The following is a 70602-nucleotide window of genomic DNA, read 5'->3' on the forward strand; positions in this document are numbered from 1 at the left end:
TGAGCCCCACACTTTAAGCGTTTTTCGTAATAAACTTTTAATTTCAGAATAGTTTTAGATTTACAAAAAAATGTGAAGATAGTACATAGAGGTCTGTATACAATACACATTCATTCCCCCTATTATTAATACCTCACTTTAGTTATATTTATCACAATTAAGGAAACAATATAAATATATTATTATTAACTAATCTATACTTCATTTGGATTTCCTTACCTTTTGCCCAATATTCTTTTTTCTCTTCTAGGGTATCATCCATGGTACCACTTTCCATTTAGTCATTGTGTCTCCTTCTTGGCTAACACGGTTTGTCAGGTTTTCCTTGTCTTAATGACCTTGAAAGTTTTGGGGAATTCTGCCCAGGTGTTTTGCAGATGTCCACAACTGGGCTTTGTCTGATGTTGTCTCATGAATAGACTGGAGTTATGGTGTTTGGGAGGAAGACCACAGAGATAACGTGTGCCCTTCTCATTACATCATATCCAGGGTACTTGCTGTGAACCAGACTTACTACTGTCGGTGTTACCCTTGATCACCTGGCTGAGGAAGTGTTTGATTAATTTCTTGACAGTAAAGTTACTCTTTTCCCCCACTTTTAGACTGTGCTCTTTGCAAGGAAATCATTGTGCACAGCCCACACTCAGGGGGGAGCAGTTCTTCACTCCTTCCTTGATTGGGGAGCACCTATGTAACTAAATGAAATTCTTCTGCCTAAGAGTTGTCAATCATCCCTTATTAATCAATTTAGTCAATCACTTATTCACGTCAGTGGGGACCATGAATAATTATTTCATAATTTGGGTTATAATCCAGTACATTATTTATTTGTCTATCTATTTATTTATGGCTCAAGTTGTTCCAATTTGTCTATTAGGAGCGCTTACAGAGTCTTTTTGATTATTTCTTTACTTCTTGGCACTGAAAGATGCTGCAGGATCATCTTATGTATATATTCCACCCCATTCGTAGAATCAGTCATTTCTCCTTGATTCCTAACAAGGGAACTTTCATTCCTAGTGGAATAAGGCAGAATTCTCCAGAGAAAAAGCCTGGGATTAGGGACATGGACAGAACAGAACTGGAAAAAGTGACTGGCCCTCAGGAAAATGTTGACAGACCAACCTTGCACTGTATCCTGAGATTTCCATTACCCATTCGTAAAAGTCAAAGGAAGCCAGGGCACAGCTGAGAGAGGATGCAGGGCTATCTCTTTGGAGCTGCAAGGACCCTACTTCTTTGAGTCTCTGTGAGAAGATTATGTGGTAAGGAAGAAGGCATTTCTATTCTTATTTTGACTCCACACTTCAAAAAATCAACACCTGTGCCTTGTGTCTGAGTCTTTGGATCCTGAATTTGCCCAGTGTTTCCAATTTTTCCCTGTCGAAAGGATTATTGGGATTGACAACCATGAAGTACAGCTTCCTGCATTTGTACTGTTTCCTCAGGACACATTGCTAGAAGCATAATTTCATTTCAGAAGTATGTACATTTAGATTACTCCTGATACATGTTGTCAGGCAAGTTTCTTGGTCATGAGGCATTTCTAAGTATAAATTAAATATCTTACTCTCTAGTCAATGTCCTGATCTACTTGGACTGTAATATGATTCTCTGGGGAGTATGGGTATCCACTGGGGCAGGAGGAGGTAGACAGTTAGAGACCAAGTCAGAGAAACTAATCTGCTGGCACCTGGTAAGGGCAGTGAAAACAGACTTTACTATGATGATGGACCTGATCCCTTCCTCTTCAATTGCCAAACTCTTCTTGGAGGACTCCTGAGCAACCAGATGCTAAGTTGCTGTTTGTCAAATTCTCTAAAGGAGGGGGGTGAAGCACAAGGGGATTGGGAGTATGCTTCATTCCTGAAAAGGCATTTGCCCGATGAAAACCGCAAGAACCATTGGTGACAAAGCAAGGCAATATGAAACCACGCATTATAGTACAAATCTGCTTTATTTAGCAATACAAGTGAGCAAAGAGCAGAGGAAGCATCACAGGGATACAGACCCCCGTACATCATAGAACTAGTCACTTGTGCTTTCATGATCACTGCAAGGGAGGAACACAACACCTGTGAGATGGGACATACTGGGCCAGTGGAAAGCTAGGGGGATTGTCCTGTTCTGGAGTAGGACCCAGACAGGGACCTTCCGATGGTGAGCAGTGGAAGCTCAGATGCAGCAGGTGTGGCAGAGAGGACATGAGGGCACTCAGCAACTTCAGTTCTAACTCAAGGAGTAAGAGAAGAAAGAAGCAGGAGAGAGGAAGCAACTGGAGGAAAGGGCAGTAAAGCCGGAGAGGGAGCCTGAGACGCTGTGGGACCACGAGTCCGTGGCAGGCGTTCAAGGCCTGTAGCTCCTCCTGCCGGAGGATGAGGTGGTGGTGAACTTGACGGTGGAACTGCCGCCCCCGGAGGAGATGAGGCCACCACTTATGGCTCTGCCACTGCCGGAACTGAAGCCACCTCCAACGCTCTGACCACTGCCGTAGGAGTAGCCACTGCCTCCGCCCATGCCGTAGCCACTGCTGCCAGCACCGCCAGCACCGCCAGCACCGCCGTAGCCACTGGAGGCGGTGGACTGTACCACGGCTGGAGAGGCAAGGGGACAAGGCCATGACAAGACATGGTGAGCTCACTCTGCCACACAGAGTCCAGTCAGAAGACACAAGGGCAAGGGAGGGAGGCAAGTGAAGGTACTTACAGATGTTGACTTGTCCAACGCCTTCCCCATACAGCCTAGGAGAGAGGAGACACGGCCATTATGAGACCTGAGAGCCAGAGCTGGACCGGCGTGGGAAGCTTTGGCGTGAGGAGAGCCCATGGGGAACGTGCCTTCTACGTGGTTTTCTGGGAGTGGCATTATGGCCACGACTAGAGTGCCTTCCGGTGGTGCTCACTGGCTGGACACCTTGGAGATGGACCCAGATGTTTGAGGAGGTTGTGTGAGTTACTCACCTGCACTCCTCACCCTCCAGCAGCTTCCTGTAGGTGGCGATCTCCACGTCCAGGGCCAGCTTGACATTCATGAGCTCCTGGTAGTCCTTCAGTAGCTGCGCCATGTCCTGCTTGGCCTTCTGCAGGGCGTTCTCCAGCTCGACCAGCTTGTTCTTGGCATCCCTGAGGGCCAACTCCCCACGCTGCTCTGCATCGGCGATGGCGGATTGCAGGTTGGTGCACTAGAGGGGAAGATGGGCCAATGAACCTGCAATCTGGACTCCTGAGGAGATGAACCATGGTTCTTCTTTCCCAGTGAGGAAGAGCTCTAGAGCCCAGATTCCATGGAAAAGGAGGTTTGATTCTTTTTGTCCAGTCGTTTTCCATTCTGCAAACCTGAACTAGGCTAGGAGCTCCCTATGCGCCTCTGCGTTAACCACCCTAATGAAGATGGAGGTGGTGACTGCTGGAAGATACTACAGCAGACCCAAGACCAGGGGACATTGGAAGAAATGGACCCACTGGCTTCTTCTGAATATTGAGTTTGGGTAAGTGCATGTGGGTGCACACTAACTCACACAAAACCACAGACACCCACAGTGAGGAGATGATCTCACTTTAAACTGTTGTGACCTTGCCTTCCTTCCACTTCACATTTTTGGAAAACCCTCATTTGTCCTGTGTCTTTTCTCAGCTTCTTTTTCACATCAAATCTGAGCATATTTGCAGCACTCTACCTCACACTTTCTGGCCTGACCTTTTCTTTGCCAACTTGTGTCTTGCATTCCCAAATCAATCATTCCTCTTATTGAATCTCACTTCAGTGCCTCAAGACTGTATCTTTGTACCGTCGACCTGTCGGGATTGGTCCTGTCATGCATTTGTTTCCTGCTCTTGGGTTGGGATCCATCTCTCTAAACTGTGGGAACTCACTAAGGGAGGAAGTACATGTCCTCCCCTCCCTGCTGTTCCCTCAGTGCCCAGGAATTCCCTACATGGTGGTTGATGATCCCTGGTGGTCTAGGAAGGAAAGGATGTTTTTCTCCTCCATGGTCCCCACCATACCTGCTTCTTGACGTGGTCGATCTCAGATCTCAGCCTCTGGATCATGCGTTTGATCTCAGAGATCTCCTGTTTGGTGTTGCACAGGTCGTCCCCATATCTGCACGCTGAATTCTGCAGCTCCTCGTACTGTAAACCAGAGGGAGAGAGGATGGTGTTCATGGGCTTCACAGGACACTAATCAAGGTTTTCACAAATCGAAACTAATGGTTTCTCCACAAGGCGTTTTAAGAAAATTGGTGTTACAAGGTCATGGACACTGTACACCCATCACACACCACCCTTGGTAGGACCACTGACTGCCTGGTTCTCTTCAGGACCAGAACATCCTCTGTACTGTTTCTGAGAACCAGCATAAGGGTGAAGCTAAAGCAAAGATCCCTTGGCCTTTATCTATGGTAGCTTTTGTCCTACATTTAGGTTCTTTGACTTACTAGTCAAAGAGCCTTGGACATAAATAATGTAAAGATCTACTCTGTTGGTTCAGGGTACACGTTCTTTGAGAGGTCCCCTGCTTCCTAGATGTAGATTTCCCGAGTGACGTCTCGGGAAGCCTTGCTTGTCTTCAGGGGGGAGGTACAGGGATTCTTCAACAGCTTCCCCCTCACTGCTCACCTTGCTCTTATACCAGGACTCAGCCTCCTCCCGGCTCCTGTGAGCGATCTCTTCATATTGGGCTTTGACTTCAGCGATGATGCTGTCCAGGTCCAGGGTGCGGTTGTTGTCCATGGAGAGGACAACAGAAGTATCTGAGACGTGGGTTTGCACCTGAGCCAGTTCCTGCAGAACATGAGATCGTCAGATCCTCTTTTCCCATGACATTTACAGAGGTACCCAAGCCTAAGATTTTCCATCCTTTGCAAATCTCTTTAGAGTCAATAAAACAGAGTGTGGAAAGAGCTTACTGCTTCATAGAGGGCTCTGAGGAAGTTGATCTCATCTATGAGAGCGTCTGCCTTGGCTTGTAGATCAACCTTACTCATGTAAGCAACATCCACATCCTAGGGAAGAAGCCAAAAACTTGGGATCAGATGAGCCAAGCCCTCCTTCCCAGTCTGCTCCTCCTTTAGTCTCGCTGATTATTCTTTTCTGAGAGTCCTCTCCTTCGGCAAAGAAACATGAACCCCTGATCTTACTCATCTCACCTTCTTTAGATTCACAAATTCATTCTCTGCTGACATGCGCTTGTTGATTTCATCTTCATATCTGGAATTAGAAAGGGTAAAACCTAATTGAGTCAGTGGTGAAGATGATACAGAAAAGGCAGCCTGGGATCCCAACTTCCCACAATGGATATATCCAAATGGAGCTTTCCTGCCAGTAAGCCTAAAAGATGAATTCTGCGGTGCCTAAATTGTTTACATCTTTACTCTCCCCATCCACCTGTATGGCCCTTTTGTTCTTCGGGGTTTGTGTTTAGGCAAGAATTGTGGTTTCATTTCCATGGACACGTTTTACTAAGAATCATGCCCTCATTTGGACCTGGTCATCTAATAGACTTGAAGCGTGGGCTTCAGGAAACTGAGCCCTTTTCTCTCCTGTAACTCACTTCTTCTTGAAGTCCTCTACCGTGTCCTGCATCCCGCTGAGCTCTGAGTCCAGGCGGCTTCTCTCTGAGACAAGGTAGTCCAGCTGTCCCCTGAGATTGTTGATGTACTGCTCAAACAAAGGCTCCAGGCTCTGCCTCACGGTCTTTGTGCCCTGCTCCTGCAGCAGGGCCCACTTGGTTTCCAGGACCTTGTTCTGCTGCTCCAGGAATCGGACCTGGAGAAAGACAAGATGGTTATTTGTCCAACAAAGGAAAGAAGGAAGGAAGGAAGGAAGAGAGGTGAGTTGACTGTCCCCAAGCGGATCTGATGGTCCCCAGAGATCTGATGGTCCCCAAGCAGATCTGATGGTGCTGGGCTACTCCAGAGCATGTACAGAGGCTCAGGCTGACAGTTCTGCTCCCCTGACCGTTTTCTTTCACACCACACAGATCTCACTGGCCAAGTTTCCCCAGGGAGCTATCAGATAGTCCCTCTTCTCAATTACGGAGCCTGTCAGTCAGTGACTTTCAACATTTCTTTTCTTCCTCTTGATAAGCACAATCACAAATGTACTTTAAAATAGTATTTCTCTCGTATATTGCACAGAGTTATTTTATAGAGTGTATCTCAGTTAAAGGGATGTCAAATGTTTAGAATCTAATGGTTAAATTCCAACCCTACTGATGATTGGATTTAATCTTCTTTCCCATCTAGTGTATGAGTCCCTCTAAAACAAGCTCCCTTAATGCTCATGATCTGGTTCTACAAGTTAAGTATTTCTATGCACATACACATGTTTCTGAGTCTTTTTTTCCTGTAATTTCCTTTGGTTTTTTATCTTCTTTCCTTCCCCGCCGCCACCCCAGCTAAGGCTCAAGTGCTGTTTCCACTTTAATTCCCTTTTTAATTTCTTAGACCCTTCAGAAGATCAAGCTAACTCGTTCCATTCTCTCAGTTCCTTTCCTTTGCTTGAGGGTTATCAAGAGTGGAGAATTCTTCCCAGACAGGAATGAAGACATTTAAGGGATCAGTAGTTGTAAATGATTTTTATCACCTTCTACCCGTGGCCCACATGGAGCCTGTCCTGCATCCCAGTGGAGAGCTAGCCCGAGTCCCCTCCTCCCTCTCTCCCGAGGCTCCCCCTGGTAGGACATTGGTTGCGTCTCTCGACTGGGGACTCTGAAATCCCAGTGGAGGGCAGGTGCTCCCGGCTCACCTTGTCGATGAAGGAGGCGAACCTGTTGTTGAGGGTCTTGATCTGCTCCCGCTCCTCAGTCTTGACTTGCTGGATGGTGGGGTCGATTTGCAGGTTGAGGGGAGTCAGGAGACTCTGGTTGATGGTGACCTCTTGGATGCCTCCAGGGGGGCATAGAGGGAAGCCAGAGCCCCCATAGCCACCACCAAAGCCAGCTCCACCACCGAGCCCAAAGCCACCACCAGCTCCACCACCGAGCCCAAAACCACCACCAGCTCCACCACCGAGCCCAAAGCCACCACCAGCTCCACTGCCGAAACCAAATCCACTCCCGGCTCCACCTCCAAAGCCAAGGCCGCCTCCAGCTCTGCCGTCATATCCGCCACCGAAGGCACAGCTGCCCCCTCCGAGGGAGATCCTCTTGGAGCCCCCGATGCCATAGAGGCTGCGGCTGCCAAAGCTAACTCCTCCACCCACTCCAGGGAAGCCACCACTGCCCCTGGAGCGGCACACGGGCATGCTGCTGAAGCCAGAGCGGTTGACCCCAGGGACTCTGGCTGAGCCGGCACTGAAGACACGGCGGCTGCTGCTTTGGCTTCTCACGGTGGATTTGGAAGTCATGCTTCCTGAAGTCGAAGAGGCTGAGGAGGGCGTGAGAGGTGGAGGGTAGAGCTGAGAGGAGCAGATCGGTGAGACGAGGTTCCCAGCAGTGGCTTATATATGGGGAAAATGGGCTGGGCTCAGTGCTGGAAGGTGAGCCTGCAGGTTGGGGAGGCTGTGCTTTACAAATAGTGAGGTCACCCCCAGGCACTATGAAGGTATGAAGTATGAATGTTGCTTCTTTTGCATCCTTTACTCGTGGAGAAATTCTCCTGGCTTCTAGCCTTGACTTGATCACAACACAACAAGTCTGGATGTAAATTCACTGAAGTCATGAGTTAGTCATGTTCTCAAACAAAGGAGACAAGGAGTTGATCTGTGATAATTGTCCCCTCCTTCTGCTTACTCAGACACTGTTCTGTTTGCCCCTTTCCCACACAGTTTTTCTCTTCCACCAGCACCACCCTTCCCATCAAGTTGGACTGCCTCTGAGAGCTAATAGGCATTTGCCCTGTGGCCTGAGCAAGAAGTGGCTTGTGGTGTTTTTCCGCCATGTTTGCACCTATCCTTCTGGAGCTCCTGGATGCTTTTCTGGTGGCCTGGCCTGGGAATGGGGGCTACTTTCGGGACATGACCCTCCTTTGAAGGGCAAGAGGGACAAAGGAGCTGAGTTTTTACAGCATAAGAGCATCTCTATCCTGTGTGGAATTGGCAGTTTCATAATAGGATAAGAGATCTCCCAAGCCCACCCTGCCCAGAGATCTGACTTCTTGTGATTTCTACCCATGCCTGCACCTCCCTCCCTAGTGTTTGTTTTCCCATTGAGCTGATGACCCTGTACATTTTTTTTAACCAAATGAAATTCATAGACACCTTTTTCTCTGGTTTTTTGGAATGTTAACTTAGAGCTTAATTTAAAGAAACTAAAATGGGTAGGACAAAAATCATTAAGGGAATTCACTGCATTTTGATGCCCATAGATTCTGACTTTTCTTAAGAATCAAGAATTATATAACTTAATGTGGTGTGCACAGAAAGTTGAGGGGCATATAGAAGCAGTGAATCATAGAAATGTGCCTTTATAAGTGTGATGATGTCACAAGTAAATTCCAAATTTATATTTCTAATCTCAGTGCTTGAAATCTCAAATCCCCAGACACATTCTTAGAGGGTGGGAAGGCTGTCAAGTGAGCATGGTGTTTGGTTTATGGGGAAAGAGATTCATTTCTTAGTCCATACATTAAGTACTAAGAGGAATATTGAGAGCAATTGTAGGCATGGTGATTTATGAGAATATCTGGTTAATTGACAACCAAGGGAGGAAAGACAAACTCCCCTATTGAGATTAGCCTGAGAAAAGCTCTTTTTACTATTTTATAAGCAATTCAATCTCTCCAGTGTTATGGAGGCACAGCATCCAGGAGAGCAGGGCATTCCCTACCCAAAGGAGTGCTAACTCAGCATCTGGCAGGAAAGAGGTACCTTCTCAAGGCAATGGAAGCAGCTCCCCTTCCTCCGCCCTGGTTGCATAATGCTTTACCAAGAAATGTGATTCCACCCAATTCTGAGAAAGAAGCTTTCCTTTCCATGGCATGGTGCTCTGAGCTACTCTCTTGGGATAGATTCTTTAGACTTGGCATTGATGAGGCCAGGAGGGGAGGAAGGGTTAGCAAGTCAAGTTGGAGCAACATGCATTTGTCCAATGTCCTGTGTCTATGTCAATGTCCCATGTCTGTGTCTGCCTTCACATTGCAATGGCAAAGTTGAGTAATGGTTGCAACAGAAGAGTGTATGACTGGCAAAGCTTAAAAAATTTATTAGATGGCCCTTTAAAGAAAAATGTGCCAACCCCTGGTTAAGAGCAAGGGCCCTGGAGACAGAGTGCTCAGTCTCACAGGCTCCCATGGTCTTTATGCAAATTACTCATTTTTAGAGCTGTAAACTGGGGGATGAAAATAGTACCTATCTCACAGTGATGTGAGGATTACGTGAAATAATTCACGTAAAAGTCTTAGCACTGTGTCTGCGCATAAGTTCTCAATGAAGATGAGCTAATATCATCATTATAATGGAAGTATGAAGAAGCTTGGTGTGTTCAGGGACCCACAAGAAGCTTCAAGAACAGAACACAGGGACAACCTGTATGTGTCTGGGAGGGGTGGGGAGAAAATGCGACCAGTGTTGCAGGTTTGTGCCACATTAGTAAGACCAGAAGCCACAGGTAGAAGTTTGTCCTTGCTCCTGGAGGCCATGCAGAGGCACGAGATCAGAAGTGTGATTTGAAAGCTTGCTGGCACTCAGAGCAGCAGGCAGGGAAGAGCTTTTCTCCAGCAGCAGCTCCTTGCTCAAGGGGCTGGAAGGAAGCGGTGGTCAGAGGAAGGCAGCATCCAAGTCCTAGGAGAGAGCCTGGCAGGCTGCCCTCTCCCTCTTGTGGAGTCAGGTTCTCTGCTGTAACCCTCTTCCGGGTCCTTATCTGTCCTCTGGGCTGTGCACGCGGGGACAGGCTTCTGTCAAACAGCACAGGTGATCAGATCACTTCCTCTTTTGGTACTAATTGTATATCTTTTCCAGGGTGGGAGCAGACTCATCCTCCAATGATGTATATAATTCAATTGCAGCAGGAACCTCACATTCAACCATTTAGCCTATCAGAGGATGATCTCACTTCAACATATTAGCCAATGTGAAATTTGGCATGTGTACCAGATAGCACCAGCAATGTAAAGTATCATGTTTGTTTCATTTCCCGACGCAAGTATTTCTCCTAGAAGTCATTCATATATATATACATATATATATATATATATATACTTTTTTTCCCCCAATATTCCCCATCACCACCTGCCAGGGAATGATGTTCTAGGAACCAATTCCAGGGACCCTGACACTGAGTCATGTCCACTGAGAGGGCTCATGAGAGATGATGAGGGCTCCTGAGAGAGTGGAGGGGGAGTCAGGGAGGAGGGACCCTGTGGCTGATCCATTTCTGTCCACTCTTTTCAAGTCCCACTACCCTTAAAAGGTCAAGGGCAAGTGGTTCATTTGCCCTTGATTTTCTCTATCTTTCTTTGTCTGGGTGTGGGAAGTGTGCCGTGTTCCCTAACCCATTTTTAGACTGCCTCGCTGGACTAAGCTGTACTTCTACCCTCCTCTGGAATGCAGTACTCTGCCCTCTTCCCCTGTTTCAGGGCCCAGGAGAGGGTTATGTTCATAGGCAGTGGGGACCCACTGGATGGTTAGAGAATTGACTTCTCAGATGAAATCTTCCCAGTGATCCTGAATCATGTCCTATGGTGGAGCACAGGGGAGTTATATTTTCCCAGAGGAGAAAGGTGGGGAAGCCAGACCTTCATAATAAGATTAAAACAAAGAATGATAAGCCAGGCAACTATGTGAGAGAAACTGAAGCAAAGCTGCATGAGTAACTCCAGCAACAGCCAGCCTCCTCCTCAGCAGGCTGCCGAACCCAGCCTCTACTCTCTGCTGGGAGAGGCTCCATCTAGGCTGGTGTTGTCTCTCACGGCCATGGAATGAGGAAGGCCTTTGTTCTAGGGCCCAAGGATTAAACCATACTCCTTGCATTTTTCCCAGCATGGAGGAAGGCAGGAGGGATCCCCTGAAGGCTGAGCCCATGGAAAGTCTGCCTCAAGAGGATTTGCCTTGTCTTTCTGTCTCCCTGGATGGAGCTGGCAGATGAGAATGAGGAATAGGCCATTGTCACATTCCGTCAAAAGCTTAAGACTAAATGCCTAACCCTGCAAGCCCCAGAGCAGGATGATGCTGTTCAGAGGGAATCCCACAGACCCAGTCTTGTCCCTGGGGAGCACCCATTGAAAGAGAAACACCTGCAACCACACATGTAAAGGATGGAGACAGTAGCACTGTCACCGACCAGGGTTCTTAGCCTCCTTACTCAATAGAAATTGATCAGAGGTCAGACAAGAAATTCAGGCAAGGCTTTGTTGGGACCCTTACTGCAGCAGTGGGGAGTGAGAACAAGTAACGTATTTCCTTGCTAGCTCAGGAGCGAGCTTGTTCCTTATATAAGGTGAGGGTAGGGGTGTGCCCAGGGGTCGGGCTGGAGGGGTGGCTTAGGTGATTTGGCCACCCCTTTGGTGGTGCTGTGTGCAGGGGGCATGCGCAGCACCCTGCTTTTGCTCCCAGCTCTTCAGAAGTGGCAGTTGGGTTTGTTTGGTCTTTTTGTATCTTGTTGTCCATAATTTGCCCCAACTGCACATATACAGTTATTTTTAGTCCCTTATAAGTTTCTTTGTATTTTGTTGTTCAAGGAGATGTTTGCCCAGGTGCAAGCACTGCAGCAAAGGGTCTCAGGACCCAGGTCCCAGCCTGTCTCAGCACCAAAAGTTGGAGTGGAAAGTGCAGCCATCTATGATATACAGAGTGGTTCAGAAAGTATTGAAACTTTCAAAATTGTATTACTTAGTAACCATGCTGTATATAAACATGTAGTATGCACTAAACAGTAGAGCTTCCCTTGTATTTCTCAATTTTCGCACACAGAGTCCACCCATTTTTGGCAGAGAGCACAGTGATGGGGTCGCATATCTGGATATGATACCTGCGTGGCTTTATTCACAGCTGCAGGTAGTTTCTGACAGCTCTGTCTTCCAGCAGGATGGGGCTCTACCTTAAGTCGATTGTGGGGTCCAGAGGTCATGGAAAGAACACCTTCCACGGGGCTCAGTGAGATGCTCGGTTCAAAGTACTGACCTCTGGAACTACAGTCTGAAGTCCCCAGATGTCACTCCATGTGACTTCTAGGGGATATAAGTCAAGAACCTTGTGTTTGTCCCACGTCTTCCTCATAGCCTGGAGGAGATGAAGGGAAACATTGTGGCTGCCATTTCAACTATCAAAAGTAATATTCAACAAAGGGTCTGGGATGAATTGGTGCAATTTTTAGCCTACAGAATTGAAGCATGTCATGTACCTTGAGGGACAAAAATTGAGTGTTTGTACAGTTATAGAAAAAAAAACCTCTGATTTTTCCCTTCAACTGATTTTGGTACCTCTTCTTATAAAAACTAGTTACTGAGTAATACATGTTTGGAAATGTTCATTTCTTTTTGACTCACCCTGTACATACTGGTATTGGGTAGGTAGGTGCACTTGAAAGTATAAGTCGCTGGTAAGTGCATCATTGGGCTGGGACTGAAGGCATATTTGGATGAAGGGGACAACCTTTGGCTTTCCTAATTGATGTGGGGAAACTAGTTGGAGGAGGAGGAGCAATTGGTATCTCGTGAGTGAGGCATTTTAATGCTCTGAAGCAAGAGTGATGCAGGAGGTGAGAAGTGTTTTAGAGAAGATGTGAGGATGGGGAAAAACAGGCTGAACCCCAGGGCTAGTGTGGAGCATGCCTGGGATGAGCAGCAAAAAAGAGCATGGGGAAGAGGACAAGGGGCCAGAGCCTCCTTCGTCATATGTCCTCAGTTCTCGGTAGGAACAGAGGTTGAAGAGAGCCAAGCCAGGGCTCCAGGGGAGACCAAGGAAGTGCCCAAGAAGAGTTACCAGTGGACTGGTTTCTTTCTCTCTCCACTGCCTCCCTCACATCCTTGCCTTCCTTCTTATGTCTGCCTCCTCTTTGAGCTTCTGGTTTTCACCTCCTCACCTCTGCAGGGTCCACCTCTCTATACTGTGTCATTAAAAAAAAAGTATAGTTGGGTGAAAATTCTCCAACATTTTAATAAGATACACGAAGTATCTGACTTAAATAACATGAGTGATTAGAAAAGATGCACCTTATGGGATGATGTCTTCCTACATCTGCCTTCTGGTTAAACTCCCTTTATTTCAGTAAAGGGGAAATATTGGTTAATTATGAATGTATTGGGTAATTCTCCCCACCAATTCAGGATGATTTGGAGTAATTCCTACCCCCAAAAAAATTCATCTCAAAACCATCTGAATGTCCTAGAGAGCAAACATGCCTCCAACTGTCTCCTCTGAGATTTCTTGGCATTCAATGGCTACTTCCATTTGTTAATCCTTTATAATCTTACTTTAAACCTAGGGTTGGAATTAGTAACAGATCATTGATACTCTGGCACAAGTCTGTGGAACTAACATTGCAAAGGAGACCTCAGGTTGGATCTGATACATTTAGCTTCCTTCCGATTTTCCTCTGCCCTTCCCTCAGCCACTTCCAGAAAATAGCTTGAATTTTTCCGATAGGCCCAGAAGAACATTCAAGATGGCTAGAAAAGTTTGGACCCTGTGGCAGAAACAGTTGATTTGGCTAATCTAGATTCCATTCCTGATTTACTTTTTTCTTTCCCGTTTCCACTTTAGAAACTTGAAACATGAAATATTCTTTCTCTTAAAAATTTTTGTGTTTATTGAGGTATAGTTTAGATACAGTGAAATGCACAGATCTTAAGTGTGGTGTTCAATTAATTTTGACAAATTTGCTCACTTCTGTATCCACACAATATCAAGACATAGAGCACTTCCATTCCTCCAGAGAATTCCTCTGTGCCCTTTCCCTTTAATCCCACTGGCTAAAGCAATCACTGTTTTGATTTTTCCACCTTGAATTAATTTATTTTAGAATTTTATATAACTGGAATCACACAGCATTTACTTACATATTTATAAATATATATGTATATATTTGTGTGTGTGTAGTTTTTTCAGTCAGCAAAATGTTTTTGAGATTCATCCAGTTGGTTGTGAATATTGATAGTTCATTCTTTTTTATGGCTGAGTGCTGTACCATTGTATGAATAAACCACAGTTTCTTTACCCATTCTGACTCGTGGGTTCCTAATATATTTCCAGTTTGGGGTTACCTTCCATTAAACAATTATGAGCATACTTGTGAGTCTTTGTGTTGACATATGCTTCATTTTCCTTAAATAAGTACCTAGGAATGTAACTGCTGCATCAAGAGTAAATGTACAGCCAGCCCAGCCAGGCACATCTTATGTGTATATAACCATAGCCATAGAAAATTCCATTCTTCTCTCTCTCTCTCTCACGCACACACATACACACACAGATGAGTAATTGTATATCAGTTTTCTAAAATGGTTGAATCATTTTTTAACATTAGACTTTAATTTTTAGAGCAGTTTTAGGTTCGCAACAAAATTGAGCATGATGTAAAGAGTTCCCATATACTCCCTGCCCCCTCACACACATACCCTTCCCCACTATCAACATCCCACATCAGAGTGGTACAGTTTCTACGGTCGATGAATCTATACTGCTATAAACATCATGTACAGGTTTTGGGGTTTGTTTGTTTATTTATTTATTTTTTTATACAGCATGTTCTTATTCGTTATCAATTTTATACAAATCAGTGTATATATGTCAATCCCAATCTTCCAATTCATCACACCGCCATCTCCCCCCAAGCCATTTTCCCCGCTTGGTGTCCATACGTTTGTTCTCTACATCTGTGTCTTAATTTCTGCCCTGCAAACCGGTACATCTGTACCATTTTTCTAGGTTCCACATACATGCGTTAATATACGATATTTGTTCTTCTTTCTGACTTACTTCACTCTGTATGACAGTCTCTAGATTCATCCGCATCTCTACAAATGACCCAATTTTGTTTCTCTCTACGGCTGAGTAATATTCCATTGTATATATGTACCACATCTCCTTTATCCATTCGTCTATCGATGGGCATTTAGGTTGCTTCCATGACCTAATAGTGCTGCAATGAATATTGGGGTGCGTGTGTCTTTTTGAATTATGGTTTTCTCTGGGTATATGCCCAGTAGTGGGCTTGCTGGGTCATATGGTAATTCTATTTTTAGTTTTCTAAGGAACTCCCATACTGTTCTCTATAGTGGCTGTATCAATTTACATTCCCACCAACAGTGCAAGAGGGTTCCCTTTCCTCCACACCCTCTCCAGCATTTGTTGTTTGTAGATTTTCTGATGATGCCCATTCTAACTGGTGTGAGGTGATACCTCATTGTAGTTTTGATTTGCATTTCTCTAATAATTAGTGATATTGAGCAGGTTTCATGTGCTTCTTGGCCATCTGTATGTCTTCTTTGGAGAAATGTCTATTTAGGTCTTCTGCTCATTTTTGGATTGGGTTGCTTGTTTTTTTAATATTCAGCTGGATGAACCACTTATATATTTGGGAGATTAATCCTTTGTCCATTGATTCATTTGCAAATATTTTCTCCCATTCTGAGGGTTGTCTTTTCATCTTGTTTGTAGTTTCCTTTGCTTTGCAAAAGCTTTTAAGTTTCCTTAGGTCCCATTTGTTTATTTTTGTCTCAATGCTATGAGATTATAAATCAATTACAGGGAAAAAAACATGAAAAAGCACAAACACATGGAGGCTCAACAATATGTTACTAAATAACCAAGAGATCACAGAAGAAATCAAAGAGGAAATCAAAAAATACCTAGAGACAAATGAAAATGAAAACACGACGATCCAAAACCTATGGGATGCAGCAAAAGCCATTCTAAGAGGGAATTTTATAGCAAAACAAGCCTACCTCAAGAAACAAGAAAAATCTCAAATAAACAATCTAATCTTACACCTAAAGGAACTAGAGAAAGAAGAAAAAACAAAACCCAAAGTTACCAGAAGGAAAGAAATCATAAAGATAAGAGCAGAAATAAAAGAAATAGAAACAAAGAAAACAGTAGCAAAGATGAATAGAACTGAAAGCTGGTTCTTTAAGAAGATAAACTAAATTGATAAACCATTAGCCAAACTCATCAAGAAAAAGAGGGAGAGGACTCAAATCAATAAAGTTAGAAATGAAAAGGAGAGATTACAACTGACACTGCAGAAATACAAAGCATCCTAAGAGACTACTACAAGCAACTCTATGCCAATAAAATGGACAACCTGGAAGAAATGGACAAATTCTTAGAATGGTATAGCCTTCTAAGACTGAACCAGGAAGAAATAGAAAATATGAACAGACCAATCACAAGTAATTAAATTGAAACTGTGATTAAAAATCTTCCAACAAACAAAAGTCCAGGATCAGATGGCTTCACAGGTGAATTCTATCAAACATTTAGAGAAGAGCTAACACCCATCCTTCTCAAACTCTTCCAAAAAATTGCAGAGGAAGGAGCACTCCCAAACTCATTCTATGAGGCCACCTTCACGCTGATACCAAAACCAGACGAAGATACTACAAAAAAAGAAAATTACAGACCAATATCACTGATGAATATATATGCAAAAATCCTCAACAAAATACTGGCAAACAGAATCCAACAACACATTAAAAGGATCGTACACCATGATCAAGTGGGGTTTATCTTAGGGATGCAAGGATTCTTCATTATACGCAAAGCAATCAATGTGATACACCATATTAACAAATTGAAGAATAAAAACCATATGATCATCTCAATAGATGCAGAAAAAGCTTTTGACAAAATTCAACACCATTTATGATAAGAAAAAACTCTCCAGAAAGTGGGCATAGAGGGAACCTTCCTCAACATAATAAAGGTCATATATGACAAACCCACAGCAAACATCGTTCTCAGTGGTGAAAAACTGAAAGCATTTCCTCTAAGATCAGGAACAAGACAAGGATGTCCACTCTCACCACTATTATTCAACGTAGTTTTGGAAGTCCTAGCCAGGCCAATCAGAGAAGAAAAAGAAATATACGGAATACAAATTGGAAAAGAAGTAAAACTGTCACTGTTTGCAGATTACATGATACTATACATAGAGAATCCTAAAGATACCACCAGAAAACTACTAGAGCTGATCAATGAATTTGGTAAAGTTGCAGGATACAAAATTAATGCACAGAAATCTCTTGCATTCCTATACACTAATGATGAAAAATCTGAAAGAGAAATTAAGGAAACACTCCCATTACCGTTGCAACAAAAAGAATAAAATACCTAGGAATAAACCTACCTAGGGAGACAAAAGACCTGCATGCAGAAAACTATAAGACACTGATGAAAGAAATTAAAGATGACACAAAGAGATGGAGAGATATACCATGTTCTTGGATTGGAAGAATCAATATTGTGAAAATGACTGTACTACCCAAAGCAATCTACAGATTCAATGCAATCCCTATCAAATTACCAGTGGCATTTTTTACAGAACTAGAACAAAAAAATCTTAAAATTTGTATGGAGATACAAAAGACCCCGAACAGCCAAAGCAGTCTTGAGGGAAAAAATGGAGCTGGAGGAATCAGGCTCCCTGACTTCAGACTATACTATAAAGCTACAGTAATCAAGACAACATGGTACTGGCACAAAAACAGAAATATAGATCAATGGAACAGGATAGAAAGCCCAGAGATAGACCCATGCACCTATGGTCAACTAATCTATGACAAAGGAGGCAAGGATATACAATGGAGAAAAGAGAGTCTCTTCAATTAGTGGTGCTGGGAAAACTGGACCGCTACATGTAAAAGAATGAAATTAGAACACTCCCTAACACCATACACAAAAATAAACTCAAAGTGGATTAGAGACCTAAATGTAAGACTGGACACTATAAAACTCTTAGAGGAAAACATAGGAAGAACACTCTTTGACATAAATGACAGCAAGATCTTTTTTGATCCACCTCCTAGAGTAATGGAAATAAAACCAAAAATAAACAAATGGGACCTAGTGAAACTCGTGTACAGGTTTTTGTGTGGACATAAATTTCAGCTCATTTGAACAAATACTAATGAGTGCAATTGCTGGAGTGTATGGTAAGAGTATGCTTAGTTTTATAAGAAACGCCCAAACTGTCTCCTATGTTGCTGTATCATTTTGCACTCCACCAGCAATGAATGAGAGTTATTGTTGTTCTACATCCTTGTCAGGATTTGGTGTTCTCAGAGTTTTGGATTTTCACCATTCTAGTAGGTGTGTAGTGGTGTCTCATTGTTTTAACTTACATTTCCCTAATAAAATATGATGTAGGCATTTTTTTCGTACACTTATTTACCATCTGTATATCTTATTTGGTGAAGTATCTGTTAAGATATTTAGCCTATTTTCTAATTAGGTTGTTAGTTTTCTTATTGTTGAGTTTTAAGAGCTCTTTATATTTCAGATAACAGTCTTTTTATTGGATACGTCTTTTCCCAATATTTTCTCCCAGTTTGTGGCTTGACTTACCATTTTTTGACAGTGTCTTTTGCAAAGCAGGAGTTTTTAATTTTAATGAAGTCCAAGTTATTAATTATGTCTTTCATGACTCATGCTCTTGGTGTTGTATCCAAGTCATTACCAGACTTAAGGTCATCTAGATTTTCTCCTATGTTATCTTCTAGGAGTTTTACGGTTTTGCATTTTACATGTAGGTCTATGATGCATTTTGAGTTAATTTTTGGGAAGGGAGTAATGTCTGTGTTTATATTAATTTATTGTATGTGGATGTCCTGTTGTGCTAGCACCATTTATTTAAAAAGATTATCTTTTCTCCATTGTATTGCCTTTGTTCCTTTGTCAAAGACCAGTTGGCTATTGTTGTGTGGGTCTACTTCTAGGCTCTCTATTCTGTTCCATTGACCTATTTGTCTATTCTTTCAACAATACCATACTGTCTTGATTACCATAACATAGTAAGTCTTGAGACTGTGTAGTGTCAATCCTCCAACTTTGTTGTCCTTCCATAATGTGTTGGTTATTCTGGTTCTTTTGCCTTCATATAAACTTTAGAAACAGTTTGTTGATATCCACCAAACAACTTGTTATAATTTTTATTGGGATTGCATTGAATCTAAAGATTAAGTTGGGAAGAACTGACATCTTGACAATATTGAGTCCTTCTACCCATGAACATGTAATAGCCCTTTATTTATTTAGTTCTTTGATTTTGTTCATGAGAGTTTTAGTGTTTTCCTCATATAGATCTTCTACATATTTAGTTAGATTTATATCTAAGTATTATATTTCATTTTGGAGAATACTAATGTAAATAGTGTTGGGTTTTTAATTTCAAATTCCACTTGTTCATTGCTGGTATAAGCAAAGCAATCAACTTTTATATATTAACTTTGTATCCTAAAACCTTGCTGTAATTGCTTATTAGTTCTAGGAGTATTTTTTATCAATTCTTTTGGATTTTCTACATAAACAATCAAGTCATCTGTGAACAAAGATAGTCTAATTCTTTCTTCCCAATCTGTACACCTTTATTTCCTTTTCCTGTCTTAATGCATCAACTGGGAATTCCAGTACAATGCTGAAATGGAGTGGTGAGAGGGAACATCTTTGCCCTGTTCCTGATCTTAGTGGGAAAGCTTCTATTTTCTCACCACTGAATATGATGTTAGCTGTAGGTTGTTTGTAGATTTTTTTGTCAGGTTGAGGAAGTTCCCCTCTATTCCTAGCTTGCTGAGAGTTTTTATCATGAATGGTGTTGGATTCTGTCAAATACATTTTCTGCATCTATTGATATAATCTTGTGATTTTTCTTCTATAGTCTGTTGATGTGATGGATTATATTAATTGATTTCTGGATGCTGAACCAGCTTCATATACCTGGAATAAATCCTACTTGATCTTTTTATACATTGTCAGATTTGATTTGCTGATATTTTATTGAGAATTTTTGCATCTAAGTTCATGAGAGATATTGGGCTACAGTTTTCTTTTCTTGTAATGTCTTTGATTTTGGTATTAAGGCAATGCTGGCCTTGTAGAATGAGAAAATATTTTCTCTGATTCTGTCTTCCAGATGAAATTGTATAGAATTGGTACAATTTCTTCCTTAAGTTTTTCACCAGTGAAAAACTTTCTGAGTTTCATCAGGCTCAGAAACCATCTGAGTCTGATGCTATTTGTTTTGGAAGGTTATTAATTCTTGATTCAATTTTTAGATAGATATAGGCTTATTGAGATGGTCTGTTTCTTCTTGTGTGAATTTTGGCAGATTGTGTCTCTCAAGAAATTGGTCCATTTCGTTCAGGTTATCAACTTGGTGGACACAGAGTTGTTCAGAGTATTCCTTTGTTATTTCTTTAATGTCCATGGGATCTATAGTGATGTCCACTCCTTGGTTTTGATATTAGTAATTTGTGTTTTTTCTCTTTTTTTTCTTAGTTAAATAGGCTAGAGGCTTATTGATCTTATTGATCATTTCAAAGAACCAGTTTTGGGTTTCATTAATTTTTTTCTATTTTCTTATTTTAACTTCATTGAATTCTGTTTATTATTTCTTTTCTTCTACTTATTTTGGATTTATTTTGTTCCTCTTTTTCCAGTTTCCAAAGATGAACACTTGGATTATTGATTTTAGACTTTTCTTCTTTTCTAATGTATGCGTTCAGTGCTATAAATTTCTTTCTAAGCACTGCTTTTGCTGCATCCCACAAAATTAAGTTGTTATACTTTAATTTTCATTTAGTTCAAAACAGTTTAAAATTTCTCCTGAGATTTCTTCTTTGACTCATGTGTTATTTAGAAGTTTGTTGTTTAGTCTCCTCATCTTAAAAAGATTTTTTGGCTATCTTTCTGTTTTTCATTTCTGATTTATTTCTGTTTTTGGTCTGGGAACATGGATTGTATGATTTCATTCTTTCTACCCTGATGAGTGTTCCATGTAAGCTTTAGAAGAATGTGTATTCTGCTATTTTTGGATGAAGTATTCTATAGATGTCAATTATATCCAGTTAATTCATGATGCTGTTGAGTTCAACTATGTCCTTATTGAGTTTCTGTCTGCTGGATTTGCCCATCACTAATAGAGAAGTGTTGAAGTTTCCAATTATAATAGTAGCCATCTATTTCTCTGTACCATTCTATCACTTTTTGTGTGATGTATTTTGGTACTCTGTTATAGGTATGTACACGTTAAAGATTGTTATATCTTCTTGGAGTATTGATCCCTTTATCATTAGGTAATGCCCCTCTTTATCCCTGATAATTTTCCTTGCTGTGAAGTCTACTCTTTCTGAAATTAATACAACTACTCCAACTTTATTTCAGTTAGTGTTAACATGGTATATCTTTCTCCATCACTTTACTTTTAACCTATATATGTCTTTATATAAGTGAGTTTATTGTAGACAACCTATAGCTGGGTCTTTTGTTTTGACCCATTCTGTTAATCTGTCTTTTAATTGGTATACTTAGATCATTGTTGTGTAAAGTGATCATCAATATAGTTCAATCAATACCATTTTTGTTACAGTTTTCTAGTCATTGCCCTTGTTCTTATTTTTGTTTTCCACTTTTTATCTACCTTTGGTAGTTTTGTTTTTTGTTTTTTGTTTTTGGTATGCGGACCTCTCACTGTTGTGGCCTCTCCCGTTGCAGAGCACAGGTTCCGGATGCGCAGGCTCAGCGGCCATGGCTCACAGGCCCAGCTGCTCCACAGCATGTGGGATCTTCCCGGACTGGGGCACGAACCCGTGTCCCCTGCATCGGCAAGCAGACTCTCAACCACTGCGCCACAAGGGAAGCCCTCTCTTTCACTTTTGAATGATAGTTTTGCAGAGTACAGAATTCTGGGTTGGTGTTTTGATTTCCTTTCAATGTTTTAAATATGTCATTCCACTCTCATCCTGCTTGCATGGTTTCTGAGAAGAAATCAAAGCTATCCTTTGTAGGTAAGCTGTTTTTTCCTCAAATATTTTTTCAAGATTTTTTTCTTTATCTTTGAGTTTTTTGCAGTTTGAATATGCCTAGGTGTCTTTTTGTTTGCTTGTTTTTTGTGGTTCTGTTTTGTCACTTATCCTGCTTGGTGTTAACTGAACTTGGATCTGTAGTTTGGTGTCTGACAATAATTTGGAGAAATTTTCAGTCATTAATGCCTCCAATATTATTTCTGTTTCTGTCTTTTTTTCTCCTTCTTCTGGTATTCCCACTGCACAGCACATGGGTTATACCTTTTATAGTTATTCCAGAGTTCTTGGATATTCTGTTCTGTTTTTTTTTCTCTTTGCTTTTCAATTTTGGAAGTCTCTATTGACATATCCTCAAGTTCAGATAATCTTTCCTCAGCCATGCCCCATCTACTAATGAAACTATCAAAGGCTTTCATCACTTCTGTTATAGGGTTTTTGATCTCTAGTGTTTATTTTTATTCTTTCTTAGAATTTCTATCTCTCTGCTAACATTATCCATCTGTTCTTGCATACTGTCTTTTTTCCCATTGGTGCCTTTAGCATATTAGTCATAGTTATTTTAAATTCCTGGTCTGATAATTCCAATGTTCCTGCCATATCTGAGTCTGGTTCTTGTGCTTGCTTGTTGTGTCTCTTCAAACTTCTTTTCTTTTTTTTGCCTTTTAGTATGCCTTGTAAATTTTTGTTGAAAGCCAACCATGATGTACTGGGTGAAAGAAACTGTGCTATTTAAATAGGCCTTTAGTGATGTGGTGGTAAGGTGTGGGGGAAAGAAAGCATTCTGTAGTCCCATGATTAGGTCCTGGTTTGTTTTGAACTTGTGCCCCGGGGCTGTGAACTCCACATGTGCTTCTCAGGGTTTTTTTTTCACCCCTTAGGTGGGACAGGCTGGCTAGAGGGAGCTGGAGTCAGGCATTCTCTTCCCCCAGGTGGATTAGGTTCTGACAAAACCGCAGAAGTTTAGAATATTACAATACAGTTGATCCTTGAACGATGCAGGGGTTAGGGGTATCAGGCCCCCATGCAGTTGAAAATTTGTGTGTAACTTTACAGTTGGCCCTCTGTATTTGCAGTTCTGCATCCATGGATTCAACCATCGATGGATCATGTAGCATTGTAGTATGTATTTTCCTGGGTTGTGGCTTGCTGTTTTGTTCTCTTTGTGCCTTATGGAAAGAAGTTTATTGTTTTTTAAGGGAAGCAGTTTTTTTATGATGTTTAAGATATTTTGCCTATCCTCAGGTCATAATGATATATTCTATTTTCTTCTAAATACATTGTTTTACCTTTCACATATAGAACTATCATACAGCTGAAACTGGTATTTGTGAATGTTTTGAATTAGGACTTGATACATTTTTTCCCATATGGAGAGTTAACTGATCTTGCATCATTTATTGTGCAAAGCCATCCTTTCCCTATTGCACTTCAAGGGCCCCATTGTTGTAAATCTAGTGAGTCTGCGTGTGGTTTGTTTCCAGTTTCTGTATATAGTTCCATTGGTCCATTTTTCAGTCATTTCCTCAATATTGCAATCTCTTAATTACTATATCTTTCTAATAATTCTCAGTATCTGGAACTATAAGAATTTTGTTCTTCTTTTTCAGGATTGTTTTGATTATTTTAGATCTTTTTCATTTCCATACAAATTTTAGAATAGGTTTATAAATTTTCATAAAATACCAAATGAAATTTGATTGAAATTGCTTTGAATCCATAGTTCAATTGGAGGAAATTGACATATTTACATTATTGTTTTCCAATCCATGAAGATAGTATATACATACCTGTTTATTAAGTTTCTTTACATTTTCAATAAATTTTGTAGTTTTCTGTGTATAAGTATTGCATATCTTTGACTACGTTTATTCCTAGATATCAGATATTTTTGATGCTACTGAAAATGGTATCTTTTAAATTTCATTTTCTAATTGTTTCTTGTAGGTATATAGAAATACAATTAATTTTTATATTTATTGTCTAGTGACCTTAATAAATTCACTTATTAGTTCTAATAGTTAGGAGACTCTTTTGATTTTCTACATACAGAATCATGTCATACGTGAGTAATTGTGGTTTTCTTTCTTTCTTTCTAATCCTTAAGATATTTATTTCCTTCAGAAAATCTACAAACAACAAATGCTGGAGAGGGTGTGGAGAAAAGGGAACCCTCTTGCACTGTTGGTGGGAATGTAAATTGATACAGCCACTATGGAGAACAGTATGGAGGTTCCTTAAAAAACTAAAAATAGAATTACCATATGAACCAGCAATCCCACTACTGGGCATATACCCAGAGAAAACCGTAATTCAAAAAGACACATGCACCCAAATGTTCATTGCAGCACTATTTACAATAGCCAGGTCATGGAAGCAACCTAAATGACCATTGACAGATGAATGGATAAAGAAGATGTGATACATATACACAATGGAATATTACTCAGCCATAAAAAGGAACAAAATTGAGTCATTGTTGAGATGTGGATGGATCTAGGGATTGTCATACAGAGTGAAGTAAGTCAGAAAGAGAAAAAACAAATATCGTATATTAACGCATGTATGTGGAACCTAGAAAAATGGTACAGATGAACCGGTTTGCAGGGCAGAAGTTGAGACACAGATATAGAGAACAAACATATGGACACCAAGGGGGGAAAACCACAGCGGGGTGGGGATGGCGGTGTGCTGAATTGGGCGATTGGGATTGACATGTATACACTGATGTGTATAAAATTGATGACTAATAAGAACCTGCAGTATAAACAACAAACAAACAAAAAAACCCAACTAATACTAATCTTTCTTTGGGTTATTTGTATGGAAATATGTTAATATAAATGTTTCAGACATTACATGAAATTTCTAAAAATCTTATATGTTCTGGTGTAATGTTATGTCATAATTCTAGTTATTACTTTAAAATGTATATCTCAGAAATAACTAAATTTCCTTGTCAATTGCATTATTATGAACTTTCATCAGATCTTTAACCGTGGTCATTTTTAAGTCTTTTGTCATTTACAGACAGTTCTGGGTATACTCTGATGCTTTTGCAAATATGTTTCTATAAAAGGGTTTCATCTTCAAGGAATTCATGGAAAAGACTCTGATGCGTTTCTGGTAACTGACTATACTGCTGAACTGAATGAATAAGCATTTTCAGAACTCTAATGGAAAACTGATGAACTCATAAAAGTGCTAACAAAAATCAAGATAAAAAAATTAATTACATGGGACTGAGTGAACTGAGGGGGATGATTATAGTTTTTGTGACTTTCTTTTGAATAAAAAAAAATCCCACAAGGACTCAGAGGCAAAAAATACACAAATCAATTTTCACTGCAAAGTAAAGGAGCTGTTACAGTGGAGGATTACTGGACTGAATGTCAATATTATGACATAGTCTGAGTGTGCTTCGTGTTTGGTAATTGCAATCATTGTTGCTTTTGTTGTGGTCATCCATTTACAATGCTTGGTGTCAGTTTCTCTCTTGTAAAAATAAAATGCAGTGTGTGTGTGTGAAAAAAGAAAGATATTTATTTTTTTGTCTTGACTTGCACTGGCTAAAGCTCCAGTATAATGTTGAATAATTGTGGTGATATGGTTTTTCTTTTCTTTCTGATCTCAATGGAAAGTTTTTATCATTCACTATTAAGTATAATATTTCCTGTCTATTTGGAGGGAGAGGCGACCATTTGACTCCTCTCTTTTTATTCTGTAAATTTGCGTATTATGTGATTGAACTTTTTGGATGTTAAAGCACTCTTACTGTAATGATGCTTGACAGTTGACAGCTTCTAATCCCCACCCCTCTTCCTTCCCCATCTGATTAGAAAGCCTGGGTGATCCCCGCCCCATTCATGACTAGTGGGAACTTCAGACCATGTGCGGGAATCCTTGGCCTGGCCCAACCCCTAACCACCGTAATAAACCCACTCCAGTCTCTTTCAAGCCATATGTGGACCAGCGTGGGAGGCCTGCCCTACTCTTTCCAGAGAGCTCTGTTATGTGAATAATATCATTTTCCTGCCATCTTGGTGTGTGCGTGTGGAGTCATCAGCCTCAATAGTGGAACCACATTTTGAGCGAGGGTGTTCACAATAATTGGTTTTGTGAGCAGGATGTCTGGATGATGACTGCTACCGCAGGGATCTTTCTTTTCTTGTTTTAGCTTTCAGCATGGCAATATGCACTTTGAGCCGCTGCTTTCTGGCTAGTGAGCTCTTTGAGCTGTGTTGCTGCCTGCTGTCAAGCCTGCACTTGAGCTGTACTGCTTTGTGCCACATTTATTGAGTTCTACCAAGGCCTCTGTTACAGACTTAACTGATCTATGTCAGAAGTTTCAATCATTGTCATTTGGAGACAGTTATGGGATTGGAGCCCTCCTTAAAGTGTCACGTGTCTTGGCGCAGACTTATCTGTGTGTCTCATATTGAATTGTGTTTCTTGATTCCTCCATAAATAATGACCAACGCCAAGATCAAGGGAATGACTGTTACCCTGTGAAGATTGGTGTGTGTCTTAAGCAGATGTTGGCTCCCACTCTATGAAGTTCTCAGGGGAAAGACTACAACCTGTGCAATATATGGGCCTATCGGGCGATCACTCGTTGAGAGGAAAAGCAGTCATTCCGTAGCATACTGAGGTCACTCTTAAAGGTAGATAGTGTATGAGAACCCTACAAAATGCTTTTCTGCTGCTGCTGCCTATGCCTCTGTTGCCAAAAAAAGATCCTCTTCTTCAGGGTTATAGGGGAAGACACATAGGGCACCCTTGTGGGACAACTAAGAAGTTAATTCAACTATTTCTGTGGGGGAGGCCTTAAACCCTGATGATACTGCTTTGAGGCCTTCTGGAGGAAGAAATTTATACATACGAGCAGGGTAGCAAGAATTCCTCTCTCATAAGGAATTCTAGTAATCCTAGAAAAGAGAGGGGGCATGGGAGAGGGAGGGAGGGAGGGAGGAAGGGAGGAAAGAAGGGAGGGAGGGAGGAAGGAAGGAAGGAAAGAAGGGAGGGAGGAAGAAGAAATAGAGAGAGAGAGCCAGAGTGAGGCAGCAAGAAAAGAAAGAAACCTGGAAACAGGGGGAGGAAACACAAAAAACTTAAACACAATTCGATGCAATTGAAAATCCAAAATTTACTGAAAGAATTTATACATAAAAAAAAATATAAAGGGGTGTGGATTGGCTTTGCACCTCTACTGCATAGGTTCTGAATTAACTTTAATGTCTGCTGAAATACACCAATTGGCAAATCTTCATGGCCTTAATCCATACTGGAGCTCATATTATACTGGGAATCTCACTAAATTTAAACAAGGTACCCCCTGTAATCTTGAGGGAATTATTGAACACAAAAGAGAGAACAAACAAGTATGCCTCACCTTAATTAGCAGAACTACTGACTTGCCTAAATTTCACATGATCATACTATTCATTGCCCCCCCCACCCCAGTATATCTCACAGTGGTCATGGACACTCTGCTCCAGTGAGTAACAAAACTAAAATTAAATTAAATCCTTGACACTAACAAATTGGCTTGTCACAATGGGACTCCATGGACCTTCCTCCAGTTAAAATTGTTAATATGCCCCAATGTAAATGAAAACAGGGCCTTCAAAGATCAAACCCATCAAAGGGAATATATTTAGAGAAGGGGTGATTATGCCGACTGTTTCTCCATTCAACAACTCAATTTGGCCTACTTTTAAACTTGGAAAGAATAAAGGTGCCTGGCAGTGGATTACCACAACCCTAATGCCATGGTCACTCCCGTTAAGGCTCACTACCCAATATTATTGAAATCGCTGACTCTGTTCAATCAGCAACTGGTAAATATTTTGCTCTTGTGAATTTGGCTAATAATATTCTGTTCAGTAGCCATTGCAACAACCTCTCCATCACAGTTTGCTTTCACCTCGGAAGGGGCACAATCCACCTCTACCCAGACGCTGGTGAGGTACCTCAACAGCCCTGCCATCACACACAGTCTTTGCAGGCAAGATCTTAAATGCATCTGATTTTCCCCAGGAGCATAGTTATGATATTGCATTGATTAATCCCTCTTCAAAAAGATTCATTAAACATACCCATTCAGGACCAACAAAGACTCACAAAGAAGTTCAGAAAAAGAGGATGGGCCATTGTCCAACACATAGTGCAAGTTCCGGTCACCTCCATTAAATTCTTGAAATTATTTGCTAATCCGAGGGCTACTTCATCCCTGACTCTGTTAAGAAACTATAAGCTATTGACACTCTCAGCACCCATGTTATTAGAACAGGCCCAATATCTTTTAGGCCTTTGTGGGGTTTCGAGGCAACATATTCCTTATTTACAAATTTGACTTAAGCGCATTATGTCGTTACTTGCAAGTTGGCCCACCTTCACTGGGGCCCCCCTCCAACAAACAGCTCTATAATCTGTCCAAACTGTGAAACAAAGAACCCTACCCTTCGTGCCCCCTAGAGACTCCTTCATTCTAGAGGATTTAGCAACCACCTCTCGTGCCTCCTGGAGTCTCTAGACCACCCACGAGGACTACTTTCCCTCCAAGGCCATTCTGTCTCCCTGTGAATCATCAAAGGAACAAATCACACCTAGACAGATGGACCCGCAGGGGTTCTCTAGGTTGGTTGTAGATCTTGAAAACACAATTCTTCCCAACAGCTTATATTATAAAAGCATTTTATTGAACACACTCTGGAGATAGACCAGATGGGATTGGGGTAGGGACTCTGTTTTGATGGTTTTGATACTGGAAAACATTGGATTCTTCTGTCACCCAGGACCAGGCTGTAGAGATCCAAAGGCTAATTGCAAGCAGAGCATAGTATCAGGACACAGAAGGCTAGAGACTGGGGGTTGGGCCTTTCATGAACCAAAGAATGTGGGTCTGCGATAGTCTTGGTCGACTAGACTCCAGAAAAAGAGAAAACTTGGCTGGGGCCACCACCTAGAAGAGGCTGTTGCCATGGCTGGCTTCTGCACTTGGGAGACAGTGACCTGCTGCAGGCTCTTAGCTCTTGAAGCTCTTCCGGGAGGAGGAGGTGGTGGAGACAAACTTGACATTGGAGCTGCTGCCCCCGCCACTGCCAAAGCCCAGGCTTCGGCCACTGCCCGCACTGAAGCTGGAGCCCCCCCCACCGAGCCCACTGCCTAGGCCGACGCCCCCGCTGCTGCTGGAGTAGAAGCCGCTGCCGCCTCCACCAAGGCCGCTGCCAAGACCACCGCCAAGGCTGCTGCCAAAGCTGCCGCCACCGCCGTAGGCAGAGGAGACGGTGTTCGTGACAAAAGCTGTGGAGAAAGGAGGGAGAACCTGGTGAGACCAGTCGGCCAGATTAGAGCCTAGGCATCTAATTTATTTGATCCTGCTGGTGTCGGCGCTGTACTTGGCCCCTTTTACAGAGTAGCAGATGAGCTAAGTCATTTAGTGAAGATCCCTAACAGAAAGCTGGTGAACACAGTAGGCAAGGGACAGTGCTAAGTCATCAGGGGATGGGGGTCAGGGCAAGGCAGGGGAACAGGGTCCAAGACAGGTAAGATACAGGGCCTGCTCTTTAGGAGATAAGAAATGAGCCCCGTTGCTTCCTGTCTCAACCTGTGTTCTTTCTCCTCCACCACCTGCTTCTCACTAAGTATATTAAATAACCATTTTGGGGATGGGAGTGTCTGGTATCTAGAAATAGCAGGATTCTGAGTTGGCATCAAGTACCCCATATTGTCATCATTGTTAATGTCTGTTCAAAGTTACTTACAGATGTTGACTGGTCCAATTCCTTCACTCAGTCTGGAAGGGGAAAAATTGAAATAAGAGTTAAAAACTCCCCCCAAAGACAGCATTAGTCTGTATGGATAACTCCCATAGTCATGTTTAGAACTTGTTTTCTGAGCAAGGAGACCGCATGCCAGAAAAACTGCTTAAATTAGAGAAAGAGACAGTCCTCTGGAGGGACTTCCCAAGGAAGAGGTCTTGATCTAGAAACAGGTTATCAAAGGAAGCTTATAATTCACACTGTCCTCTACCCATTATATGGAAAACGTGAGGAAGAGGCTGTGGGAACTGTGAATATGTAGGAAGCAGTTTTTGCCTTGTAGGAGCTTACATTCTGTGAGAAGACTTGGCCTGGACAGAAATACTTCAGACAGGACGTAGGTGGTGGGCAGTGTCAGAAGATTGAAGAAAACCCAAGGAGTTTGAGAATCCAAAGGCAGGTGAATTTAACTCAGATGGAGTAATCGTGAAAGGCTTCCTGAAGGAAGAAGCACTTGAAGAGTGGGGAAGACATTTGAAGGAGAGGCAGCATTCAAGAATACTGGTGGTGGGAATAGGGTCAGAAAGTGAGTTGAGGTCACGCTGTGTAGGTCAGCTGTATGCCCAGGTGTCAGATTGGATTGGATTGGATCATTGGATTAATGATGGATAGTCATCATGCACAAGACAGTGGCCACCTGTGTGTGTGTTTGACACCCTGCAGTGAAGAAGCAGCTCCATTTTATCAAATGTGCGGCCATCGTGTGCTCGTGATGTCGGCCGTGTCACGCACCTGCACTCCTCGCCCTCCAGCAGCTTCCTGTAGGTGGCGATCTCCACGTCCAGGGCCAGCTTGGTGTTCATGAGCTCCTGGTAGTCCTTCAGTAGCCGTGCCATGTCCTGCTTGGCCTTCTGCAGGGCGTCCTCCAGCCCGGCCAGCTTGTTCCTGGCGTCCTTGAGGGCCAGTTCCCCACGCTGCTCTGCATCGGCGACGGCGTTCTGCAGGTTGGTGCACTAGAGGGGAAGGAAGGAAGAGTAGGGACACTTTAGAGGCTGAGCTGGGCCTCAAGTGTCTCTTTCTGAGAGACCAGAGAGAAACCAGCACATCTGTCCTGGTCATGGTGGATGGTGGAATATTGAAATGCTGGCACTTGCTCCAGCTCTGTGTGTGTATGTGTGTGTATACTTAGAAAACATAAAATGAGACAAAATAGGTCTCCCTTTCAAAGCTCAGGCTCCTCCTCTGCCTTCTTTCCCTACCTGCTTCTTGACGTTGTCAATATCGGATCTCATCCTCTGGATCATCCTGTTCATCTCGGAGATCTCTTGCTTGGTGTTGCGGAGATCGTCGCCATGCCGGCCCGCAGTCTGCTGCAGCTCCTCGTACTGATGCCACCAGAAAAGAGGAAAGAGTCCATTTATATGAGGATGGAAACACTTTCCCAGGTTCACAGGTGGGAGCTACCAAGAGGTGGCAAGTGGTGTAGTTACTGGGTGCCCGGGGCTGGTCTTCAATAATTTGCTTTTGCCTTTGCTTTTCTAGAGACACTGGTGTGAAACTCAGTGAGATTCTCTTTAACGTTCTTGAATTTCTGTGGCAAATGCGTGCGTGACTGTTCCCATAGCTCCTCCCAGTAGGCCTCAGCCGATCTCAGGAGCCACATCCTTAGCATTTGGTCATGGCCTGGAATCCTAGACACGTGTCCGTCCCTCGCTCAGGACACACTTGCACATTCGCCACAGCACCCACCTTGGTCTGGTACCAGGACTCGGCTTCTGTGCGGCTGTGGTTGGCGATCTCCTCGTACTGGGCCTTGACCTCAGCGATGATGCTGTCCAGGTCCAGGCAGCGGTTGTTGTCCATGGACAGGACCACAGACGTGTCTGAGACGTGCGTCTGTATCTGGGACAGCTCCTGCAGGGAGATTTCAAGTCAGTCATGTGAGTCCATGTTATTTAATAACAGGTCCATTCAAATCTTCTACTCATTGTACTATGTCGACTTGAGAAAAATAAGAATAACCACCTACGTAAAAAACTTAGGTCAGTTAATAAATAATCCAAATCGCTACTAAATCTATTTTTGTTTAATTTAACAACTCTGAACATCAAGAAACCCCTAGCGTGTAACCTCTCAGAATTGAATCTTCTTAGGTCATAACTTATTTTAAACAAAATTGAGTTATCTGTAGTGAGGTGGATGGACTTAGAGACTGTCATACAGAGTGAAGTAAGTCAGAAAGAGAAAAACAAATATGGTATGCTAACACATATGTATGGAATCTAAAAAAAATGGTTCTGAAGAACCGAGGGGCAGGACAGGAATAAAGATGCAGACGTAGAGAATGGACTTGAGGACACGGGGAGGGGGAAGGGTAAGCTGGGACGAAGTGAGAGAGTGGCATGGACATATATACACTACCAAACGTAAAATAGATAGCTAGTGGGAAGCAGCCACATAGCACAGGGAGATCAGCTCAGTGCTTTGTGACCACCTAGAGGGGAGGGATAGGGAGGGTGGGAGGGAGACCACAAGAGGGATGGGATATGGGGATATATGTATACGTATAGCTGATTTACTTTGTTATACAGCAGCAACTAACTCAACAATGTAAAGCAATTATACTCCAATAAAGATGTTAAAAGAGAAAGAAAGAAAAATAAAAGAGTCTAGTTGTATGGTCTGCCATGCTGGGAGTAAACAAAGACGGAATGATACTCCAGAAAGGGGAGGTGGCTGGGAAAGGTATACCCGGGGTTCTAATAACTCATTCTAAATCTCACTCTGCAAAATGATTACTGAAGAGTTCTTTTGTTTTAAATTTGACCTAAAAAAAAGAATTGGCTTTATTAAGTAATGTGAATAGTACTAAAGGAGTAGGAAAGACAAAAATGTGCCCATAGCTTACGAACCACTGAAAGTCACTTAACCCTGGAGACCCTAATCCCTGGTGGTGTCCCTGTGACCATCTCTCTGGGTCCCAAATAGGGGGCATTTCTTACTGCCTCAAAGAACATCTTCAAGAAGTTGATCTCGTCCATCAATGCCTCGACCTTGGCCTCTAGTTCCACCTTGTTCATGTAGGCGGCATCCACATCCTAGAGAAACAGGAATAGTTGGCACTGCACCCCATTTCCACCCTGACTTAAATGAACAATACCTTAAGTGAGCATAACCACAGGCAACAGTTTCTCTGCTACCCACATACCTTCTTCAGCATCACAAACTCATTCTCGGCGGTGGTACGCTTGTTGATTTCATCTTCATATCTGGTAATAAAAAGGATGAGAAGTGCTTATCAGAGGATGAGGCCTGGGGTCTGTACTGCATAAAGTCAACTGTGAGCCTGCTTTCCCACCAAAAGGGGCTTCTCACATCATATAGGCAGAGAGAGAGGGACAGTGGGAGCATCAGTCTTTGGGCAAGGTCCTTACCCATTAGGGTACTGTTTTCTCTATAATTGCCTAGCAGATAACTATTCTTTTATTGCTATAATTCAGTTGCTTCAAGAACATTCCTGTAGAAAAGTTATGCTGTTTCTCTACAACTCCACATCTAGTCAATTTCTCTAATGCTTTTTTTTTTCCAGCTTTCATAGCCTTTGAAAAAAACCAAAAAATTAGCAACCCAGCTGCTGGTTCATAAGGACTAAAGAAATACTTTGAGCCACCGAACTAGGTTACATCATCAGTTCCTGCTTTGGGGGGAATCCATCAAAAAGCCGATGCTGTGTACTTTGAGTGTACTGGGGAGAAAAGCCCCATAAAGTAAGGATTACATGACTGCTTTTTCCACCAGGTGGTACCAAGGGTGCTGAGTTTGTTACTCTGGCTGGAGGCTAAGTGCCTTGCAGAGAGACTGAGCTTGCAGCTAGAACTTTCTAAATACCGACCTGGATTTTTTCCAGTACTTTAGGTGTCCATGGAAGGTATATGCTTTCACCCCTTGGGAAAGGCATAAGCAGTAGTCTGGTTATAAAGTACATCTGGTGCCAAGACCCGCCCTTGTCTCCGCTCCACCCCAACTCACTTGTTCTTGAAGTCTTCCACCAAGTCCTGCATGTTTCTCAGCTCTGAGTCCAGGCGGCCTCTCTCCCCCAGGATACCATCCAGCTGTCTCCTGAGATTGTTGATGTACTGCTCAAACAAAGGCTCCAGGTTCTGCCTCACGGTCTTGGTGCTCTGCTCCTGCAGCAGGGCCCACTTGGTTTCCAGGACCTTGTTCTGCTGCTCCAGGAACCGCACCTGGAGGGGACAGAGTTCGAAGATGGACAAACTTGGATTTCATGTTTCAGTGATCGATTTCCCAGTTTTCCTCCCATCTCATTCTGTCCCCCTAAACCTTCCCATGATGGGCAGTGCTTGTACCTGGGCCCCAGAGGGCAGGTCCAGAGTGAAGCATCTAAACTCACTCTTCTAGGGGAGACAGGACACTTCTCCAGGGCACAGATAGCACTGGGCATGGCTGGGCAGAGAGCGGCCTGGTGTAGGGGTGGCCGCAAAAGCACTCGGGCTGCTGCCCAATGAATTCATCCACCTTTCTGTGCAATCAGCCGTGTTACCTGGAGCACAGAATATATCTCTGCCCAACAGTAAGCAAGGATCCCTTGTGTGGTTATCTCTGAAGGGGAAGAATTAAGACCTTCTCTTCCAAGCTGCCAGTCTCATTAAGAAAGCAGGCCACAAATCCAGGACACAGAAACAAAGAGAAAAACATAACTGCAAACTATGAAGATATTTGCACAAAGTCAGGAAATTGCCCCACTTTCCACTTTCTTTGACACTTATTCCACACTCATAGCGGTTTTTCACAAAAAATCATGGCTCACCTTGTCGATGAAGGAGGCGAACCTGTTGTTGAGGGTCTTGATCTGCTCCCGCTCCTCAGTCTTGACTCGCTGGATGGTGGGGTCGATTTGCAGGTTGAGGGGAGTCAGGAGACTCTGGTTGATGGTGACCTCTTGGATGCCTCCAGGGGGGCAGGTGACGAAACCAGAGCCCCCATAGCCACCACCAAAGCCAGATCCACCACCAAGCCCAAAGCCACCACCAGCTCCACCACCGAGCCCAAAGCCACCACCAGCTCCACCGCCGAAACCAAATCCACCCCCAGCTCCACCTCCAAAGCCATAGCCGCCTCCAGCACCGGTGGCACAACTTCGGCTCCTGAAGCCACCGCCGCTACCGCTGATGGAGATCCTCTTGGAGCCCCCCAGGTTGTAGAGGCTCCGGCTGCCATAGCCACCCATGCCATAAGCACCCCCAAGGCTGACCCTGCCAAAGCCGCCACCTCCACCCCCACCCCCGGACCGGGACACGGAGGTGAAACTGGTGCGGGAGACAGACGGGGTGATGGCAGAGGCGGTGCTGAAGCTACGGCCGCCCCCGCTCCGGAAGGACACACTCGACTGGCGAGACATGATGGCTTGCTCCTAGTGGAGCAAGAGTAGTGGGCACTAGCGGTCTGGAGGTGCTGCAGAGAAAGAACAGAGCAGGACAGCACGCAGAAGGTGGCTCTGTTAGCCAGGAGCGGCAAGCCACCCTTTTATCCTCTAGACCTGGGCTGGGCGAGAGAGCTGTTGAGCTGTGAATGATTAAGTGGGCTGGGCATGCCTGAAGGGCAGCTGTGAGCTCACCGGCACACCTGCACAGCGGTGTGGGGTGCAAACACTTTCTTCCTGGCAGGCTCTGCTCAGGTAGGGATAAACTTGCCTTGCAGCCCAGATGTCTTGGCAGCAAACCTCTCTTCACTGTGGGAGCCCAGGGCTGTGAGTAGCCCAAAGAAGCAACGGGGCATTTGGCCAATGTCCTGAAGGATCCTTCCAGGACCAGGGATGTTGTCAAGCATCCCAGCATGGTGTACACTGTCCATGAACAGGAGGCTAGGGGGGCAGAGCGAGTCCCCCACTGGCAGTGGTCTGCTTTACTTACTCCCCTAATGAGAGGTTGTTTCAGGGATTTCAGCCCTTGGAAAGCCAAGTGTGGCCTGATATCTCAGCCCTGTGCCAGAGGGGAAAATAGACTCCGGTCCTCTACTGCAAAATTTCCTTTCCTTGAGGAGGCACAGTTATCCCAGAGCTCACTGGGCAGACTCTCCTGCAAGGTTCGGGTCAGAAAGACTCCCCAAGCCCCAAGCTCCAGAAACAGGGTATGTGGGAGACCCCCAGCCCCAGGTCTGTCCCACTTTGTTCTCTGCACGGGCAGACCCATCCCTCCACAACGCCTCCTAATTCAGTCTTTTCTGTGGCATTGAACTTTTCCCTTGCTCTTTGGCCTGGCCAGGACCCTGTGGGGTTAAGTAAACCCAGGTGTCCCATGCAATCAATAGCACTCCCCGCGAAGTCCTGAGACTCTGCCTGGCAGTACGTCTCTCTTCAGGGGGAGTTCCTCTGCCGGCTCCCCAGAACCCCAGGTGTGTTCCAGCAAGCCCTCAGTGATTCCACTAGGGAAGAAATGAGTCATCGTATCTGTTGATACAGGCTGAAGGCCACCACAAACACATACCTACAGGAGCTTCTATTCTCATTAGGAACATGTTGAGAGTTGGCCAGTCTGTTAAACCAGTGAACCACCCTGTTCCAAGCAACGGGAATTGCTGGGCTTTCTCTGAGCTTCAGCCCGAACCCTCCTTCAGGGCCTGGAGAATGGAAAAGGAATTCTAAATCTATGGATCGTCCTGCCAGAGAGACTAGAAGGGGCAGGTTTGGGCGACCAGAGAGCAGGCCTAGCAATCTGCTAAAGTTGTCTTAGAAAGCCCCCACGTCCCGCCTTCCAGGAGGACCCCTCTTCAAAGCTTGTCCGGATGGGCTATATGGTACCAGACGGAGGACAAGTGGTCTGGTTGGGTTTTATAAGTGTCTGTCTTAGATCACACCCCGTCTTTTTGGCTGCGGACCTGAGCGGGCTCACATCTCTTCATCCCCAGAAGAGAAGCAGGACTCTCAGGCAGTGCCTCGGCCATTAAGAGCTGTGGGCAGGGCCGGGGGGCACCCCTGGGCTGGGGCTGGAGGAAGGGGTAGGGTGAGGGTGGGTTTGAAACCTTGAGGCTAAGGAGGTACGTCCTCAAGGGGAAAGGAGTGAGGACCCAGCCGTGGCTTAGGAATCCCTAGTCAGGGCCTGCAGCTTGCCACAAGGCAGCCCTGGCTGTGGAAAAATGACTTGGAGCCGCTGGGGACCAGCCGAGAGGTGATTGCTCATCAGAGGCTGTGATGAGAAAGCAGTGGACAGGTAAATCCAGACAGACAGGTCAATGGCCAGAGCTGGCCTTACAGGTCTTGGGCAATGAGGTTTGGTTGCCTCCCTCCCTGAAGGATTCCTGAGATACTCAAAGATGCATTTTACTGAGCTTGTCAATTTAACACTTTCTTGCCTCTCAGAGAACAGACGTGAGTGTCTTGGGGGCCCTGAGACATATGGGTAGACTCTCAGCCCCTGACAGAACAGATCTGGGGACTCCTAGCACGAGTCCTCTTTCTCCAATGGAAGGTCACTGTCAGGGTATGTCCCTCCGCTGCCCACCCACACCAACACACACACATCCTGGGTCTAGTCTCCACTGCCCTTGGGAAGCCCCACCCTCCTAAGACACCAGAACATTTGCTTCTCCCCATTCCTCCTCCTCTCAGGAAGGAGCAGGACTCGGTGGAACAGGAATGCATTCTGGCCAGCCTGAGAGTGGCTGGAGTGTGCCAAGCTCCGATTCAGATGCCAGGAACAAGTCACTGTGGCTGGGAGTATTTGGATGCCTCACTCGGGGAAAAGCATCTCTCTCTGTGAGAACTCTCCCCCAAGCAGGCAGGGCAGCCCCTCCCACAATGCCAGACCCGGATGGCTACAAATAGTGGGGATGCTCCCCTGGGGAACCAGGCCCCAGCACCACTACAGTGTGGGAGAGTCCCACCCCAGCCAGGAATTTCACCGTGGCAGGAAGAGAGAGATTACACAGAGCTTGCCGAGCTTTTCTGCCAGGCATTCTCACAGAGAGAGTTACCAAGGCTTGGCAGGACATGTTAATTAGCTTCTCCAGGCATCGTTTTCCTCAACAGCAAGGGGCAAGTGCAGGGCTGAAGGAGCTGCAGCAGCTGTCCCTGCTGGTCTTCGTGTCAGAGGGGGACAGGGGCAACTGCCTTGTCCTCCCTCAAAAGGTGTGCGAACGTAGAACACGGGCAACATTTGTCCACAGGGACGCACCTCACAGACCAGGCAGGGAGTAGGATTGGTCCAGGTGACGGTGGGACAAGGATTAGGCAAATCCTGTGATCCCAGCCTAGAGCTCCCTCCACGGATCCCCCAGCGCTATATGTGTGCCTTTCATAGAAGACGATGGAATGGACCTATTTAACGGGAGATGGTTTGGCACATGCCCTCTAGGTTTCCCCAGACAGTAGACTCCCCCAGGTTAGGGAGTACACCTGGCTCGCCTTGCCGCACCCTCAGCCCAGCCGCGCACACTGATGGGGCTCAGCAAACAGTTTCGACTTGAACTGACAGAATAAGGTCATCTCCCTTCCCTAGGTCTTTGTGGGAGGCCCTCCCCAGCCCCATGCCAAGTCCCAGGGTCCTGTCCACCTGCTGCTGTCCCTGGCTTCCCGTCCAGAGAGCAGATCTCTTGTCCCCTTTAGCCTGGGCACCCTCTGAGGACAGAGTTCATGACTCTTCATCCCTTGGACTTCCCTTCATTCCTCTCCCCCAGCCCTCAGCCCCAGCAGCCGCATCCCCCTCCAGGAGAGAAAGAAAGCTGCACTGTCCCTGTCTTTGCGGACCTTCTATCCCATGCTTGTTCAGCACAGAGAGTGGGGAGCAATAGTTGGGGCATGAGTCACCTATTCATTGGATGATGGTTAGCTATGGAGCCAGATCCAGCAGAATGGGGGACGGAGCCCAGAGCCAGCCCTCGCAACTCCTCACAAAGCCCTAGCCTCAGGGAGGAATTGAGGGAAGAATTCTCCTACCTCCACCCAAAGCCAGAGGGAACTCTGTGTCCCAGCTTTGATCTCAGATTCTGGATTCTCAGAACTGCAGGGGCAGAGAGGAGTCGGGCCCTTTGCGGATGGGAGAGCAGGATCCACCACCCTTCCTGCATGTAGCCACATCTGGCAGAGGCTGCCTTGTCGATGCAAGTACCACCCTGCCTCTCTAGGACTCTCACATCTGAGAAGAGACCTGGGTAGAAATGCACATGTCCACAAGTAAAGGAACCACTATGTCTTGGCTTTGGAGTGGCTTTGGAGGGGTCCCCTGCTGCCATTATCTGGGTCATGGTGACAAGGGGGCCTTTGGAGTTGACTTCTCTTGTGCAAGGGCTTCACACAAATCGTGGGTCCCAGCAGAGGTACAAAAGCCTGTGCCCACCCCCCCACCCCAGGCCATGTCTTGGTCCTAATCTAGCCCTTGAATTACTGGGATCCCAGACACAAAGCCCAGCTTTCAACGCAGCTTCCCCCACTGGGGCTGGCAGACGCAGCAGGAAAGGCGTCTGGGCTCATTGGAGGAGGCCGTGGGAGCTGGAATGGTAATTTCAAGCTGGCTGGGGTTGACTGGAAGGGTGAGGCCAACATGTAGGGGGCTGTGGGGAGCAGCCTTGGCCCCCACCCCTCAGACTGAGCTGGAGATTGGCACTGGTGGTGCGAGAACCACAGAGCAGAGCTCTCAGCCTCCCTCCAACAGGTCCCTGCAAGTCTGGGGAATGTTCTTTCCTCAGCGGAAGGGTATTTTGCCAAAGGCATAGCAAAGTCTTTGAAAGTCTCCCTCAGTTGATTGAAACTATGGACTGGATATCAACAAATACTTTAATTAGTCAGAGGGACTAAAAAAAGGGGCATACAGCAAAAACCTCTGTGCTTTGCTTTCTCATGGAGGGTGGTTTTATTTTTCTTTTAATAAACACTCATATAGGACTTACCATATACCTGGCCCTGTCCTACAAACTCCACATCTGTGAATCTAAAATTGCAAAGAAGGGCTTTTAACATTTTCTTGGCCTTTTCTTTTTTCCTTACACGTGGGTGTGGGCATGCCTGGTACTCCAGGAACTCGCAGACTTTCTCTATAATGAAGAGGCAGGGACATGATTCATTTATACCAGGCTTCTATCCTTATAGGGTCAGAGGCATGCCGGGAAACTTTTTTACATCCCTAACCTCCCCCATGTTTGTTTTTTTTTTTTCCTTCCTGTACTTTCTCTACCCCCAGCATACTAGTGACTTCTCATCCAGGGATGAGGAGATGAAGGTAGAGACAGGAGCTGCCCTCCTGGAGTATGTGTCTGGTGTACCACTTCCTCATCCTGAGGAGGTAGGGCAAGGTGCGGGGACCGAGGCTTGTTTCCATCTCCCAGGTGGTGAGGTCCAATCACTGGGGCATGATTCAGTGTGGACAATGATGATACGATAGGGAAGAAAAGAAAGAGATGACAGTGCAGAGGCTGGAGATGTTATCCCTCCCAGGGCTGGTTTCTGAAACACACCTGGAGTTTGGACAGTCCCAGAGGCAAATGGTCGCCTTCCCAGCCTAGCTGCACCCTCTGCACGTGCTCTCAGCTCCTGCACATCCCCCAGGTACACAGACCGCTGGCCTCATCCCTCAACCACTGGGGACCACCAGGCACTGTCCAGGGCTCATGGAACCAGGTTAGTTTTTCCAAGAGAGGCACAGCATCAAAAGCACCTGCGAAAAGAAAGAGCACGGGAACACGTGTACCAATCATTTGATCACTTCTTCTTCCAGCACGTGTGTTTTGAGCAGTTGTGGGGTGCCACGCACTGGGCCACAGTCGGGGTACAGCCATGAACAAGACAGGCCCGGGGGGAGATGCAGGGTCTGAGGACAGGTCTGGGTCCTGCCAGGAGCAGGATGATTTACCCACACCACCCTCCTGGTGACAGGGGGTGGTCATGCCAAGGCAGGCTTAGGGAATCCTGTCTGACTTGGTTTCAGGAAAACTCAGCTCCCACAAGCCATTCCAGGCAAGCCTTGGCCATACTTGCTTATGTGAATCTTCTGACTCTGATTCCTACCTTCACTCTCCCCCTGCCCATCCATGCCCAGGTGTCCACCAGGAACTCATTCCCAGAGGAGGAAGCTGAGTTCAGAGAGGGAAGACCTAACCCCAAATCCCCCAGCAAGCTGCTGTCAGAGCCAGGACAAAGCCAGGGCACGTCCCACGTGCTGCCATTGCCCTGCGCTGCCTCGCCTGCACCCTAGCAAAAGCCCACACATGTCTCACTCAAGGATGCGTGTCTCGGCCCCCTTCAGAGAACCACTTCCCCAGGCCAGTGGGGAAGGAGCCCTGTGTGTATGAGGCCACTTATGGGTGATGCAAATTTACTGCTTCCCACCTCACCTCCATCCAGAGCCCTGACAGCTTCTGACGCTGAGCCGGTCTTTCCCGGGCAAGACCAGCCTCAGGGCGAGGCCAGCCTCAGCCAAAGTCAGCACCAGGGCCCTTCCCCAGGGCCCTCGCCTGTGCCAGGCCTCTAGGTCCCAGAGGCTGTGACGCTGACCAAAGATGGGAAGAGGAGTTGTTGATGGAAACCACTTTCTGCCCTGCCCCTCTCCCCACCTCCTACTCCCACTGAGTGAGAATTCACACCTCACTCCGTTTGCCAGGGTTCAGAGCTCTCTGCTGGCTCTAGTCAAATCGTATCCTCTGAAACAGTTCCAAGGGTTCCCCATTTCACTCACCCATCCTTGGGTTCCCATGGCTGTTCAGCTCCCCAGCCAGAGGGATCCATCCACACCCACACCCCAGGGCCTACCTGCTCCCCTGCTTTCATGCTAAGAGGAACAGCCAGCTGAGTGCTGGCTCCGTCTCTGTCTCTCTGTCTCTGTGTTTCTCTATCTCTCTCTCTGTCCTGATGTCCCACAAACATGAAGCAAAGACCCAGATGTTTTCTCAGACAGTCTCTTCCAAATGGGGAGACATGTCTGATGATTGCTAGATGGGGCGCCTCTCTGAAACTCTGAACTTTCCATGATCCCCAAACAGCTCAATATATGGGTTGGGTCAGTGCCCAGGATGTGTTCTGTGGCATGATAAAAGGCAATAACAACAGCCACACTTATAGAGCACTGACTGTGTGCCAGGCATGGCTCTGGATGTATCAATTCATTTAATCCTTACAGCCCCAGGAGATGGGCCTATTATTCATTATCCCTATTTTACAGATGAGAAAACTGAGGCTCAGAGAGGTTAAGTAGATGGCCAGTGACAGGGCCTAGATAGGAATCCAGGTAAGTGTGGCTCCAAGAGCACTTGTCTTCACCATTGTGGATACTCAAGTTGTTGGCCCGTGACCCTGACTTGACCCTGAAGAGGAGGCCTTTAGCTGCAGCTCTGGTCTCCAGCCAACCTGTGAGGGCAGCAAACACAGAGGGCCTTAGATGCCACTCGGCAGTCAGTCTTCTCAGCGTCTTCCAGCAACCCTTAGGGAGAAGAAGCTCGAGCCTTGAGTGGAGATAGGGGAATGGATCCCTGGGGAGACCCTTCCCCTCTCTGAACTGTCAGAACCTGTGGTGAAGCAGCTGGGACCCTGGGGCAAGGTTCCAGTGAATTGGGGTCACTCTATACAATGTTCCTGGGAGTGAAGCTTGGCCTACTGCTGCTCCTCTGCCCACTCCCCTAGCACCAGACACAAAGCAAAGGTTCAGGTGCTTTTGGGGTAGTCTCTTCCAAAGGTCCAGACATGTCTAACAACCTCATGTGTGGACTGGTGCCTTGGTTCAACCTTCAGTTTTTCTTCTATGTCTTGTCTCTCCCATCCTCCAAGGTCCCTATGGCTAAGACTCCCAGACCGGGCCCCACAGAACTTTGCTCTGAATGAGCAGAGGCCATGAACAGGAGAGGATGAAATGGGATGACCCAGCCTGATGTTCATTTGCCATTTGTAATCCTTTGGGATGGGCCGAGCTAGCCAGTGGCCTCACAGGTATTACACCAACTCCTTGCGTGAGGCTGCCCCACTCAGAAAAGAAATGAACCCCATTTCATTCAGACAGGTGGCCTTATTTCTTTGGGTGACACTAGGCCTGATTTCTTCTAGCCTCTTCTTTGAAATGAATGACCATTGGAGGCTTGCTCTGTGCCTGACACTGAGCTGAGACTTAACATACATTGTCATATTTGCTACTCATATTACCGATAGGCAATCAAGCATCATTATCCCCATTTTCTGAACCTCAGAAAGGAAATGTGTCTTATCTAAGGTCACACAGCTAATAAGTGTCACACCTGAGAGTTGAGCCTAGGTCTGGCTGGTCCTAGAGCCCGTGTTCTTAACCAGCACACGACTGGTGGTGTCCAGGGGACCTTGAGGAGCCCAGAACACTCCTGATCTCCAGCAGCAGCCCATACACCAAAGCCTCTTTGAGTAAACATACCACCTAAATGAAAACAGTGTGCTCCCGGGCAAACTAGCTCTGAGACCAAGGTTGCCATACAATTGCCTCTCTCTAACTAGATCACAGCTCCTAAACTCTAAGCCCGACCCGTAAGAAAATTCTGGAGGCACCATTAGAGCCATCAACACCACAATGCCCCAGCAAGATGGAACTTCCCAGCTGTCTGGACCTACAGGCCTGAGTGTTCTCCACTGATCCATCACTTCCCAGGCAGTGTATGAGCCAAGGAGTGAACAAAAGCTCCTTTCACGTTGACCCTCCCCCTGCCCCCACATGCCCCGCTTCCCTCCTCAGCATCCCAGGAGTCCCAACCGGTTCCAGAATTTACCCGAAAGACTTGTCCCACCCATTGGTCTCCTCACCCTCCAGGCCTCCCAGGAAGGGGCAGTCTCACCATTCAGAGCTGGAGAGACACTCAGCAGCTCTCCATGCCTCACAGCCAGAACGTCATGACCTATCCAGCCTCTTGGGCAGCCTCCAGCTGACCTGGGCATCCCCGAGGGCTGGGCCCCCTCACGCTGGCGCCAGCTACGGCCCCCTGCAGGTTGGCACACTGCCCTCAGCAGAGAACCGTAACATGTTATGGTCTGCAAGCCCTCGACAGAACGTGGCTCCATTGTTCTGAGACTGGAAAATGACCTCATGATAACCCTGTGAATGTAGGTTAGCCCCAGTCTCTCTGTGAAGCGCGGTCCTCTTTTTCTCAAGAACATAAAATAGCTTCTTACTGGCCTTAAACTCACCTCCACATTCCTCTGGGACCCCCTACTCACCATCCCTCCTACCATCTATGGTAGGCAGAATCATGGCACCCAAAGATGTCCACGCCCTAATCCCCAGAACCTGTGAGTATGGTATTTTACATGGAAAAGGGAAATTAAGGTGCAGAAGGGATTAAGGCTGTTAGTCAGCTGACCTAAAAATTGGGACACTATCCTAGATTATCTAGGTGGGTCCAATGTAAGCCCAAAGGCCCTTAAATGTGGAGGAAGGAGGCAGGAGGGGGAGGAGGTCAGAGTGACGTCAAGTGAGAACTTGACTGCCATTGCCAACTCTGAGGAAGGGAGGAGAGGGGCTGTGAACCAAGGAATGTGGGTGGCCTCTGGAAGGTGGAAAAGGCAAGCAAACAGATTCTCCTCTAGAACCTCCAGAAGACATGTAACCCTGCCGACACCCTGATTTTAGCCCAGCGACACTCATTTCAGACTCTGGTCTCTAGAACTATGAGATAATAAATTTGTGGCTTTGGTAATTTGTTACAGTAGCAACAGAAAATAAATACACCATGCTATCCAGATTCTGCTTTGACCAAGGAAAGCCACCCTGCATTCTCCACCTGCAGGTTACCCTCCGCCCACTTCAAGTTGTCTTCCTTGCCTTCTCCACCCAGCCCTGCCTGCCCCTCCTGCTCCCTGAATTCTGTTCCTCACAGTTCCCCTCCAAAATCTGCCCACGGCCCAGGCTCACCTGTCACCTCATTTACTCATCCATGCCACAATTTGCACCACCGGGAGCTGGACTGGTTCTATGGGACAAGAGCGGATAGGCTACGCTCAGTCTCTGCTGGGGGTCCTCTGCTTGGATGTTTGTTTTCTGCCCCAGGACCTCTATGCATTTCATCCACTGCGCTCAGCTTGGAGTTCAGTATGGATTGGGTCCCTAAGCCCGCCTTCCTCAGTACTGACCTTCCCTCCAACCTGTCCACATCCCCTTGCCCAGGACTCAGCGGGGCCAGTGCCCGGTGCGGACTGACTGGCACAGGAGCTCACCCGCTGGCTGAGGGCAGGGAGAACTCGGGCTGGAACAGGCCCAGTCTTTGCTTCCTATTTGATGAGAGCGAGCCATCAAGCCATACCTGCTCCGCCCTGGGACCCGGCCTCTTGGAGTGAGCACAGGCTGCTTGGTGAAGATCACCCCACCTTGCCAGGGTCTGTCCTGTCTTTTTAAGAGGATTGGTCTCTCAGCAGCTCAGTGGCTCACTTCCTGGCCAGTTAACTTTGCCCGTTGCTGCCTTTGTCCACCTTGGGTTCTCCCCTCATCACCTGCCAGCTCCTGGTCTTCATGCTGGTGAGGCCAAGAAAGGGAAGATGGCGGTTTGTAGGGAAAGAGTCTCTGCCAGCTGGTACAAAATGTGTCTGCCCTACAAGATGACACCACGATCACCGTCTTCCTGAGGGCGCTGGCCTGACGGATAGATGCTGACATTTCCCAGCGCTCCAGATCCTTGAGTGGGAGGCGGTGGACACTAGCCCCACCCTTTCCCCAGACAGTCCCCAGAGAGATTTCTTCAAATGGCATGGACTCTGTCCACCTGCCCAAAGCCTCACAGCCCTCCTGGTTGGCGAGGACAGAGAGCACCTTTGTGATAGAATTAGGACAGAGGTCTAGTCCTGGAGGAGAACCAGGGTGTGCCCGACAGGTCTATCTCATAACGACCTCAGCTGGGAGCACAAGCTAAAGTAGCTCTGGCTACTCGGGAATTGTGCCCTCCCCTTGACCTACACCCTCGTGAGGATACCCACGGTCTGTGTCCCCCACCATGTCCCTGCAGATAACTGAGCAGCTGGGCTACGGCTCCTCCATGGCTGGGGGCAGCCCCAATGGCAGTGGAAGGAGGAAAGTAGGTGTTGTCTTGGGTTTGCTCCCTGAAGAAAGTGACGCAGGATGCATATCCCAACACCCAAACGTTGGGTTCATGGTACCAAATTGGGCCCCAACTGCTGAGTCAGCTGGGCAGGCACCTTCAAAGGCCTCCAGCACCATCAGTTACCTGCCTTGCTCTGGTACCCAATTCCAGCTGGGCCTCAGGCTGGGTGGCATGTTGGCCACATTCTTCAAGCGGACGCTCTCAGATCCTGGCTGTGGTTGTTTTCCATGGACAGGAATCCTGATGTGTCTGATGCAGGGTCTGCATCCAAAAATCTCCTGAGGGCTGAGGGAGGGAGCCCATTCTATCAGGTGGCAGAGTGTCTCTCTCCCTGTTCTCCTTCATCTGCTCCCAGCAATCAGAACTGGACTTTAACTGGCCTATCAAGCATCTCCCCTCAGGCACCAGGTAACATAGCCAAGGAGCCACCCGGCCCACCCTGTCCTCAGCCTGCCTCTGAGAACCTTAGTTATGTCCCTCCCACCTTCCCTCGTTGGCGGGTCACACTGAACTTGCCGGGAGGGACCAGAGAGGGCGCCCTTTCCCAGCTGCACTGGAGGTCGGTGAGGGGGCTGTCTTCTCCGCCGATCCACCAGCCCATTTCAGACCTGTCTCATTAGAAGAGAGTTCTTCCTCACTGTGAGCTGAAATCAGCCTCCTTCCAGCATCCTGTTCTGCTCTACGGAACTACGCAGGAGATCAATTCCTCTTTCCCTTTGGTGAAATTTTTTTGTACTGGGGGACATTTCGCAGTCACCCTCTTTCTCTGACTTGGAGGACACTGACTCCCAGGGAGAATAATCCGGTTATCTCCCAAGCTGTCTACACTGTGGCAGCCTGCCTGACCCTGCTCTTCTTACCGCCTCAGGATCTGGCTGCAGCCCCCTTAGCTAACCCAGCCCCAGGCTGGGATTTCTGGCCTCTCCAGCCTGTGCCTGTTTGCTCCTCTCTAATATAGATACTACTCCTTAAGTGTTTCCCAAACTATAGTCATTCAAGTGCCACCATCAGGATTTTGCCCACGTCTCCAAACTGATTCTACTGTTAATTTCTTTAATATTTTTTCTTTAAACTGGATTGCCTAATATATTTATTTTATAGGGCAACTTTGTTAACTACTGAGTGACATCTTTTCTAATACACATCAAAATATGCCAAAACTACAAAACGGCCTGAAATGATTTTGTGTGCCACCAGTGCTAGCTGCTAACCGTCTCTTCTTTGGAACAGAAATAGACCCTCCCCTCCGTTTCCTGGCTACCTTTGTCCATTCTCCAGCCATATAGCCAGGTCTTGCTCTCTGCTCCTGGGCCTCAACTCTCGCCAAGCAAGGAGCCCCCTCGGGGGCACTTAGGAGAGATGGGGGCCGGGGTGATAACCTGGGCTGCCTTATATTCTCAGAACATCCAGCTGTGAACCTGGGCCAACAGGTACACCTGACCCAGAGTCAGGGAGGTGGAGAGTCCATTTCTGTAATTATACCACTGAGTGTCTGGAAACCACAAATGAGCACTTAGAAAGGCAAATTACAGTCCTTGGAGGGCAAGAGGGTGAGTGAAGCAAGCAGCAGATTCTGACCAGGCAGTCAAAACAACCGGAGCTGTGGGCAGTTTGGCCCAGGTGTGTTTCACGGAAGAGGGAGGTGGCGGAGGCTCCTGAGTCCATCCCCACCTGAGACAGGTAGAGGGATGCTGAGAAGCACTCCCTCTGGCCTCAGGGAGAAATTCCTAAAAAGCTGCTCACCTCGAGGCATCTGCCGCCTCCCCAGGGCACTAGGTTCACGACCATGACCACACTGGCCACCCCCTAAGGGTGGCCTCATCACGTGGGCATTAGGAGCCTTGCATGGACTTGACCATGTCTGGCGGTCCTGCCCAGTCCACAGTGTTTGCTGGAGCCTTGCCCTTTACCCTCCCAGACCCATATCGTTGGTCCCACACAGAGTCCCCTGCTGCTCTGGAACACCTCTCCCAATACTCCGTCCTGGAGACGGAGCCAGGCCTGGAGCAGATACAAGATGAGGACGGTGAATTTCCTGTCACCCCTCGCCAGCACACTGCACCCCATCAGGGCAGGAGAGAGTGCAGGGGCCACTTCTGGCTGGTGACCCTAACGACATTTCATAGTCTCTCCAGCCCTAAGTTTCTTTATTTATATAAACTAGGGATGCTAATGGAGCTGTTGTTGAGGATTGGATAAGGAAATGTCCTTAAAGAACCTAGCTCATCATCTGGCACACGGGAAACCCTCAAGAGACAATAGCTATTATCATTATTCTTACCTTCTGATGTTCTCTCTGTACTTACTTCTCATCTCCTTGATGGGCTCAGCACCACCCCTACTTCAACCTCTTGGCCTTCGACACCCAGAGCTTGACCTTGGTGCTTAGTTCTGCTCCAGTCAGTGTCCCAAATGTAAGTCCTACGTCCAGGAGCACCTTATACTTGGGCACAAAGGGCTCCTGCCCTGGACCCCACTTTAGCGGGCCCTGCTGTGGCCCCTCCCAGCGACCCTCTCCCCACAAAGCAAGGAGTGTGCAGGGCCACAGGGACAAGTTCATCTGAAGCCACGCTCCCCTTCTAGACCAGCTTAAGTAACTAAGACCTCAGAATTCCCTGCCCCATACCCCCAGCCCACATCCAGGCCTGTGCAGGCCTCCTCCCAGGGCCTTCCTCAGTGCACAGACTGCCTTGCTGGTGGGCACTCCTCCAGGCTGCTTGTGGGCTGTATCTGGAGTTTGGAGATGTAGGCTGGGGTTTACATGGGGTCCTTGCGGTGAGGACAGAGCCAGGGCTAGGAAGGGAAAGGGGCAGGCTGCAGTCAGGAGCTGGGAGGGCTCTCTGCTGCCACAACTCTGACCTGGAACTCTGAGCAGTCCAAGGATACTCCATTTGAGGCTGGCCGGCCAGCCTGTTGGGGACCCAAAGCCTGGACATCTCAGTAGGGTTGAGACCATCTCTGCCAGGTCCTGGGCCACCATGCTTGAGACATTTTGGAAATCAAGTCTTTGACTCAGTGTGTGGAGGGGATGGGGGTTACCTGGGTGCCGGGGGGGTACCTGGGGGGGTACCTGGGGCTCTCAAGAGATCTCCAGATGGCAGGTGTTGCTGACTGTATTCAGCTTGATCCTTCAAGGTCCCTGGGATTGGGACACAGAGGGAAGCTGCTGGGGTCTCCCCCAACAACAGCAGATGCAAAGCCGAGGTGTCCAAATGCCTGGGCCGTCTCTCAGAGGCTACTATAAGCTAATTATTTTATCAGATGTTTTCACTGTTTTTGCTTAGGCATTTTATAATATTCTCCCCATTTTCCATGCCCTTTTCTGAAGATGCCTTTTTGAAATTCCTGGACCCAAGCATCTTTATACAGAGTGAAAGAATTTAGGTTTGTTTTCATCAATGATTATCCTACGCTCAAACATGTGGAAATAAGTAGCTAAGCAGGATAATTATATAAATATGTGAGTTTGGACATGCATGTGTTAATTATGTATATCCTTATGTATATCGAGTCACTTGGAACTGATTTTCCCACCTGCTAGTTGTGTGACCTTGAGCAAGTTAGTTAACCTCTCTAAGCCTCGGTTTCCTCATCTAGTAGCTCTCTGGATAAACTCTAAGAATGCTTCCACCCCTAAAACTCTGGTACTTACCCTCTTTGCTCTTCCATCCTTATTCTGCATTCACACTGGAGCACTCATCTCCTTCCCAAAATGTCCTTTCTGTTCCTGCCCCTCTACTTTTGCCTTCACTGTTTCTGACGCCTAGGATTCCCATATTCTACATCTCTATGCATTGAGAACAGCATTTGTCAAGGCTAGCTCAAGTGCCACTTCATCCAGGGGGCCACCACCCCCAACTCATCCTGCGAGAAGACCCACCTTGAAAGCTGGAAGGGAACCTGGCCATTCACTCAGCCCAACCCTCTGATTTAACAGACAAGGAAACAGAGAAAAATGAGGCAGTGACCTAGAGACAGAGTCAAATGTCTTTTTACCTCTTCACCTCCGGGTCCACAACCCTCAGGGCCACCCTTATAACTTGTACTTATTATTGCTTCTATAGGTCTCTGTGCCTCCCTTAGATCACAAGACCTCTGAGGGCCAGAATCATACTGTATCCATTCTATTCCCTACCTCCACTCCTGCCCTGCACCTGCTCTCCGTATATATATATAAATAATATATATATATAATATCTATATCTATATCTATATATGGCATTAGCTCACATGAATAGGGAGGCTGAGAAGTCCCAAGACCTACAGTTGCCAAGCTGGAGACCCAGGTGAGCCAGTGGTGTAGTTCCAGCCTGTGTTTGAAGGTCTAAGAACTAGGAAAACTAACAATGTAAATTCCAGTCCTAGGGAGAAGACCAATGTCCCAGCTCACATATTCAAGTTGGCAAATTTGCTCCTTACTCAGCACTTTGCTTCTGTTTGGGTCTTCAGCTGATTGGATGAGGCCCACCTACAGTGGGAAGAGCAAACTGCTTCACTCAACCTACAAAAAGGTTCAAATGTAAATCTCATCTAGAAGCATCCCCACAGACACACCTGGAATAATGTTTGACCAAATGTATGAGCACTTTATGGCCCAGACAAACTGACACATAAAAATAACCAATAAATGTCTATTTAGTTTAACAGAGAAAAGTCCCATTTTGATCCCTGCCCAAAACGCATATGTCTCATTTGAAAGCTCCTTTTGTTCTGATCTCTGACTAGTGTTGTGCTGGACCCAGTTCTGCTGGCTTACGATAGCCAATTGATAAATTTTCAAGAATTTTGTGAGCTGGTTTTTAAACATAGCCATAATTCAAATTAAATTATATCAACTTACAATTAATTAAATCAAAAGCAAAGGTAAGAAATGTTTAAAACTGATAACTTCCTATTTTACTGTTCTCTAAGCTCTTGAGGTTATTTACATCTATGGAATCTGTAGGGTGGAAATACTACACAATGATGGGCCCTTGCACATTTCTGCAACTCTGAGATCAGTGACATCGTGTTGGTAGCTTGAAACCACCACTATGGGAGCATCTATACCAAAGGAATCACCAAACACTGCAAATCAGAGCTTAATTTACTGTTTTTCTTTTTGTATTTTTAAAATTGAGATATAAGTGACATATAACATTATATTAGTTTTAGGTGTACAATAAAATGATTATATATACACATACATATATGTGTATACATGTGTATACACATATATGTATATATGTATATATTTTGTTGTTTTGTTGATTGTCTAGAGCTACACTACCTATCACGGTTGCCACTAGCCCCATGTGGCTATTAAGCACTTGAAATGTGGGAGGTCCAAAGTTAGACATGCTATAAATGTAAACTACACATTGGAATTTGAAGACTTAGTATGAAAAAAGCATGTAAAATATATCATTAATCATTCTTATATTGGTTACACGTTGAAATAATAATATTTTGTATATATTGGGTTAAGTATAGTACATTATTAGAATGAATTTCAGCTGTTGTTTTTTTTTTTAGTGTGGCTACTAGAAAATTTTAAATTACATGCCCAGCTTACATTACACTTCTGTTGGACAGCTCTGGTCTAGATTTAATGAAGTGATGGTGAAAATGTTATACAGATTAAACTTAAAAGTGTGTCCTGTCTGTAGCCATTACATTGTGGACAGCAAAAAAAAAAAAAAAAAAAAAGTGACCAAATAATCTTCCAGGATTCATAAGCTGTTACCTGATTCAGCCATGAAGTCACTCACATCACTGAGGAACAAGGGAAGCTCTCACAACCATCTTCACTGTTTCACTTTCGTCTTAATCATTAGCATGAAAATATGAACTAACGTTCCTGTCAGAGTTATACTTGTTTGTCAGTTGTAACCACAGGCTGGTGATAGATGTAAGAACTTAACAAAAATCAATTGAAAGCATTTCGTGAGAATCAGTAAGCTATTACAAAGTTTATAATAAAGAGTATTGAATATTTTATTATTATTTATAACTTCTGTGTTACACACCTTATATATCAGTAAAATGTAAAATTATGTACGTACATATATGCGTGTGTGTATGTGTATTTACATATACATACTTTTTTCAAAGAGCTGATTAAGCTTTAACCAGCACACCACTGTCTCTGACCCTCTTGCACCCAGGCCTTGCCCTCTGTGGTACTGACTGTCCCTCCCGAACCTTCACTTTCCAAATCTGCAGGCTTCAGCGATGTGACTGGCAGCCCCTCCTCCCCCTTCCCCGCCCAGCTTTGTTCCACTCAGGACGTCTTTTTTTCAGCCTATTCTCCTCTTACCCATCCTGGCTCACACCCCAGTTTCCAGACACCAGCCCTGAATAGTCAATCACGGTGCCATGGAGATTCCGTTCCCAGGCTTGGTCTTAGCCTGAGCCCTGCCTGCCCACTCTTGCCCTGAGACTCTGTCAGCTGGAAGTCAGCTTTGGCAGTGACTCCTGGCACACCTGGCCCTCGGGGATGAAAGGTGGCCATTCCCAGCCCCGTCAGACAGGTAGGTCCGCAGCGAGGCAGAGGGGTGAATGAGCGGCAGAGAAGGGAGACTGAGCAGCAGAGTGGCATGGTGCAGGGGTGTGGTGTTCAGAGCTCTTGAGACACGACTCTGCAGGTGTCTCCTTCCCACCATCATCAAAAACAGCGAGTTCAGTCCTGAACACCACACAAGAAGACATTGCACCTCCCAGGCTCTGTCCACCGAGGACCCTGGAGGAAAAGACAGCTCCACCACCGAGACTACTAGTAAATAGGCAAGGGGTCCATGGGGGCAAAGTAGCAATCCTGTTTAAAGTAAACGACAAGCTGAGCAACATATACGTGTCAGGAGCCAGGCAGAGTTTTAGGAGGAGATTCCAGGGGTTTGGTTTCGGGAAAAGTCCAGGGGCAAAAGCTCCATTCTGGTAGGGAGAGACTGAGAAGGAAGCCGTGGGCTCTGAAGAACTGGGCTGGTTCCCTGGCAGAGACAGTTTCAGAAACATGGGCTCAAATACATCAGTCTGGGGGACAAGCCAAAGATGAAGGAGATAAGCACTCTTGCTGCTGGGAAATCAAATCAGGACCGGAGTCCCAGTTAAACTCTAATTACCTGTGTTTCCTAGTTATCATTATCCCTAATAATAATAATAATAACAATAATAATAAAACTAACATTTATTGTGGGCCTGGTATTTTATGTCTCAACTACAACAATGCCAGGAGGTGGTTATTATTACTCCCATTTTTGCAGAAGAGGAAGCAGGCACAGGGTATAAGGCACTTGCTGTGAGGCGCAGCCCTGCAGGGTGGAGTCTGGGACCAGTGCCTGTGCCCCTCCCTGCCCAAAGACATCCCTCTGCAGGATCATCACTGTTGACACTCCTTTCATTCCGTAGCTCATTTTTCTACAGGCTTCCCCTTTATTGTTCCTTTTGATGATTTTCTCAATGGCGTGTAGTTGACAGAGCACTTTTATCCTCATTGTTTGGTTGAGGGCCTAAGATAGGAAAAGGTCGCACAATAAATGCTGAGACAGGGCCCACACTCGAAGCAGTTTTTACTGGTCTGGAGCTAAGGGAGTGCCAGGCAGTAAGTTTCTCAGGTGGCTAGCAATTTAAGCCTTGAGGATTAAACTTATTCTGAGAGCACGTCCTTCCTACTCTTAAATGGTCCTTTTCTTTTATGAAAGGATAAAGGCAGTAGATGGTACAATCTGATTTGAAATCCAGTTGGATCGTGGACTCTGAGCATGGCGCTCTCTCACCACACACCTCTTCCGGGCAGGGGAAATTAATCCAGTGCACTTAGGCTGCTTAGAAAATACGAAGGATCCCCAACCTCCATCATCCCTGACTGTGGAGGAAAGGGTGTCAGAGGAAACGCTGGGCCTAGGCTGACCTGCCAGCTGAGGACATGCAGAGGGAATACCCCGGTCTTTCTGGCTTCAGAGGGTGCGGTGTCCCCACCAACCCTTCTTTTCAAACCTGCCTCATCCTGCATGGGGCCCCTTGCCCTGACGCTCCATTTGCTGACTTGAAGTTGGCGATGGGGGTTGGGCAGGGGAAGTCAAACAGGAATCTTCCCACCATGCATCCATCCCTCAGGCAGTCAAAGCCATGATTCATCCACCTTTTATTTGCTTCGAGGATTTTCTATGGCAACCTAGAAGTCCCTCTTTCCTGATTTGGCTGGATGCCAGGACTATCTATGAGCTATTCAAACAAAGAAAAAAATCAGGACCAAGTGAGGGGAGCTAGTTCCTAGAGGATAAATATATTTTCTATATCTTGTAATGGAAATAATCCTTGGATCATCTATGCTTCTGAATTATCTGTTCTGTGGCCTAGTCTTCATTTTTGGATGGCTTTTTCTCCCTCTTCTACCAGCACTGGCAGTGGCCAGTGATTGTATTCAGTCTAGAATGGGGGAACAGAAAGAGCTAAGGCAGAGAAAGCGTTGACACTTAGACTTGAAAATATCTTGTCTCCTCAAGCTGGTGTTGATAAGCCCACAGTTGATGAGATTTGGGCCAGTGGGGTTAGGGTACAGGACCCGAGAATCTCCAGCCCTGAGAGGCAGCAGGTGAGTGATCCAGATGAGAAACAGTCTTCATTGCCGGGCAAGGTAATGCACGCAGGGTAGGGAACCAGGTCCTGTGTGGCAGGAGGGGTGGCGGTCAGACAGGAAGCAGAACTTTTCTAAGGTCAGGTTTTGAGACATGAAGACTCCAGAGTCCCCTCAGAAGGCGCTCAAGAAAAATGGGGATGCCTCTGTCGGGGGTGGTGACAGAGGTGATGGCCGTCTCCAGCTGGCTGCGCTGGCTACCACACTGATGCCTAGACAAAGGACAGTGCCCTGAAGAGCTGACTTGCTTGGCCGGGGCTGTCTCCTTCATGTATCTCCAGATTCTTCTTGTTGATCTAGGGTTTCATTTTGATGCTTCTGCTCCCAGAGCCCAGCCAGCCTCTCGGGATAAACGGCCCGCCCCCATCTGCTTCAGCCCCATTCCCTCCAAAAGCTCCCTCCACACCCCTCCCCTGGGCCCACCTCCACCACCTGCTCACAGCCTCCCTCCTCATCCACTCCTGCTCCAGGGGCAACACCACCCCACTGCCCTGGCCACCTCTGACATGGGAGATTAGGACTTCAGGAGGAACTTGATCAAGGTGCTGCCTTGACGATGCCCACTATTGAGGGGATGAGCTTCTGTGACTGACCAGTGACAGTGTGGCCACAGTCTCTGCAGGAAGCTTGCAGTATGTAAAACTGAGATGGCTTACACAGCAGTCAGGAGGTGGAAAGGGAACCCAGCCCGGTGCCTAGGACTCAGAGACGTCAGGCTTCGAATGACGGAATATGATGAAAGTTCCAACAAAGAGCAGGCAGGGAGCCCGTGGGATGTCAGTGTAGGGTGGGAACGAACACACAGCAGCTGAGTGGGCAGAGCCAGACAGTTTCCACACCAGGAGGCATGGTGGCGATGTGCAAAGAGAGTGGGCTTTGGAGAGACAGAGCTCATGGAATCCTGGCTCCAGGTACTGGTTCTGTGGCCCTGGATTTAGCATGTCTGTCTTAGGAACAACATCTGCCTCGGAGAGGTGTCCAGCCAGAGGAGATTCTGATCCAGTGGTAGGGGCTCTGTAAACATTAGTTTCCAATCCCTCCCCTCAGACTCCCACCTGGTACTCTGGGCCTAAAGTATAGGAGAGGGTCTAAGGGATGAGGCTTCACAGATGGAGAAAAGAAGCTGGGCAGGGGTCAGTGTCGGGAGGATTCGGCCCCTCGGCAGGACCCCTAGGTGCAGCGTGGAACCCCTTTTCCTCTCCTTGCCCTCCAGAGTTGTCCAGAGGGTGCCAACATCCACATATACAGCCTGACTCCGAGTGGCCCCTGATAGTCCCCCAGCTGGGCCACTGCTATTCCTGGCCTTCCTGCTGCAGGGGCCTCCAGTGGGGTGTCCCAAAGGCTGGCTTCCGTCAGGAGCCATGATGGCAGCCCGGAGTCAGGGCCTGCGGAGAGGTGGGGGGTATGTAGTCCACCAGCTTGTGCTGAGTGCAAAGGGTGTGCCAGGCACAGGAGTTCAAAGGAGTACGATTCCGTCCCCGTCACTGGTTTTGGGGGAGGTGATGAGTAAGGTGGGTAGGAGAGCAGAGACGATGTTTCAGAAAGCAAGGGACACTTGCCAAGTATCAAAGGCCTTCACTATTAGCATTTGAGGAAAGGAACACATGATGACTCCTCTCTTTCCTCTTCTCCCATAGTCATGGACAACCACAACCTCTATACCCCTAGGCTGCCATCCTAGCCCTGCGCTTGCCCCTCAGGCCCACTCCAGGCTCCCTCTTTCACAAACTATCCTGTCCAGTGGAGCTTTCCAGCTGTCTCTAGGGCTGTCTTAGACCAGTCTCCAGCCTAAGAGCTGCCCTAGCATCTCTGTCACACCTGGTGATTGACCTTCTGACATTCCAGTTCCTCTCTGCAGGCTGAGGTATGGTGGGAGAGGTGTCAGGTGGGCCCTGTCACCCCCTTCCCACTGTGGGAGCCCACTGAAAGTGTCCTGGGCCCTGGACCTGGCCCTTTAGTCAGGGAGGGACACAGCTCTGTGCCTCATAGTGCTCTGTGTCTCCCACTCTCGAGTCAGTCTCTACAACCGCATCTCATACTTTAGTCATTTGCACCAGTTTTTCCTCCACCTGCGTTCTCCCTGAGTGGTTCTTCCTGCCTGTAGGACCAGAAGCTTCCTGGTGCAGGGACTATAACTTTGCTTTCTCTTTCTCCTGCATCCATTGCACAGAGCATCCCTTCAAGGTGAGGAAGACAGCAAAGTGGGACAGATCTGGGGGCAGGACTTGAGGCCCATCACAATGCTCTTATAGCCCTGGGATCAGCTCCCTTCCTGCCCCTCACCCTCTGCTTGTGCCCACACCCTGCAACACACCGTCACTCGGCACAGGGCCATGCCTTTTACTTGATCCAAAAGGCTAGGCTATTAGATATGAGCTTTTTCAGCTTCCCATCCCCATGTCCCCTTCAGAGCTCATCCTTCCATCTCTAGTCCCTTGATACCATCTCTACTCCCTTATTCCAAGACCTTGCTACATTGGCTGGAATTTGTTTTTGTTTTGTTGGTTTGTTTGTCGACATCTCAAAATCTACTTTATTTTTCTTGTTGATTTACTACATTGTGTTAATTCTGCTGTACAAAATCAGCTGGAATTTGAACCACTCTCTCCACCGAACACATTCCCAGAGACTATAAATATGCACCATGTGCTCCTTACCCTCTACCTCATACTTCCCCATCTGTCTCTCTCCCTTCAGGGTCAAGTTGACTCCAACCCTCCCCACTCCCACTTCAATAGGCCTTCTACCCAACTCTCGCCTGAGCCCACTTAAGCCAGGTCTCCTCCCATCCCCATCACTAGACCCAAAGCTGTCTTTTGGTCCTTTCCCTTTCCCGGCCTTTCTGCAATATTTGCCCCTCTTGATCCTTTTCTTCTTCAAGAATTTTTCCTTTCTTGACTCCTGAATGCCTTCTCCTGTTCTCCACCTATCTCTCCAATCACTCCTCCTCAGTCTCCTTTGCTGGATCTTCCCCCTTTGCCCCAGGGCTCTGTTATAGACCCCCTAATTATCTCTCTGGGTGTCCTCTCTGTCCGCAAATTCTGATGCTTCCAAATCTGAATCCCAGGCCTGACCCTTTTTAATTCAGTCACTTACTGGACATCTCCATTTGACTGTACTACAGGTACAACTCAGCTTCTCCAAGCCTGAACTCCACGTCTTCCTTTCAGAACCTAATCTTCTTCCTATATTCCCTTTCCCTGTAAATGGTGTTACTGCCCAGTCACCTAAGCTAGAAACCTCAATGTCTCCCTAGACTCTTATCCATCCCCTACCCACAGTCACTATGGTGGGCAGATTCCAACGTGGTCCCTGTTGATTCTTCCCCTCTCTCCTCTCCCTGAGAAGAGTCCCAACACCTCGGGAAAATGCCCAACTGCCCAGATGGGCTTGTCCCACCGTACAGAAACTTAACAAATTTCCAATGATGAAACCAAAAGGAAAACAAAGCCCAAATCAGAAAACACTGCTCTAGATACAAATGCCCTTCATCCCTTTACTCTGGGCTTGGCTCTCTCCATGAAATCTCCTTCTGGGACTTAGTAGCCAAGTTCAGGCAGAAACAGTTCAGTTATTAGGGAATTTAAAGCTCTCAGGTTGGAAGAGTTGTCCAAGGATCAGTAGCATGAGCTACACCTGCAAGCTCGGTAGAAATGCAGACTCTTAGGCCCCAGCTGGGCCTACTGAAGCATAAGGTGCATTTCAGCAAGATCCCCAGAAGATTGATATGCAAAAGAAAGTCTGACAAGCATTGGTCTAGTCAAACTGTCCATCCAATTCTTAAGTCCCCTATAAAACCGATCAAGAGTTGTTGAGTCTGTTCTTGAACATCTCTAATAATGGTGAACACCCTATGTCTTAAAGCAGCCCATTCCATCTTGAGTATGATTCATAACAGTCCTCATGGCATGATTCCCCCACTTCGTTCTTGTCCTTGGCTTCCTCACTTCCCATCCCTTAGTGTCACTTTATCGTGGCTCCAGGGACTCAATACCTATAGCAAACACCCCAGGAATTCACCCCAAGCCCAAATCTATAGGGACCCACTCTGAAGGTCAAAGGAGATCCTATTTCTGTGAATCTCCCTGCCCAATTTTTATTAACCTTCCTGCCTGATGTCATTTAAACCTGGATTTCAGCACTACAGACCTTTGACCTGGAGCCCTCAGAAGACAGAGGGAGCCCAGCCACAGAGCACTGCAGGGCCCCCTGGTCTTCCAGGGCCCGGGCCTCCCTCCTGCACCCCTCCACCCTGACCGTATTCTCCTACTGGGATGATGCAGCCCGGTCCAAGAGCTGCTTGCTGCCCGTGGACAGGAACATGGATGTGTCTGAGGCCCAGGCCTGTTGGTCCCCTCCTGCAAGGCGGTGGGAAGCTCAGCTCCAGGCCAGCAGGCCAGCTCTCATGACACAGTAGCATGAGGAACTCCCTGACTTAGGGCACACTTCATACTCCGAATGCACATAACCAAGTCTTTACCCTGTTGGTCCCCACACCAGATGGATTTGGGGATCCAGCAGGAATTGTTATGACAGGTAGGAACCCTTCAGGAGCAATGAATTTGGAGTCAGTGGCCTGGACCAGGCTCCATCACTTACCCCTTCTGAGGTTCAGTTTTGGGGTGTGTAAGTGGGAAACGGACATAAAATGTGGTCCTGGGGGTGGGGGAAATGGAAACAGCTCAGTAGCTGAGGAAAACCAGGCCATGTTAACGTCAAGGGCACCTTTAGCCCCGTGTCAACCGGCTCAGTTGCAACTCTGACCCGCAGGGCCAGCCCCGATGGGACCCCCTGGGAAGCAGGTCTCCTCGCAGCCCTTCCGTCTGAGCCTCCAGCTCCACTGAAGGCCCCTCCACATGGGCCTCATCTCTATTACAGTGAGCCCACACCTCTTTTCCTTGCCTTGAATGTCTCCAGAGACCCTGTTCCTTCCCTCTGCTCCTCCTGGGCTTCAGGGAGCAGAGGCTTGAGTGGGGAAGAGCCGACTTGCTACACGTGATGTACTTCCTGCTTCCCCAGACAGCCTCTGCCCTGCCTCTCCCTTGACTGCCCACTCCCGAGCCTCCCTGAGTTGCCGCAGACCCACCTGCACTCCTCCACCCACGGACGCCACTGAAGGCTGTAAAGTGCTCACCCCTCTATGACTGTCCAGCATCCCCTCTGCTCCCGGGGCTACCCAGGTCCCTAAACCGCCAACCTGAAGGGAACGCCCCCCTCACCCATGTTGGAGATCAATGCCATCCTGCCATGGATGTGATGGAAAGAGCACCGGGCTTTGGGGTCTGAGCCTGGCTCTGCCCCTGACAACCTAGGTCACCTTAGACGAGGCCCCTGCCGCTCCCTGTGTCTCAGTTCACTGGTGAAATAGAGAGGTTCCTGCTATGTAGCACAGAAGGGCCACCACATTAGGACCATGGGAGGAGTCAGGGCAGCACCGTGCCCTCTTCCACATTGACCCTGAGGTTGATCTCCTCCTGGAACCTGCCAGGAGGGGGGAGCAGGCACGTGGCAGCACTGCCAAGGACAAACTATCCAGATTCATGCACTGGAGCCGAAGCCCTGACCCCACTCTCCCCTCAGCCCTCTAAAATTAGGCAGGCAAGGGACAGGGTACCTTCAGGGTCTTCTCCAGCCCAGGGTGCTTGTTTATAGACAGGGGATCTGAGCCTCAATTTTTTTTTTCTGTAAAATGACAACAGAAGCATTCCCTCACACTCAGTGCTGTTCAGACAGTGGGTGTGAAAGTATTTGGTAAACTGTGAAGCCACAGGTGGGCACCAATGAGAGAGGGCATCGTGTGCTGTGACTCACTCCACCTGCAGCCATGGCAGGCATTACTAATCAATCACGCCCTTCTTCCCTTCTGGATGGTTAAAGCCACACCCTAGGCCTATAGTTCTCAGCTATGGCCACTCCCTTGAACCACATCACTAACTTTCAAAAGATAACAGTGAAACTTTGGCCTCATCCCAGTAGCCTGACTTAATAGGTTTAGAATAGCGGCTCAGACATCAGCATTTTTAAAAAGTTCCCAGGTTATTTTTCAGCCCATATTGCTCTTGGCAACCACAATCCGATGACCACGTAGACTCACGTAACATAGTGGCTACCCTGCTTGCTAGTCATTTTCCTTAGTCCCTTCCCCAGAGCACTGTCTTTTTCCCCAAACTGTCCACCAAGTCCTGTCTGGTCTGTAATGCACATCCAGCCCAGCCCTCTCACCCTCAGACCTACCAAGCTAACGCAGGTCCCAACTGTGGGCCTCAGTGTGGGGCTCTTGACTGTCTCCTGCAGGAAGCTCCACTCAGTCTCCAGCACCTTGATCTGCTGTTCTAAAAAAGAGACGCAGTACCCAGAATCACCTTCACACCCAGGAGACCCCTGGGAGCCCTGAGGCAGAAAGGGCTGTGGGAGAGTTCTTAATTCCACCACAACCACCAACCACAATATGGGTGATAAAATGGCAGCATCTAGAGAAGCACCCTTGATCCCCATATTTGAGAATCTAGCATTTCTTCTAAGCCTCTCAACTGGGAAGTTCTTTCTGATATCCCACCTCAGTCCTTACTGCTGCAAAGGGAACAGGGTGGCAGGGGCAGCAGGTGTGTGTGCATCCTTTGCTGAAGAAGTGGCAGGGTCACAAACCAGTTCTGGAAACACACACACACACACACACACACACACACACCTGCTAACCGTACCTAAACAGGTAGGGTTTAGGGTACAAGTTAGGGTACGACAATGGGTTTAGAGTTACTGTACGGTTTAGGGTAAGGGTACAAGATAGGGTAAGGGTTAGGGAATGGGTACAGTTTAGGGTACAGGTTAGGGTATGACAATGGGTTAGGGTTAGGGCACATGTTAAGGTACGGGTTAGTGTTAGTGTATGGGTTAGTATTAGGGTACGGGTTAGGGTTAGGGTTAGGGAACGGGTACGGTTTAGGGTTCAGGTTAGGGTACGACAACGGGTTCAGTTTAGGGTAGGTGTTAGGGTACGGGTTAGTGTTTGTCTATGGTGTAGGATTAGGGTACGGTGTAGGGTAAGTGTTAGGGTTGGGGGTAGGGTTAGGGAATGGGTACGGTTTAGGGTACAGTTTAGTGTACGACAAAGGGTTAGGGTTAGGGTACGTGTTAGGGTACAGGTTAGTGTTAGTGTATGGTTTTGGATTAGGGTTAGTGTTACGGTAAGTGTTAGGGTTAAGGTTAGGGAATGGATACGGTGAAGGGTACAGGTTAGAGTATGACAACTGGTTAGTCTAAGGGTACGGGTTAGTGTACGGGTTACTGTTAGTATAAAGGTAAGGATTAGGGTATGGGTTAGGGTAAGGTTTAGGGTCAGGATTAGGGTGAGGGTTAGGGTTAGGGAACGGGTACAGTTTAGGTTTAAGGTTAGGATATGAGAACGAGTTACAGTTAGGGTATGTGATAGGTTCCAGATTAGTGTTAGTGTATGGGTTAGGATTAGTGTATGTGTTAGGGTAAGTGTTAGGGTTATGGGTAGGGTTATGGTTAGGTAAGAAGTATGGTTTAGGGTACAGGTTAGGGTATGAAAATGGGTTAGGGTTATGGTACGTGTTACGGTATGGGATAGTGTTAGTGTACGTGTTAGGATTAGGGTACAGTTTAGGGTAAGGGATAGGGTTAGGGTTAGGGTTAGGGAGCGGATACGCTTTAGGATTCAGGTTAGGGTAAAACAATGTGTTAGTGTTGGGTACGTGTTAGGGTACGGGTTAGTGTTCCTGTACAGGTTAGGATTAAGGTACGGGTTAGGGTGAGGTTTAGGGTTACGGTTAGGGTTAGGGAATGGATACGGTTTAGGGTACAGGTCAGGGAAAGACAACAGCTTAGGGTTAGCGTATATGTTAGGGTATGGGTTAGGAGTAGAGTACAGGTTAGGATTAGGGTACGGGTTAGGGTAAGGCTTCGGGTAAGGGTTAGGGCTAGGGTTAGGGTTAGGGAACGGGTACGGTTTAGGGTACAGTATAGGGTACGACAACGGTTAGGGTTAGCGTACGTGTTAGGGTATGGGTTAGTGTTAGTGTACGGGTTAGCATTAGAGTATGGGTTAGGGTAAGGCTTTGGGTAAGGGTTAGGGTTACGGTTAGGGTTAGCATTAGGGTTAGGGTTAGGGAAAGGGTACGGTTTAGGGTACAGGATAGGGTACGACAAAGGTTTAGGGTTAGCGTACGTGTTAGGGTACGGGTTAGTGTTAGTGTATGGGTAAGGATTAGGGTACGGGTAAGGATAAGGCTTCGGGTAAGAGCTAGGGTTAGGGTTAGGGTTAGTGTTAGGGAACGGGTACGGGTTAGGGTAGAGGTTAGGGTACGACAACGGTTTAGGTGTAGCGTACGTGTTAGGATAAGTGTTAGTGTTACTGTATGGGTTAGGATTAGGTTCAGGTTATGGTAAAGGTTAGGGTTAGGGTGAGGATTAGGGAACAGTTACAGTTTAGGGTACAGGTTAGGGTACGACAACGATTTAGCGTTAGTGTAAGTGTTAGGGTATGGGTTAATGTTAGCGTACGGGTTAGGATTATGGAACAGGTTAGGGTAAGGCTTCGGGTAAGAGTTAGGGTTAGGGTTAGGGTTAGTGTTAGGGTTAGGGAAAGGGTACGGCTTAGCGTACAGGTTAGTGTATGACAATGGTATAGGGTTAGCGTACGTGTTAGGATAAGGGTTAGTGTTACTGTATGGGTTAGGATTAGGGTTCGGGTTAAGGTAAGGCTTCGGGTAAGGGTTAGGGTTAAGGTTAGTGTTAGGGAACGGGTACGGCTTAGGGTAGAGGTTAGGGTATGAACACTGTTTAGGGGTAGCGTACGTGTTAGGATAAGTGTTAGAGTTACTGTACGGGTTAGGATTAGGTTCGGTTTAGGGTAAAAGTTAGGGTTAGGGTTAGGATTAGGGAATAGTTACAGTTTAGGGTACAGGTTAGGGTACTACAACGATTTAGCGTTAGTGTACGTGTTAGGGTATGGGCTAGTGTTAGTGTATGGGTTAGGATTAGGGTACGTGTTAGGGTAAGGATTCGGGTTAGGGTTAGGGATAGGGTTAGGGAACGGATATGGTTTAGGGTACAGGTTAGGGTACTACAAAGGTTTAGGGTGAGTGTACGTGTTAGGGCACATGTTAGTGTTAGTGTACTGGTTAGGATTAGGGTACGGGTTAGCATAAGGCTTCAGGTAAGGGTTAGGTTTAGGGTTAGTGTTAGTGTTAGAGAACGGGTATGGTTTAGGGTACAGGTTAGGGTACGACAATGGTTTAGGGTTAGCATACATGTTAAGGTATGGGTTATTGTTAGTGTACGGGTTTGGATTAGGGGACGGGTTAGGGTAAGGTTTCGGGTAAGTGTTAGGGTTAGGGTTAGTGTTAGGGTTAGGGTTAGGGAATGGGTACAGTTTAGGGTACAGGTTAGGGTACGACAACGGTTTAGCATTAGCGTACGTGTTAGGGTACGGGTTAGTTTTAGTGTATGGATTAGGATTAGGGTACAGGTTAGGGCAAGGTTTCGGGTAAGGTTTAGGTTTTAAGTTAGGGTTAGGGTTAGGGAACGGGTATGATTTAGGGTACAGGTTAGGGTATGACAACGGTTTAGGCTTAGAGTATGTGTTAGGGAACGGGTTAGTGTTAGTGTATGGGTTAGGTTTAGGGTTCGGGTTAGGGTAAGGCTTCGGGTAAGTGTTAGGGTTAGGGTTAGCGTTAGCATTAGGGTTAGGGTTAGGGAATGGGTACGGTTTAGGGTTCAGTTTAGGGAATGCCAATGGTTTGGGTTACCGTATGTGTTAGAGTACGGGTTATTGTTATTGTACGGTTTAGGATTAGGGTACAGGTTAGGGTAAGGGTTCGGGTAAGGGTTAGGGTTAGGATTTAGGTTAGGATTTATTTTAGGGAACGTTTATGGTTTTGGGTACAGGTTAGTGTATGACAACAGTTTAGGGTTAGCGTATGTGTTAGGGAATGGTTTAGTTTTATTGTATGCGTTAGTATTAGGGTACAGTTTAGGTTAAGACTTCAGGTAAGGAATAGGGTTAGGTATACGGTTAGTCTTAGGGTTAGGGAACGGGTACGATTTAGGGTACAGGTTATAGTACGAGAACGGTTTAGGGTTAGCGTACGTGTTAGGGCATGGGTTAGTGTTGGTGTGTGTGTTAGGATTAGGGTACGGGTTAGGGTAAGCTGTCGGTAAGTGTTAGGGTTAGGTTTAGGGTTCAGAGTTAGGGAACGGGTATGGTTTAGGGTACAGGTTATGGTACGACAAAGGTTTAGGGGTAGCGTACGTGTTAGGGTATGGGTTAGTGTTAGTGTAAGGTTTAGGATTAGGGTACGGGTTAGGGTAAGGCTTTGGGTAAGGGTTAGGGATAGGGATGGGGTTAGGGTTAGCGTTAGGGTTAGGGCACAGGGACTGTTTAGGGTACAGTTGAGTGTACGATAAAGATTTAGGGTGAGCGTACGTATTAGGGTATGGGTTACTGTTAGTGTACGGATTAGGATTAAGATACGGGTTAGGGTAAGGCTTCGGGTAAGTGTTAGGGTTAGGGTATGGTTTAGGGTACAGGTTAGCACATGACAATGGTTTAGGGTTAGAGTATGTGTTACTGTAAGGGTTAGTGTTAATGTACGGGTTAGGATTAGGGTACGGGTTAGGGTAGGGATTTGGGAAGGGATAGGATTAGGGTTAGGTTTAGGGCACGGGTATGGTTTAGGGTACAACTGAGGGTACGAAAACTGTTTAGGGTTAGGGTACGTGTTAGGGTATGGGTTAGTGTTAGTGTACGGATTAGGGTTAGGGTACGGTTTAGGGTAAGGCTTTGGGTAAGGGATACAGTTAGTGTGAGGGTAAGCGTTTGGGATCAGGAATGGGTTCGGTTTAGGGTACCCGATAGGGTACGACAATAGTTTAGGTTTAGCGTATGTGTTAGTGTTCAGGTTAGTGTTAGCATACAGGTTAGGATTAGGGTACATGTTAGGGTAAGGCTTCGGGTAAGGGATAGGTTTAGGATCAGGGTTAGAGTTAGGGTCAGGGAACGGGTCCGGTTTAGGGTACAGGTTATGGTATGACAACAGTTTAGGTTTAGCGTATGTGTTGGGGTATGGGTTAGTGTTAGTGTACGGGTTAGGATTAGGGTATGGTTTAGGGTACAGGTTCAGGTAAGGGTTAGGGTTAGGGTTAGGGTCAGGATTAGGGTTAGGTAATGGGTACGGTTTAGGGTACAATTTAGGGTACGACAACGGTTTAGGTTAAGTGTATGTGTTAGGGTTAGGGTTAGTGTAACTGTACGGGCTAGGATTAATGTACAGTTCAGGGTAAGGCTTCGGGTAAGGGATAGCATTAACGTTAGGGTCAGGGTTAGGATTAGGGAACGCGTCCGATTTTGGGTACAGGTTTTAGTACGACAACGGTTTAGGTTTAGAGTATGTGTTAGGGAACGTGTTAGTGTTAGTGTATGGTTTAGGATCAGGGTATGGATTAGGGTAAGGCTTCGGGTAAAGGATAGGGTTAGGGTTAGGGTTAGGTTTAGGGTTACGGAATGGGTATGGATTAGGGCACAGGTTAGGATACGAAAATGGTTTAGGTTTAGTGTACCTGTTAGGGTACCAGTTAGTGTTAGTGTATGGATTAGGGTTAGGGTACGGGTTAGGGTAAGTCTTCGGGTAACGGATAGGGTTAAGTTTAGGGTTAGGGTTAGGGAATGGGTACGTTTTAGGGTACAGGTTAGGGTACGACAACGGTTTAGGTTTAGCGTACATTTTAGAGTATGGGTTAGTGTTAGTGTACGAGATAGGATTAGGGGACAGGTTAGGGTAAGGCTTCACGTTAGAGAGAAGTTTAGGGTTAGGGTTAGGGTTAGGGTTAGGGAACGGGGACGGTTTTGGATACAGGTTAGGGTACTACAACTGTTTAGGTTTAGCGTACGTGTTAGGGTACGGGTTACTGTTACTGTGCGGGTTAGGATTAAGGTACGGGTTAGGGTAAGGCTTTGGGTAAGTGTTACGGTTAGGTTTAGGGTTAGGATTAGGGTTAGGGAACGAGGACAGTTTAGGGTACAGGTAAGACAATGGTTTAGGGTTAGCGTACATCTTAGGGTACGTGTTATTGTTAGTGTATGGGTTAGGATTAGGGTACGGGTTTGGTAAGGCATCGGTAAGGTTTAGGTTTAGGGTTAGGGTGAGGGTTAGGTTTAGGGAAAGGGGACGGCTTAGGGTACAGTTTAGGGTATGACAACGGTTTAGGATTAGCCTATGTGTTAGGGTATGGGTTAGTGTTAGTGTACAGGGTACGATTAGAGGACGGGGTAGGGTAAGGCTTCAGGTAAGGGTTAGGGTTAGGGTTAGGGTTATGTAACGGGGACAGTTTAGGGTACAGTTTAGGGTACGACAACGGTTTAGGGTTAGCATACGTGTTAGGGTACGGGTAAGTGTTAGTGTACAGGTTAGGATTAGTGTACGGTTTAGGATAAGGGTTCAGGTAAGTGTTAGGGTTAGGGTTAGGGTTCGGGAACAGGGAACATTTAGGGTACAGATTAGGGTACAAAAGAGGTTCAGGGTTAGCGTACGTTTTAGGGTATGTGTTAGTGTTCGTGTACGGGTTACGATTAGAAGACGGGTTAGGGTAAGGCTTCGGGTAAGGGTTAGGGCTAGGCTTAGGGTTAGGGAACGGGGACGGTTTAGGGTACAGGTTAGAGTTCGACAACGTTTTAGGGATAGTGTACGTGTTAGGGTACAGGTTAGTGTAAGTGTACGGGTTAGGATTAGGTGACGGGTTAGGGTAAGGCTCTGGGTAAGTTTTAGGGTTAGGGTCAGTGTTATGGAACAGGGATGGTTTAGGGTACAGGTTAGGATACGACAACGGTTTAGGTTTAGCGTACAAGTTAGGGTATGGGTAAGTGTTAGTGTATGGGTTAGGATAAGGGGACCGGTTAGGGTAAGGCTTTGGGTAAGGGTTAGCGTTAGTGTTAGGGTTAGATTTAGGGTTAGATTTAGGGTAAGGGTTAGGGAACGGGGACGGTTTAGGGTACAGATTAGTGTATGGCAATGGTTTAAGGTTAGCGTACGTGTTAGGGTATGGGTTAGTGTTAGTGTATGGGATAGGATTAGGGTACTGGTTAGTGTAAGGTTTCGGCTAAGGATTAGGGTTTGGGTTAGGGTTAGGGTTACTCTTAGGGAACGGGGACGGTTTAGCATACAGTTTAGTGTATGACAAAGGTTTACGGTTAGCGCACGTGTTAGGGTACAGGTTAGTGTTAGTGTACGGCTTAGGATTAGGGGACAGGTTAGGTTAAGTCTTCGGGTAAGTGTTAGGGTTAGGGTTAGCGTTAGGTCTAGGGAACGGGGACGGTTTCAGGTACAGGTTAGGGTACGACAACGGTTAAGGTTTAGCATACGTGTTCGGGTTTGGTTTAGTGTTAGTGTACGTGATAGTTTTAGAGTACGGGTTAGGGTAAGTCTTCAGTTTAGGGTTAGGTTTAGGGTTAGGGTGAGGGAACAGGGACGGTTTAGGTAACAGGTTACTGTATGAAAAAGGGTTTAGGGTTAGCGTATGTGTTAGTGTTAGTGTACGGGTTAGGATTAGCGGACAGGTTAGGTTAAGGCTTCAGGTAAGGGTTAGGGTTAAGTTTAGGGTTAGGTTTAGGGAATGGTGACGGTTGAGGGTACAGGTTAGGGTACAACAATGGTTTAGTGTTAGCAAACGTGTTAGGGTACGTGTTAGTGTTCTAATATGGGTTAGGATTAGGGTACGTGTTAGGATAAGGCTTTGGATAAGGGTTAGGGTTAGGGTTAGGGTTAGGGAACAGGGATGTATTAGGGTACAGGTTAGTGTACGACAACCTCTTAGGGTTAGCATACGTGTTAGGGTATGGGTTATTGCTAGTGTACGGGTTAGGATTGAGTACCGGATAGGGTAAGGCTTTGGGTAAGCATTAGGGTTAGGGTTAGCATTAGGGTTAGGGTTAGGGAACGGGGAAGTTTTAGGGTACAGGTTAGGGTACGACAACGGTTTAGGTTTAGCATACGCTTTAGGATACGGATTAGTGTTAGTGTACGGGGTAGGATTAGGCGACGGGTTAGGGTAAAGCTTTGGGTAAGGGTTAGGTTTAGGGTTAGGGTTAGGGTTAGGGAATGGGGATGGTTTAGGGTACAGGTTAGGCTACGCCAACGGTTTAGGGTTAGCGTACATGTTAGGGTATGGGTTAGTGTTGGTGTACGGGTTAGGATTAGGGGACAGGTTAGGGAATGGCTTCGGGTAAGGGTTAGGGATAGGGCTAGGGTTAGGGTTAGGGTTATGGAATGGGGATGGTTTAGGGTACAGGTTAAGGTACGACAATGGTTTAAGGTTAGCGTATGTGTTAGGGTATGGGTTAGTGTTAGTGTACGGGTTAGTATTAGGGGACGGGTTAGGGTAAGGCTTTGGGTAAGAGTTAGGGTTAGCGTTAGGGTTAGGTTTAGGGTTAGGTTTAGGGTTAGGGTTAGGGAATGGGGACTATTTAGGGTACAGATTAGGGTACGACTTGGTTTAGGGATAGCGTATGTGTTAGGGTATGGGTTAGGGTTAGTGTACGGGATAGGATTAGGGTACTGTTTAGTGTAAGTCTTCAGGTAAGGGTTAAGGTTAGGGTTAGGGAACAGGGACGGTTTAGGGTACAGATGAGCTTACAACAACGTTTTAGGGTTAGCGAAAGTGTTAGGGTATGGGTTAGTGTTAGTGTACGGGTTACGATTAGGGGACGGCTTAGGGTAAGTCTTCCGGTAAGGTTTAGGGTCAGGGTTATGCTTAGCGTTTGGGCTAGGGAACGGGGACAGTTCTGGGTACAGGTTAGAGTATGACAACTGTTTATGTTTAGCGTACGTGTTAGGGTTCGGGTTAGTGTTAGTGTACGGGTTAGTCTTAGGGTAAGTGTTAGGGGAAAGATTCGTGTAAGGGTTAGGGTTAGGATTAGGGTTAGGGTTAGGAAACGGGGACCGTATAGGGTAGAGGTTACTGTACGACAATGGTTAGGGATTGTGAACGTGTCGGGGTAAGGGTTAGAGTTAGTGTATGGGGTAGGATTAGCAGACGGTTTTGGGTAAAGCTTCAGGTAAGGGTTAGGGTTAGGGTTATGGTTAGGGTTATGGAATGGGGACAGTTTAGGGTACCTGTTAGATTACGACAAAGGTTTAGGGTTAGCGTACATGTTAGGGTATGTGTTAGTGTTTGTGTACAGGTTAGGAGTAGGGAACAAGTTAGGGTTAGGCTTCGGGTAAGGTTTAGGGATAGGGTTAGGGTTACGGTTAGGGAAAGTGGATGATTTAGGGCACAGGTTAGGGTATGACAACGCTTTAGGGTTAGCGTACGTGTTACGGTATGGTTTAGTGTCAGTGTACGGATTAGGATTAGGGGTCGGGTTACAGTAAGGCTTCGGATAAATTTTAGGGTTAGGGTTACGGTTATAGTTAGGGAATGCGGGGGTTTAGTGTACAGGTTAGTGCACGGCAATGGTTTAGGGTTAGCGTACGTGTTAGGGTACGGGTTACTGTCAGCGTACGGTTTAGGATTAGGGGATGGGTTATGGTAAGGCTTCGGGTAAGGGTTAGGGTTAGGGTTAGGGTTAGGGCTAGGGGACGGGGACGGTTTAGGGTACAGGTTAGGGTACGACAATGGTTTAGGGTGAGCGTACGTGTTAGGGTACAGGTTGGTGTTAGCGTACGGGTTAGGATTAGGGGACAGGTTAGGGTAAGGCTTCAGTAAGGGTTAGGGTTAGGGTTACGGTTAGGGTTAGGGTTAGGGTTAGGGGATTGGGACAGTTTAGGGTACAGGTTAGGGTACGACAATGGTTTAGGGTGAGCGCACATGTTAGGGAACCAGTTAGTGTTAGCGTACGGTTTAGGATTAGGGGACGGGTTAGGGTAAGGTTTCGGGTAAGGGTTAGGGTTAGGGGACGGGGATGGGCATGGGGACGGTGACAGTTTAGGGTACAGGTTAGGGTATGACAACGGTTTAGGGTGAGCGTACGGGTTAGGGTACGGGTTAGTGTTAGCGTACGGTTTAGGATTAGGGGACGGGTTAGGGTAAGGCTTCGGGTAAGGGTCAGTGTTAGGGTTAGGGTTAGGGTTAAGGTTAAGGAACGGGGAAGGTTTAGGGTACAGGTAAGGGTACGACAACGGTTTAGGGTGAGCATACGTGTTAGGATATGGTTAGTGATAGCGTACGGGTTAGGATTAGGGGACGGGTTAGGGTAAGGCTTCGGGTAAGGGTTAGGGTTAGGGTTAGGGTACGGGGACGGTTTAAGGTACAGGTTAGGGTACAACAACGGTTTA

General features: G+C 46.5%; 2 protein-coding genes and 1 long non-coding RNA gene across 3 annotated transcripts; 1 reads left to right on the forward strand and 2 right to left on the reverse strand.

Annotated features, from left to right (window-relative positions):
• Positions 1-1938: 1938 nt before the first annotated feature.
• On the reverse strand, positions 1939-7432 carry LOC111173971 (keratin, type II cytoskeletal 6B). The gene is made up of 9 exons (XM_022572099.3): positions 6747-7432; positions 5551-5765; positions 5147-5207; positions 4907-5002; positions 4617-4781; positions 4005-4130; positions 2961-3181; positions 2707-2741; positions 1939-2594 (listed from the first exon to the last, which is right to left on the reverse strand). The coding sequence occupies exons 1-9, from the start codon at positions 7344-7346 to the stop codon at positions 2347-2349; spliced, it is 1767 nt and encodes a 588-aa protein (XP_022427807.1). The 5' UTR covers positions 7347-7432; the 3' UTR covers positions 1939-2346.
• A 21-nt stretch (positions 7433-7453) lies between these two features.
• On the forward strand, positions 7454-28907 carry LOC149748004 (uncharacterized). The gene is made up of 2 exons (XR_016394938.1): positions 7454-24412; positions 24972-28907. It is a non-coding gene; the product is annotated as an uncharacterized LOC149748004 (long non-coding RNA).
• On the reverse strand, positions 28572-35185 carry LOC111173970 (keratin, type II cytoskeletal 5). The gene is made up of 9 exons (XM_022572098.3): positions 34484-35185; positions 33685-33899; positions 32864-32924; positions 32658-32753; positions 31405-31569; positions 30915-31040; positions 30448-30668; positions 29659-29690; positions 28572-29197 (listed from the first exon to the last, which is right to left on the reverse strand). Exons 1-9 carry the CDS (start codon positions 35072-35074, stop codon positions 28920-28922), a joined length of 1785 nt encoding a protein of 594 aa, XP_022427806.1. The 5' UTR covers positions 35075-35185; the 3' UTR covers positions 28572-28919.
• Positions 35186-70602: the final 35417 nt, after the last annotated feature.

The sequence above is a fragment of the Delphinapterus leucas genome, chromosome 11 (genome assembly GCF_059928025.1).
Source record: "Delphinapterus leucas isolate spDelLeu-1000000601 "Yukka" chromosome 11, BTC_Dleu_Yukka2, whole genome shotgun sequence".
NCBI lineage: Eukaryota > Metazoa > Chordata > Mammalia > Artiodactyla > Monodontidae > Delphinapterus > Delphinapterus leucas.

What these genes read in the sequence shown, in the direction of transcription:
- LOC111173971 (XM_022572099.3), bottom strand. Translation starts at nt 7,346, where the DNA reads ATGACTTCCAAATCCACCGTGAGAAGCCAAAGCAGCAGCCGCCGTGTC. An exon ending in AGTCCTGGTATAAGAGCAAG is followed by an intron (nt 4,131 to 4,616) that starts GTGAGCAGTGAG and finishes TCTGGTTTACAG; the next exon opens with TACGAGGAGCTGCAGAATTC. An exon ending in CTGGAGGGTGAGGAGTGCAG is followed by an intron (nt 2,742 to 2,960) that starts GTGAGTAACTCA and finishes CCTCTCTCCTAG; the next exon opens with GCTGTATGGGGAAGGCGTTG.
- LOC111173970 (XM_022572098.3), bottom strand. Translation starts at nt 35,074, where the DNA reads ATGTCTCGCCAGTCGAGTGTGTCCTTCCGGAGCGGGGGCGGCCGTAGC. An exon ending in AGTCCTGGTACCAGACCAAG is followed by an intron (nt 31,041 to 31,404) that starts GTGGGTGCTGTG and finishes TGGTGGCATCAG; the next exon opens with TACGAGGAGCTGCAGCAGAC. An exon ending in CTGGAGGGCGAGGAGTGCAG is followed by an intron (nt 29,691 to 30,447) that starts GTGCGTGACACG and finishes TTCCCCTTCCAG; the next exon opens with ACTGAGTGAAGGAATTGGAC.